At 39.4% G+C, this 61,925-nt stretch overlaps 1 protein-coding gene and 1 long non-coding RNA gene across 5 annotated transcripts in view; both read left to right on the top strand.

Annotated features, from left to right (window-relative positions):
* Positions 1–16,605: 16,605 nt before the first annotated feature.
* Positions 16,606–22,058, top strand: LOC131219268 (uncharacterized). 4 transcript variants are annotated; one of them, XM_058214325.1, is made up of 4 exons: positions 16,606–19,042; positions 19,415–19,539; positions 20,257–20,300; positions 21,837–22,058. In XM_058214325.1, exon 1 carries the CDS (start codon positions 17,246–17,248, stop codon positions 18,935–18,937), a length of 1,692 nt encoding a protein of 563 aa, XP_058070308.1. In that variant the 5' UTR covers positions 16,606–17,245; the 3' UTR covers positions 18,938–19,042; positions 19,415–19,539; positions 20,257–20,300; positions 21,837–22,058. The 4 variants fall into 4 exon arrangements, with proteins under 4 accessions (XP_058070308.1, XP_058070309.1, XP_058070307.1 ...); XM_058214326.1 differs by having other exon boundaries at positions 19,406–19,539; XM_058214324.1 differs by having other exon boundaries at positions 19,342–19,539.
* A 36,634-nt stretch (positions 22,059–58,692) lies between these two features.
* LOC131219267 (uncharacterized) overlaps positions 58,693–61,925 on the top strand; it is a 13,682-nt gene continuing 10,449 nt past the window's right edge. Inside the window, exon 1 of the long non-coding RNA XR_009158081.1 lies at positions 58,693–58,931. This is a non-coding gene — a long non-coding RNA (uncharacterized LOC131219267). The remainder of the gene's footprint in view (positions 58,932–61,925) is intronic.

The following is a 61,925-nucleotide window of genomic DNA, read 5'->3' as shown; positions in this document are numbered from 1 at the left end:
ATTATTATTATTATTATTATTTTATTTTTATCATGGGCAGTTGCCAACCTGTGAGCGGTGGTGGTGGTGCATTTCATGCATTTGGGGCCTATTGTCAGGGATCCTGACTTTTGATGTGATGGGGGACCCCTTCCCTCCCCTGGATGCGTGCATGCTCCAAAAGCCTCCCCTCGTTCTTGATTATTCTAACTATTTCCGCGCAATCTATGTTCAAACTGTTCCGCAATCTGCGTTGAAGAGAGATGGTTACCCTGATTTTTGAGGATTCCATGACCAGAAAAAAAAAAAAGAAGAAGAAAGCTTTCCTAGATTTGACGTTCTTCTGCTAATTTGATTTCCAAACAAACAAAAGTGAATTCCCATTTTTCTAAATCATTAGTTAGTTTTCAATATGGGAGATTGTTTGGGCTAACCATTGTGGGATGGGCCCATATGATGAAGAAACAGTTTGGAAACAGTGATGGGCTGTTGATGGGAGTCTCTTACAGCTCAGAAGTGTCTATTGTAAAGAGAAGTTGGGTGGGGGGGAATTGACAAAGAAAGAGTATTGGCTAGGGTGCTCTAGATGAATGATTGTTTGCCGAATGTTTGCCCATGATTTGCTCGTATTGCTTTCATGACAACCTCAACTGTCCGATCAATGACTTCCCTATGGCTAGGAGATGTGAATGGCTGGCTTTATTACCATCTGATGTGGTTTTCATGTGCCAGCATTGCACAAGTTTTGAAATGCTGGCTGGACCCACCACGAAAATGCCCTTGGTGTTTTTTTTTTTTTTTTTTTAAATTAATTAATTTATTATTATTATTTTTTAAATCTAACTGGTAGGCTATAGGCGTGGATTAGGTGAGGTAGGGGTAGCAGCTTAGTGGGCGAGGCCTTGACTGTGGGGCCCACCTCGATGTATATGTTGTATACGTTTTTCCAGATCATTCTGAGGCATTATCCAAAAAATGAGGCGGATCCAAATCTCAGGTGGACCACACCACACGAAAAGTGTTGATTGAACGCCTACCATTCACAAACATGGATGAAGTTTGATTGAACGCCCACCATAGGGAAAGGACAGAGAGCAGCTTGATCCAAAAATTTTGTAGCCCTAAGAAGTTTTTAATGGTGTGAATTCAATACTTACTGTGGTCCACCTGATATATGGATCTGACTCATTTTTTGGATAATACCCTAAAATGAGCTGAAAAAACAGATGGACGGCATGGATATACAACACATACGTCGATGTGGGACCGATGGTCAGGATCTCACCCACTAAGCTCTTACCCTTGCCTCACCTAATCGGCGCCCGCCTGGCTATTCATCCTCAAAAATACAGTTTCTCATGGACGTCCACCCGTGCGATGATTGGACCAGCCCAATTCTTGCATCAGGGTATGTTCATGGCAGGACCCACCTGGTGAATGGCCTGGTTATCTCACACGTAGCATCTCAGCGCTTGTGTCATAGATCACTTAATCAATGCACTGCACGAATTGCCATAGGTCCTTGTGGTTGAAGGCTCTAGAGAGCAAAACCATGTCCTAAAATTGGATGATCTCAAGGCCATTTAATGGAGCTTCATTGCCATTGTTTGGGCAGTTACGATCACCTGATTCCCTTCCAAGATTGCAGGCAATTAATGATCCAAAAAAGGGGGCCCATGTCATTTACTGATTTTATGCCCATCCACGTGTGGTTGTGTGTTTGTACATTCTATCATACTGTGACAATGTACTGCTTTATGCTCACCAACTTGTGGTCCACATGAGTTAATGGTTGATTAGGGCCCGCTTTCATATCAATTTGCATTTTCCTTACTTTTTCTAATTTGATATTTTTTGTTGTTTGAATCGTAAAGAAAACTATAAATTTTACATTAGTAGTCGCAGTTATTTAACATAAGATATTAAGAAACTGTTGTCTAATAAATATGAAATCTTTATTTATACATAACTTAAAACTAAAATCTAACTGTAATTCTGTAATATAAGACATAAAATACTAATAAATTTGGAATCTTTGCTTGAGAAACAAATAAAACTTAAAATTTAAATATATTTTTCAATAGTGCAAATGAAAATAATAATTATAATCATTACAATTATCCATGTCCACAACTTGAATTTCACCTATTTAAATAAGTAGCAAAAAATTATTTAAAATCTTTTCCTTCACTCGAACATAGACATCAATCTTGATTTCCCAACCAATGACTATCTTTTAAGTCACCTTTGGCCATCAAAAGAACTAGAGATGTGGTGGGCCAAGATGCGGAAGTGGTCCATCTCATATAGGATTTCGCCGAACGCAAGTCAATATATTGTTATGGCGCCCCCATGAATGGGCATTGCATATCTATGTTCATGCATGATCATACATTGAAGTAAATCCCTCACACATACCTTTTGTACATAAAAGTACTATTATACTATGATCTTGTAGTGCTTTAAGCCCACTAACTTGTGGGCCACATGGGTTAATGATTGATTAGGGCATATTGCATTCCTCCAACCACCTTTCAATTTTCCTCTTGCTTGTTTCCCACATGGGAAGATACTAAACAATGTTGGGAGATGGGAAAGTTTTATTTAATAGTTTACGAGAGCTTTTTAGAGTAAAAGAGCTTTGCTAAGCTCACATGACACACATGTACCAGCATGGCCCATGGGTACAAGATCTGATCCGTCCATCAGAGGCATGCCGCTATGTACGTGGTCCGTCCCAATGATCAGTTCTGTCTACTAGTTTGGTGGGACAGTTAACCAGAAATGCATGCTAAGAAAACGTAGCACAAGTTGCTAACCTGTCCACCAGTCACTAACAATCGGGGAGTTGACCAGCTTCATTTTCGAGGGATAAAATCTACTTGATCGGGCCCACTTGATCGAAGGGCCTGTTTGGGTGGCACTTAAAAATAAGTTATTATTATTATTTTTTAATCCTCATGAAAAAGAAACTTGATCTCTAATACATAATTCTGATGAAACTACGATGAGATGAACTCAGTTTTTTAATACATAATTTTGATTAAAATACAACACGAATTCAGTTTTAAGTGTCACCCAAAAAGTATTAGACATAATATTGTAAGACTCTTATCAGGTGGGCCATACATGATCATCGAGTTAGATCTAACAGTTGGATTATTCAGATCGAGCGATTACGTGGGGCCTACTACAGTTGTGATCATTACAAATAGGTCTAGGGTGGGACGGTTGAACCATGGTCCCTATACATGGTTATTAAGCCGAATATGAAAATGTACAATGTAGAAACCCTAGAAGAGAGAAGTGTGATGGGTAAGCTTCTTTAGCTCTGTCTTAGAAATACATGTCTTCTTCCTCTCATCAGCACAATGAGAGAAAATCCTAGTTTAATTGAAAGGTTCTCCCAAAGATGTGAGGTGCGGAAGATCAAGATTCATGTAATTGACATGGAGGCATAAAAATATCTTTTTAATCAGGTACACCGTTAAGGTTATGGTATTAAATCTTTATTATTGATGCATATATGATCTGTCAATTCCACAATATAGATTAACAAATATATCCATCAACATAACCCAGAAATAATTAGGATATTCCACACAAAAGGTGGGCCACACAAAGATGATCACCTGATATGAAAATCAAGTTGACCGTCACATCTAGTGGGACACAACATCAATGTCAAGCCAATGATATGACTAAAATGTGATGTTGTTGCTCACCCAAAGAGTGGATTGATTCGTACCAGATGATCATCATGCTGTGGTCCACCTTTCTACAGATACAGATATGCGATGTGTTGGTGGGATAAAAAAACGTCTGTATCATGACTTATGATACAGCCGCTGTATCTGATCACTTCTCGAACCATAATATAGAGGTTTGCTAATTTCACATGCGTGTGCTGATCTGTCAGATCTTTCGATGAGATGGGACAGACTATCTAAAATCCAGGCCATTCAAATACTGGGCCAAAGCGTAACAAAACAGATTAACAGTCAAGCATTTTGTTAACCATCAGTTTAATTTTGTATATTGTGGCTGATGTAGGGCGGGTCGCGGACAATTTCATGATCAAGATGGAAGGCGGAAGTGATTTGGACCGTCAGAACCTTAAAAAGGGTATATCTCGCAAACCGAAATGAGTTATTGGAAGTACTATATATGATTTTGGATAGGAGAAGCTACTTTAGCAACACCGAATTTGCGAGATTCCATCGGATCAACGGTCGAAAATTCTTTTTAATTCCGTTTTTACTATTTATAGTATGTTTTAATTCAATCATAACTTTTGATTCATTGAGTTTTTGGAGTTGTGTCCAACATAAAAAGTGCTTAGAAAAATTAGGAGAATAACATAGTTAAACCAAATATATACTTACTATTTTTGGCCAAAAACCATGAGGTCTAGTGGAAATCCTGACAGTCTATGAAGAGTAAGTTTACTATTTATAGTAAGTCACGGTTCTAGGGAGTTTGAGCTGTAGTTTGATTATGAAACTTCTTTCTAGGTTTCATATCACTATTTAAGGGATTGTAAACTCATTTATTTATCATCAATCAATTTATTTTTAATTTACATATAATTTATTTCTATTTTCTGTCTCTACTCATGGATCCGAGGAGTCTATCTGAGGACTCCAAAGAAACTCCATGGATTCAAAGTAGTTTTCATTGAGGAAGACGGTGCTCGGCCTCTTCATGTCCATCCCTATGTCAGTGGCCGACCTGAAGAGCTAAACGTCCTGATTTTTTAGGCGGCTCAAATCTTGCACACATGTTCCATATCGGGCTTACGTCGAATTAGAACGAAAAAGAAAAAAGAAAAAGAAAACCCATAATGCAAGTTTTGTTTGGGAGTGTACTGGCATCACTTTCATAGACATGTTACAAACTGGGAAATCACAGATGGTTGGCAGGTATCTATCAAGCATTTCAAAATCCTAACTTTTAAAAAGTCCATTTTGGAATGTGTGTTCAGATTCCCGCTCATCATTTTTGAACGGTGGGAGATGTGTGCCCACCAAAATTCGTTCTGCTACGTGGCACCAACTTTTCTTATTAAATGTAAGTGGTTGATATTCCATCTTTAGTAATTGTTCTACAAATGGCTTAACTCGGCCGAGTTGACTCATATTGAGAGCTCAACTCACTGAGTCAGTCCAGTGCTCGGTAGGAGTTAGCTAGCTGTAGATGCAACACAAAACTTTCCATAGGGCATGTGTGCTGATCTGGCACTTGTGGAGCATCTGATCCCTTCATAATCCGGGCCCTTCACTCTATGGTGTGTTGTAACGATCATTACAAGGCATAAAGGCTGTTACGTAAAGATAACATTGGCAACCTTTGCACATTACAGGGTCGCAACTGCCAAAAAAAAAAAAAGACCCGTGATGGCTAATGGCCCGTTACACCCCCTATAGGATTGATATATGTTTTTTAATTTTATTTTTTTTCAATGAGTGGCCTCCTAATGGGAGGACGGGCCCGATTTTTGCACCAAGTCATCTTTAAAATCAGGCTGCATTATGCAATGCCCTAATGTCCGGTACACGTGTTAGGTTGGCACGTGGGCCCATGTTCGATCAGCGATCCTTCACTTCGCTCACTACTGAACTTTTCTACCTACTCCTCAGTGTCATCGAAGGAATTTTAGTTTTTAACCCTTCCCTCTCGTATCCTACGCTTAAAATTGTGACACTATGGCTCGAAATATCGTTCGAAACTGAGTCAATGAGTCACAAAATGAATCACCAGACAATGATGGGATTGGAATGGCCTGAAAAATGATTAGTCTAGTCTTAGAAATATTGGTTTCAGTTTCTAGGCCAGTCGGGTCCTTACTCTTGCTCCGGGGGTAGACTCTGAGGAGTTTCAACACCGGGTCAAGGGTTCGAGTACCCATAGGTGGTGAAATCCCACTACGACATGAATGTGTGGGGGTGTGTGTGCGTGTGAAAAAAAAAAAAAAAAAAAAAACAATTCTAGGTGAGTCACACTTGTAATTGACTCAACCGGCAAGTTGACTCGGATGGAGGAGCCAACTCATCCTAGTCAATCAAACATTTACATACTCAGTATCAACTCACCGAGTTAGGAATTAAAATAGAGAAAAACCTCAATTAAAATATCAGGGGCTCCTCTTTTCTTCTTCTTTTTTTTTGCTTTTTTTTTTTTCTTTTCTTTCTGTTTTTTTTTTTTTAACACACCCCACACACATACTTGAACCCTTGACCCGGTGTTGAAACTCCAGAGAGTCTACCACCTGAGCAAGAATAAGGATCCAAAATATCAGGGGCTCCTAACTTCTAACCCTATAGAGGGTAATGAAAGGCTATGACATGTTGAATCACACACACCTAATCAAGACAAAGAACTAGATAAGTAGTGGGCCCCACAGCCTAAACATTTTGAGATTTATTAGGTGAGAAATGATGTGGTAGTCTCGTCTCTCCTCTTAACGAGATTTGGCAGGATGATGTACAAACTGATACTACCCATCTAGTTGTAACATCACAAGTGGGCCATATTTCATTAATCATACCCATCAATGAATCATAGCCATCCATTCCATTCATCCTGAATGTTGGCTGTCTACCATTTCTTTAAGTACACTGATTAGATGGCTAGGATCAACCAATCTATATTTTGGGTGATCCATTTACCATCCATGAGGGGATGAACTACAGGGACGGTCCAGATTAAAGATAGATGGCTGTACCATATTCCTGTCCTACATTCATTTTGAGTATTTCCCAAGCATTGCTGGTGAGGACTGGCTCACTTACAAATGCACCATTATTACTATACAAAAAGGAACACATGCCCTCTATCATTTTGTGCCCTACTGTATATAAAAGGAGTTGTGGACTTTGCAGTTGCTTCTAACTCTAACATCTTTGCAGTTTGTTTCTTTTCTATTTGTCTAGACTCTCATGCTAGTTCACCAGCATTCCTTAAGTGACAGTGAATCTTCAACCATTCACATGGTATAGTTGTACAACAATCCAGACCATCCAAATCGCCAACCAATGGTGGATAGAACGTAGCGTTAAAAAAATTACACTGATCAGATGATAGTGACCATTTTATCTTACTTTCAAGCAAAAAAAAAAAAGAAAAAAAAGGACGGTCCATGTTAATTATACACATGTGATCCTTACGATGAGCGATCAGCTTGATTTCTTTGTACAAAGACAGCTTCACGGTGGTGGGACCGTCTAATGCTGCATTGATCAGATGCTACATAAAGCCCAAGTTGGCATGTGTACCACCACATGTAAAGTTGCGTGTGGAGAGGACTACATGCACCAGTTTTTAGTTGACCTAATAAATCAGCCACTACATGATGCATTGGGCCATTTTAGTTCGAGTGACCTATGGGTAGGTGTTGTAATAGGGTGGGTCCGGTCCGATAGATGGGTACTCACACACCATGCTATACATATTCAAGTATTCATTTATAAATTTATATTTGAAAAAATATTATATATATATATACACACACACACACCCATTCATAGCGTGGGAACTTTTCGAAAACTTATCATACGTTGTGTGAGTCCAAAATATTAACAGTCCATGTGATGCAGCACCCCATAAAACCTTTGGGACCCAACTTTTACTTTGATCCATAACTTTGATGGGCCATGGAAAAAGAAAAGAGTTTCCTCCCTTGGTTTGCATTTCTCTTTTCTATGACCCACCAGAGTTTTAGATCAAGGTAAAAATTGGTCCCTTAGAGTTCATGGGATGCCACATCACATGAACCATTTAGATTAGACGCTATGACATGTGTGCAAAGGCATGCACGTGCGCAGGTGAGCATGCCTCTCTCTCTCTCTCTCTCTCTCTCTCTCTCTCTCTCTCTCTCTCTCTCTCTCTCTCTATATATATATATATATATATATATATATATATATATATATATATATATCACACCACAGTATTTATCTTTCAGTTTTCAATTCCTTTTTAAAGCACATGTGGGGCCCACCATGATGTATTTTGTCATCCGACTTTAGTCGGGTGAGCCCTATCTTGATGATGTGATGCTCAAAAATCGAGACTAGCTAATCATCCGGTGGGCTGCCACCCGAAAACCTCTTAATCCATTCGGTGGGCCACGTGATGTTTGGATCGGCATGAAATTTAGGCATTCCACTTTCGGTGGTGGGACAACCTATTGGATGGACACAACGTATCATAAAATAAGCTTAATATTGTAGAGCAACTGACTTCTTTTATATCGAGTTTTGTGAATTAAAAAAGTGCTAGTCACAATTTGGGATTAGCAATAATTAATTATAATTTAATTAGAGCATTGGGTATATAGAAAATTTATAATATAATATGTTGCCGGTTGGTTTTAAGTAGGGGAGGCTGTACACTCGTACCATATCTAATTATTAATTAGGCTCGAATTAATACCCAAACCTGCACCCACACCCATTTAGCTACACCCATGCTGGACTCCGGTTTCCTACTGATGTTGTCAATAGTGAGGGAGTTATTGGACAGTGCTCTGTGGGCCCCACTATAATATATGTGTTTTATTCATGCACTCCATTTACGGATCATTTTAGGCATGAGTTTTTTTTAAAAAAAAAGAAAGAAAAAAAAGAGGCAGATCCACATCTCAAGTGGACCACACTACAAGAAAACAATGGTGATTGCCTGCCTACCATTAAAAACTAAATGAGTCCATTGTAATGTTTATTTTTCATCCTAACTTGTTGATTATGTCACATGACCTGATTGAAGGAAAAATACAAATATCTGCTTCATTCAAAACTTTTGTGCCTCCAATCTTGTGCTATGCCTTAAAATGATCCGGAAAAAGATGGATGACGTGAATAAAACAAATATACCATGGTGGGCCCACATAGCACTGTGCATAGTGTCATGGGCAATCTGCAACCCACCCATACCCAGCCTACATCAATCCAAACTCGGTACCCATTGAGCATACTTGACCCATTGTAACTCCTACATATGGGGATTTAAGGTAAGGATTATTTTGACTAATTGACGCAAGGAAGGACATGAGGTTGAGTACCGTCTTTGTCATGGGGATGACTGTTCCATTCATAGAACTTCTCTGGACTTCTCATAGAGACTCCTCGAATCTACGAAGTAAAGAATAAGAAAATAAAAAAAAATAAATTCTATAAAATTTGAAATTGATTAATGAATTAAATAAATGATTTCACAACTCTTTAAATAGGAATACCAAGTAATGAGAGAAATTTCAGAATCATACTACAACTAAAACTCCTAGAATTAACAACTTATTGATATCTACTAGTGTGCAAGGTTTTCGGCCAAAAATAGGTTCACCAACTTGTTCTCCTAGTCATTCTAAGCACCTTTTACGTTGGGCACAACTATTAAAGCCCAACAGTTGAAGAGTTATAATTAAACTAAAATTTACAATTTATAATAAAAACGGAATTAAAATAGGAAAACGACCATCAATTTGATAGTATTTCGCAAATCTAGCTTGCGCAACTCGAATATGATGGTTGAGTTGCTAAAGTAGCTTGTCCTATCCCAAAATTATATATTTTACGTTCAATAACTCACTTCGGATTGCGAGATACGCTAGATTTAAGGTCTAATGGTCTGGATCACTTCTATTATTGACTGGTCCTTTTTTGATCCATCTTAGCTATGAAAGTGTCCGTGACACTCTACATCACTAATGTTACTTAGTAAATGGACAAACTTCAATTACAAGTAAGATTACTCAAGACCCAAATTAACCTAATTGATTGTTGATGGTCCACTTTTAATTGTGACGTGGCCACCATGCAGGTGACCCACAAAGGTTGGACTAATCGAGTCGGCTAACTGGGCCTTCGACGATCACAATCACAGTCCTCTAGGGTCAAAGATAATGACATGCTCACATCATGATTACCTGGATCATGGTCATCTGGCCGTCTAAGTGGGCAGCCTGCATCAATTTGTGACATCATGGAGCTGACCAAAAGAGTGCTAATTAATTAATTAATTAATAAGGGAGCTACTTTTAATAAGTGCACCCATGCTTACCCCACTTTTGGTTAAACAATGGTAACATTGTAATTTGTTCTGTATAGCCAAAAGGGTGACATGTATACTGTACTCTTTATATTCCAAAAGTAGAAATAATGGGTGTGTTTATCAATCGATCTGTGTAATGATGTTCATATTGACAAATCTTGTTTTTGGGAGTTGTCGGCCTAGGATTTTCTTGAGAGATTTTGAAATTTTGACATTTTTCTGGCGATATTATTGAGAAAATCTTACTAAAAATAAGAAATAAATTTTTTTTGTTATAAAAAGATTTTTACAAATAAAAAATAAAAAATCTCGAGAACTTGAATTTTACCAAGTAGTGCCTCAACAACCAATATCCAAAGGGAGTGCTTTTTAAGAAAATAAATTACATCAGTGCCTCTTTAGTTTTTTCTTTACAACAAAGTGGAAAATGAAAAGTTGTGGGGTTCATGTGGTATGTGTTTCACATCTAACCAACTCAACAAAAAAAATAGGGTGGATCCAATTGTAGGGTACACTAATCAGTAAACCAAAAAAGTACATCATTCAAATTATCTCAATTCAAGCCATATGATAATACAATTGACCTGATGTTTTACCGACAAAATTAAATGAGGGCATTTTTGTAATTTCATCCATCAAAAAGCACCTCCATGTAATTTCTAATCATAAAGGCATTATTTGGTAAAATATAGATTGTTCCAGAATTTTAGATAAACCCTCTTGTTATAAATTAATAAATAATTTAAAAATAATTTTTTTAGAAAAAAAAAAAAATCTTTGTAATTCCTAAATCATCATGCACTTTGATATTTTTAAGTGGTGTAAATTATTTCTTGTGGTGTGACTCACCTTATGTTTGGATGGACCAATTTTATTTTATTTTTAATTCTTTTCAACATCATAGCCAATTACATCTATTAGATGGGTCAAATGTCATAAAAATATCATGTGAGCCTCATGATTCTCTATTTTATCACTTTCTATTTTTTTTTTTTTTAAAGTATATAGCGAGCATTATGATAATTGCATCGCGTAAAAAACACTTCTCTTGGCATTTCGGTTGGTGGAGGCATTATTTGGTAAAAATTCTAATTTTTAAGTAATTTTATTGTATTAATCCCTCCATATATATATATATATATATATATATATATATATATATATATATATATATAATAATAATTATTACATAAAAAATTCAAAACTACCCATATTTTAAATATCCTGTGATAATATTGTTTAGTATATTTCTTGCAAAAATACCCCCCAAATGTTAAAAAATTGCGGATGAAGGTCCCTACTGATGATGATGATAATAATAATAACAAAAATGGTTATGGTGGCTCAACTAGAAACTTGACTATAGGAAACTAGCTCATGGGTGTCACTAGGTTTCAAGTTCTCTCATGATTCATTGTGTCAGATCGGTGACTTTGACTGGATGCAACTCAAGGTGACTTAAGCCGTCCATATGGTGGGCCTCGCCGTGGATGGACATTTTGCATAATAACTCTCATATAATTTGTTTTTAACCCTTTGATTATTCCAAGTTTAAGGAGACTGTCCATATTCAAAGAAGAAGAGTGAAATCATCGACTGGTTGAAACATTCCAATCTGAGAGTTCTGTTTTTGCCTTAAACCATCCAATGCGTATCCCATTATGTAAACGGTTTGGATCATAGAAATATGACTCGAAATGCAAAGGCTGATATTTTTGTGTATCCTATGGCAATAAGATAGGATGTATTGTAGCAAAACTCAGTAAATGTTTGTAATCCACAATGGCTACTGAAGTGACGTCACCACGTTCTTTGGGACCCACCATGATGTATGTGTTTCATCCTCACCATCCATCCATTTGGAGAGATCATTTTAGGGAATGAGACAAAGAATGAGGTAGATCCAAAGTTTAAGTAGTCCCCACCATAGAAAAGAGTGGGGGCAGTGGTAGCCACCGTTGAAATCTTCATAGGTCCCATCATGATGTTTATTTGAGATCCGACTTCTTTATAAGTTAATAAAGACATTTAATAAGGGAAAAAAATAAATATTATCTTGATCAAAAAATTCTATGGCCCAAGGAAGTTTTTAATGGTAGGAGTTCAATCCCCATTGTTTTCTGTGGTGGGGTCCACTTTATCTTTGGAACTAGCCCATTCTTTGGCTCGTGCCTTAAAATGATCTCTCCAAATGGATGGACAGTATAGATACAACACATACATCAGGGTGGGCCCCACGGAACGTGGTGACGTCACTTCAGCAGGGAGACTGCTACTGTCGAGTTGAGTAGCTAATCCGCGTCCCATGATATTATTCGTTTTAACTATTGTATTTGTTTTAACGTAGAATGATCCAGTGCTCTTAGTTGCATTGGTTTACTTGGACGGTTCAATCGATCGATCTGTACCGTCTATCAAGTTTAGAACACAGTTCATTGACCACCATGCAAAAATCACACTGATCGAATGATGCAATCCATCCTTGATTTGGCCTTTTTTCCTATAACCATACCCTTTCCAAGCCATGGATGGGATGGTTATGATTGCCTAACAAAAATGCGTCTTTTGAATCATAAGAATTCCATGATGGCCCTACTGTAACTATCATAATATGTTTTACTGGGAAACGGATTGGCTACTCCCCCTGCCACCAGCCAATCGCTGATGGTCGGTGCTCTGTGGGCCCCACCATGATGTATGTGTTTTATCCATGTCGTCCATCTATTTTTATAGATCATTTTATCATATGAGACCAAAAATGAGGTATATCCAAATCTCAACCGGACCACATTGCAGGAAACATTGTTGAATGAACGTGGACCATTAAAAACTTTTTGGGGGCCATTAAAGTTTTGGATCGAGCTGATATTTTTCTTTTCCTTTCATCTGGGTCTTTATGATCCAATCAACAGATTGGATGTCAAATAAACAGTACAGTGGGCCTTAGGAGAATTTTAATGGTGGATATCCAATCACTATTGTTTTCCTGTGGTGTGGTCCAACGATATTTATATCTCTCTCATTTTTGGGATCAAGCCCTAAAATGATCTTTAAAAATGGATGAAACACATACATCATGGTGGGGCCCGTAGAGCACATCTTTAGTAGAACTTTGGTGCAATCGGGATGGCCGTAGGGCGAGCTGGCTGCCCGGTCGACGATGAATGGCCTAGCCTGAATGGTTGGCCGTAATGTATTTTATGCCTATTTAGTGTTGAACATTGTAGCCGTGCGAAGTCGAGTCATAGCATAAAAATCAGATGGTACAAAAATCAAGATGGTCCAATAATTTAGCAAGCAACATCGAAATTAATGGACAACCGATGATCTCATTCAATGTACATTTTGCGACCCATATAATGAGTGGATTGGATTGATTTTTGCCCGGCCTGGGCTAGATCAGCCGACACACTTAAGGTGAGATGGAATCCAAAATCAAGATTCCATGGTTCAATTCAATGTTTTCATAGCAAACCATGGACTAACATTTCTTACATTTGAAGGGAAGAAAAGGGGAGAAAGATGCTTCACATAATCATTTGGTGAAGGATAGGTATGTTGGGGGCATCAAAAGCTTAAATAAGAAAAGAAAATTCACAGTAGATGTATGGAATTACCTATGATTTAGGTGCCTATGATGGGTGGTTAGATTTTACCCAAAAAAGGAACAAAATTCCTTCATGATCTAGTTTATAATGGGTGGTGGACCGAGAGAGAGAGAGAGAGAGAGAGAGAGAGAGAGAGAGACTAATTATAGGATCGCCGTCCTCCTAAGGAGATGCACATTATTCTCCTTTTTAAAAAATTGAGACAAGTGGGGCCAGATTCAGTGATCCAGATGAATGGTCTATTGGGCCCCACGAAGATGGGTCATGCCCAAAAAATCTCCCAGATTGAAAGATCCTAGCCACCAATCTTGGGCCTGCTTTTTTTAATTGAATGTGGACTGTTGTTGTACTTCTTAAAGGTCTATTTATATATTTATATATCACAACTTACTAATGATATGATTGTCCAATTTATAACATTCTCGAAGCATGGCCCACACATGGCGGGATGAAAGACGGATGGTCCAGATCATTGAATCATGGTCCCTATATGCAGAAAAAAAAAATGAATAAATAAAATTACAATGCTATGCATATCTTTGGCTTGAGGATCCTACAATTCCTCAAGTGAAATGAGTTGGTTTTGGCTATAAATAGAGACCCTTTTGTGGTTAAAGACCAAGCAAATAGTAAAAAGTTTTTTTTTTTTTTAGAACTCAGTTAATTAGGTGAAAGAAAGGGGATGGGAGAAAGAAAGGGAGAGCCCAACGCTTGCTTGTTAGGCATCAAGCTGTCACTTTAACCATCACTCTTGGAAGGTCTTAACTGTTAAGTGAAGTCTCTATGGAATAGAACAAAGGCCCAGTTTTAGGCTTTTAACAATCTGCAGGACTGCCAAAAATGCTGATCTGTAGGGCCTCTGGGACCACCTATCAAGTGGGCCAGAGTTTCGATTGCGCCGATCAGACGATACAGGTTGTTCGACTAATAAACATTTTCTGGCATTTTAGAGATTCAACATGTGGGGTCCACCCGATTCTCATATCGTAGCGGTTTCAGGATTATGGTCCATCCATGTGGGCGTGACAGGGTTAATAGTTACCGTCGATGAGTGCAGGCCCGTCTATCGTGATCCCATGGACCATGATTCACATGGTGCTCCGAAGAGTTATTAAATAAGAAAAAATCAAATAAAATTATTATATACCTATTTATCTAGCCAATGGAGTGTGAACATAATTTAATTGATGAACCAAAAATATTTTCATTAGTCAAATTGATGAGGATGGCTTTTCAGTGAAAAAATCACATTTTCAAAAATTCTTTTGTAATCATCATCCTCATCATACACTTATCCAAGCTATCATCATTGAAAATTATTTACTACCATATTTATTTTCAGTGAGCATTTTCACTGTGTTTCTAAATTGGCTTTGTTATTGAAGAAAATGTTAAGTAAAAAGCATTGTAATTTACTTTGTTGAAGTGAGAGAAGATATTTTGTTTGTAAATTTAAAAAAAAATGATTTCATAATTATTATTTTCTCATAAAATGGTGTTTTGGAAATTGCCCTTGTTTTAGTCACAATGGAAATCGAGTTGGTTCTCTCATCAAGTGGGCCACAATGTTAGAAATAGTAGATGGCTTTGATCCATTCCTTCATTAGTTGTGGCCCACCTAATCAGTAGACTGGCCCTATTTCTATTCTAAGGGATCCAAATGATGGGACCCACAGATGGATGGCTTAGATCTTAAGTTGGTGTGCCATATTGACGCATGCATAAATATAATGCCTTTTCACAATGGTAAATGGCAATTGTGAAATATGTTAACTTTAATTTTGTTTTTACAAAAGAAATATATTCATCCTTGGCAAACAAACTTCAACACGAAATTTCCAAATACTCTTTTTTGATACTTCAAGAATGTAGGTTTTATTTCTTTTTAGTAAAATTTAATAGAGTAAATTAAGTGAATGTTACACAAATGATTTTTATTGAAAAGATATATGTAAAGCTAGATTAGTCGGAAAAGAATATAAATAAAAGTATTAGAACAATCTTCAATAAATCTTTCTCTTTTTTTTTTGTGAAATTCTAGTAAAGAAAGGGTTGACCGACTTTGTGTAATCCACGTAGATACATATGCCCAACACAAAAAGAATCTTGAAATGACACAACTTACACCAACACACATACACTAAATGCCAACAATGAGTGGCAACAGGCAACTGATTACAACTTCAAATGGGATTAGCCCTTGCTAATAAGACACTACTAGTGTGGTCGGTGCAATGGCCGGCACCGAGCCGACAGCATGGCCGGCACCGCCATTCGGATTCGATCCATTTTGGTTAATAAGCGAATATGTTGCAATGAACATACACTAAATCCGAATTAGTTAAATTTTTTAAAATAAATGATCAATGTAAGCAATATTTTTAATAAAATAACACCGTTGTCTACTCACAAGTGAACTGGAAAAGGTGTTACATCTATGTAATGCCAAATGTAGTCTTAGAGCTTTGGAAGTAGCCCCTTCGATCGACCACATCTAGGGTTTTAGTACCCTTAGTGATTCCTTGTCTTCTAAAAAGGAGGAATTATCTAGTGTGTGTCTCATACTGTTAAGTTAATGATACATGACCATCTATCTAAACTGCCCAAATCAACAGATTCTTTTATTACAGTACAAAAATGAGTGATGGATTGGATCAATGTCATTTTTGGGTTTATGATCATCCATGAAGTTGGACATTGATTGTACGGTTCGGATCATTGTAAAACTCCACTAGTCAATGGTTAATTAGGTGGATACCATCTACAAAGCTTTAGTACTAAACCATTTATTATTAAAGACAATGAAAGACTCATAACATGGTTGTAGTGCATGTATTGAAGCTATCCAAATTGGAGTTTCTTTTAAAAAACAAATGAAGGGGTGGAGATTAGAAATCCAATATAAAATAGGATAAGATGAGAAGAGTCCAAAAGAATAACGGTAGGAGATTCCAGCTCTACCCCTTTGAGGCTTCCTAAGAGCAAGACAAAGGAAAGAATAGTTAGGGGCAGTTAGTTCAAGTGGGCCCCTCTCCACCCCATCTAACCTAGGGATGCTCAAAAAAGCCTTGTGATGAGAAGAGATCCTGACCGTTGGATGGGGTGGCGTAGGATTCTCGAGTTGAGTACACGTGCTGCCATCTTTCCTTTCCTCATTCTATCTTTGCTTCCATGCATGGATTTCTCCTCCCAATCTTAGCGAAAGGGGAGAGAGAGGAGAGAAGAGAGAGAGAGTCTCTACCTTACTTTTCTTATAACCCATCCGGTGGAATTTTTTTATTTCTTCTTTTCATTTCATCTCCACGATAGCATGATTTCAATATCTTGAGATCTACTTCTTGGACGAGAAACCCAAGAAATCCGAGATGGTTCTTCTCAGATTTGTTAGAGCTTCAAAGAAATCCAATGATCTGATTGGCTAGAGCTCTTTACTTGGATTTCTGATCTGCGTTTTGCTCTGTTTCTTTTTTAGTACTTGGATTTCTGCTGGTGGAAGAAGATCAAGAACAGATCGTTTCTTACAGGTTTCCTCATCCGATTCGAAGCTTTGTTTGGTTTTTTCATCGGATTTTGCTTTGGTTCTCCTAAGATTTTTGAATTTTTCATCAATGGAGATGGATCAAGAACAGAGGCATTGCTGCAAGTTCTGCAAGAAGAAGTTTCCATGTGGGAGGTCTTTGGGTGGTCACATGAGGTCCCACATGACCATGAATTCAGCTGAAGCAGATGAGCTGCTACAGAGGAGGAAGAAAGCTCCTGCTGATGGTGGGGCCGACAGCAGCTCTGCCGGTGTTGAAGGTGGGGCCCATGTCGGCTACGGCCTGAGAGAGAACCCCAAGAAGACATGGCGGATGTCTGACTCGATCGATGGCGGTTTCCGGCGTGGGAAGGTCTGTAAGGAATGCGGTAAAGGTTTCCAGTCCTGGAAGGCTCTCTTTGGTCACATGAGATGCCACACAGCAGAGAGGCTTCATCATCCCCGCCGGGCTGATGAAGAGGATTCTTGGAGTGGAGGTGGGACCCACAAGGCGGTCTTTGACAGCCAGTCGGATAACGATGGCGGGCCACTGCCAAGGAAGAGAAAGAGGAAGAGGAGATTGAGAAGAGCAAAGTACGGTACGGTGTCGTCTTCTGTTTCTGAGGTGGAGCAAGAACAGGAAGATGTAGCTATCTGTTTGATGATGCTCTCAAGGGATGTCTGGTCTTGGGGTGAATTGAACTCAGTTGCCGAGTCGTCCGACAACATTTCTGTGGGTTTAGAGGTCCGGTCGTCGGAGGCAGGTAAGGGAATTATCGAAAAGGATGGGGATATTGTCTGTGACGATGACAAGATGGAGAAGATGAAGAAACCAAGAGACAAGGAACAACCCAATGATGTTTCTGATACAGAGAGTGCTGAGTTTGAGAGAAAGGGATCTGAATCAATCAGCATTTTGGGATCTGGGTTTTCAAGGAATCGGGCAAAGAAGGCCGAATCGGACATCTCTGATGAACGGTCTGATGCTGAATTATCAGGCCAGAGGGCCAGATTTGAAGTCTTGGATGAGGAATTAGGGAAGGATCACTTTAAGAAAGACAGGCATGAGTATTCTGATTTTGAACTGAAGAGAGCTTCTTGCAACAGGAATCGGTTGAATGGTGCAGTAACTGAACTTGGTAAGGATCCATGTAAGGAAAATAGGTCCGGTCAATGTGATTTGGATTCTGGGAAGTGTAATCCAAGCAAGAGAGCTAGATATGATACTTATGATGCTGAAATGAGCCGGAATTCCTATAAGAAGAGCAGATTCGAGTGCACGACCTGCAACAAGATTTTCCACTCTTACCAGGCTCTTGGAGGTCACAGGGCTAGCCACAAGAGGGTCAAAGGCTGCTTTGCTTCAAAGATCGAAAGCAGCGAAAACAGTATCGAGACCAATGCCTCACCCAATCAGATGGCCGATGTCAAACTCAAGTCCTGCAGAATTGAGAACATGACTGACAGGGGTGGGGGTGGTGAGACCAGCTACAGGCCTAAGAAGATCAAGGGTCACGAGTGCCCAATCTGTCTCAAGGTTTTTGCTTCAGGCCAGGCTTTGGGTGGCCACAAGAGGTCCCACATGATGGGGAGTTCAGATGCCAGACCTGATGCTTGCCAGACCATTGTAATTCAGCAACATCTGCCTGAGATTCCTGATATGCTTGATCTCAATCTCCCTGCTCCAATCGATGAGGATAGCATTGGCCATGTTGGGTTCAACTCATGGTGGCCTGGAGGCAACCACAAGCACGAGCCAATGGTGGGCCTGATCTCCAATTGAGATGCCGACGTCAGTCATGGTCCCGACGATGGAGCAAGAGTGTACAGACAGACAGTTGATGGATATTATTCATTGATTCTTTACGGATTTGCATTTGCCTGCAAGGTAACAGATTCTCCGCTGCTTAAAGCCTTTAAGTAGCTTTTTTTTTTTTTCCTGTTCTGAGTCCTGAGTTTTTCTTTTTAATTCCAAGAATAAATCTGCATTACAATCTGCTGTTTGAAGCATTTAATGAATCTCGTGAGCAGCAGTTCAGTGCTTCGGTATTCAAGTGTTGCAAAATTCGACTTCACTGATCCGTATCTGTTCTAAATTTCAATACTACAAATGATTTCTTCTTTTTTCCTTTTGGGGGACTTTTGCGATGTATCTTTGTTTACTCAAAGTGATTTACATGAACTCAGATTACTATCTTTGGATATTTACTGCAAGAAAAAGCTAGCTAAGGTGTATGTGATATCTTACAAGGAATTATAGGGTCCTACTGCATCAGATGATGAATCAAGCAAATTAGGGGCAAGTGGAGCCATGGTTTGGTGATTGTGTTGGATCAATTGTCACAAGACCCTTTTGATCCTAGCTGTTCGTGTAGGAGATCCCAGGTAATCCCCACATTGGCTTGTAAATCAAGCTTCTTATCGGTTTGATTTCATAATATTATTATTAATGCTAATTATTTTGCCAAACAGTTTTTAAATGATTAAATCGTGATTAAGAAGAGGACTGATGTTACCCAAATGAGAGGGCACTTTCACCTTGGAAGAGTTGATGATCCAACCGTTACATCGGTGGATTCGGAATCCATGAAAGGGGATTAACAGCCCCATTGCAAGGTACAAGAGAAAACACTACAAAAATCCAGCTTTAGTTCAAGAAGAGCACTCTCCCACTGATGTAACCAGTCTCAAGGCATTCGTCTCTTCATTTGGGTAACATTCAACAGCCCAGATCTCTGATTTTTCACATTGATGGCCCACCATCAATGGAGGATCCCCAAAAATCATCACACTAGCCCTTCTTGTAGCTTCTCTTAACCATCTATTTTATAGGCCACTGATTTAAGGGATCTCTACCAATCTGGAGATTTTTGGGGTGACCCAAATCCACGAAGGGCCTCTACGATCAATGACCTGGATCATGAAACCATGCCTCCCTCCTAAATGGATTGGGTTCATCAAGACATTCTTGTTGTGATACATCAAGGCCCTATAATTCCTGTAGTTTGTCCATTTTGGATTCACCAAAGTACCCCTCGAGGTAAGGTTGATATATGACAGTTGGAGATTCCTAGACAGTGCATTGACTGAGCTTCTGACCAGGTTTTGAGGAGTCTTGGGATGTTACTACTACCTCAATTGACTCAGTAAGTACGCCAAATTCCTTGGTTATGATTTTTTATTCCATTGTTGGTTCGCTTTCATTTATTTCTCAAATACATCGAGTTCCATCGCCTTTGTGAGCTAGTGCAAGCTGTATCGGTAAGATGGAAAAGTAGCTGCATAGTTGAGATTCTCTATTATGATAAGTGAAGGTGGTGTTTGGATGCACCGTTAAATTGAAATGCAGTCTATTTTGGTGAAAAATATCATGGTATTTGGTGCACCCAAACGTACCCTTAATAAGGTGGAAATGACTAGTTTGTAATTGCCTCAGTAATCATACTATGGTAGCAAGCTAGAAATTGCAATGACATTACTTTCCAAGTCGAACCTGAAAGGAATGGAACTGCATTTGAAAGCTTGCTTCCTCACCATGAATAGTGGGAACCCTCTTTACAATTTGGTAATTTACTGGACTGTGGCTGCGTTTGGATGTGTAATTGAATTGAATTGTGAAGCATTCTGCTTAATCAAGATGAAATGACGGAAAGTCATGTTGTCTGCCAGTATTGACCATACCAAGGGAGTAGCCCTCAAATTGTAGTGACTTTTCCTTCACTTACACCAACCACATCACCTAACAAGCTTTATGCTTTCATATCGAACTTGAAAATTGTGTAATTGCAATTTTGGAGCTTAGAACTCAGTTTGACTGCTAGGGAAGGAAACTGCAATTGGGTGATTTCATCTTTATTAGCGTTTATGTGTTTGGATGTGCTATTGAATTGAATTTGCAATTATGAATACATTAATATACTAAAGTTGGGCCATCCAGGTTGTGATATCCTTCGCATTCATATGGAAGATCTACTAAAGTTGGGCAACCTGCAATCCGAGTACCCAAAAACATTCGTTTATTGCTGTCATTTGGTCTTTTGATAAAACTAAATCTTCTCAATTCAATCCGCTTGCGCATCCAAACATGACCTGAGCGTTTTAGATTCAATTCAGTTGTGCATCCAAATGCACCCTTAGGATTCATTTGGTTCCTGGTCTGTTCACCTGAATTTTTTGCTATTATGGTGCATAATCCATAGTGTTACTGTGGAAGTGTCATCCTCACTGTACACATTACAAACATGTATGGTGATTGGAACTATTTATCTGACGGCCACCAAATGGATGATCCACAGGCCAGAAATTTGCACTGATTGGATATAGCCCCCACCACCCAGTTGTGAGTTTCGTCCATTGAATGTGGATGATATTTTTTTTTTTTTCTTTTTAATTTAACTGTGCCTTCTTTCAAGAACATGGATTGGATTTCTACCAGTCCGATGAACTTGCTTTTTTGGATGTGAACCAGCCACATGAAAGCCCAACAAATTGAAGGTTCTGATCAGCTTACCCCAGTACCATGTGTATAAAAGATATGTTTTCATGTGAATCATGGAACTCCATGAAGTGTAATGATTTAATATTGTATAGTATTTGTAGCATTTTCCTTATTTCTCTGTTCTCTCTTTAGTCTTTCATAGTATTTCAAGGTATATAATGGGGATATGCACTTGGGTTTTCAGGTTTTCATTCTGTAAAAGTGGGGTCCATGGTTCAGTAATCTGGACCGTTGCATTGATACAACCTGGATGGGTCGTATCCCAAAGATCTCTCAGACTGAAAGATCCTACCCTCAAACCTTGAGTATATTTTTTTATCACCTGAATTGGATCAGCCTCTGTATTTCTTTTCTTAAACGTCAATCTGCAGGGTGGAAATTGAAAGGATATGATTGTCCTATCAAAGGGATTTTTAGGGAATGTTCCTTCCACATTAGTGTCCAACAGATGGATGGTCTGGATCACTGCTGCAGCTTGTCCAGATTGAGAACCTACTAATGGCATGTGTATGTGCATGTTTTCTCTGTGAACATTTAAAATAACTCTCTTGGGCTGATCTTACACATTATCTTGGAATTAATTAGAATTGATGAGTAGTTGGGCTGATACCAAGTATCTGCACCAACTTAGGCAACCCAAGCTCATCAGACTATAGTTATTTGATAGGCTGGCAGAGTATCCATAGCCGCATGGTGTCATTCTACTTGAATCCTAACCGCTCAAATAGAGGGACCCACTGTAGATGGGTCAGAGCCCCAAAATCAGAACACCCTTAACTTCTGATCAGTGCATATTTCTTTGTTGAATTATATTTGTTGACTATTTTCATTTTAACCCTTCATCAGAAGTCCACTGGTTGCCCAGTTAAGATCAATGGGTCAGTGTGAAGTTTGGGTTATGACCTATATAAGCTGGGGCCCACAATTTTGGACAGTTTAGATTGAAGGATGGATGTGTTGTGGACGTGTACAGTGGTTGAGTGCACACTGGAGGTTGCATATTCTGCCAGAGTACCAAAGTTTTCATCCATAAGATGGAAATGAGAGGGGTGTGAAATCATAAGAAAAGAAGGTGGATGGCCCACCAAGCGTTTTCTATAATGCAAGTTTGCATGTGATATCTCAAAGTTGTGGTGGTTCACTCACCCACCAAAAACATGACAACCCATCTCTCTCATATATGTTCATGTCTTTTTCTTCCATCTCTCTTCCTTAGTTGATGAGCACTTAAATATCTTACTTTGTCATGATCATGCTTCACACGCTATGCACCTCTCTCTCTCTCTCTCTCTCTCTCTCTCTCTCTCTCTCTCTCTCCAACAGAGTAGAATAGTGCTTATATTAAATATCCATGTGAAGAGTTCTCTCTCCTCTCACAAAATGTGGTGCATTTAGGGGTACTGATAGTGCTAAAACTTGGTGTGAAACTCGGCCTAATCGAGAATTTCAAGTTGAGTCAATTGAAAATTTGATCCCGACTTGATGAATTTGAGACCGATCCAATCAACTCACTGACTCGAGCCAAGTGACTGATGTACAGTGGGTTGCGGATAATTTCATGGCCAAGATGTACTAGAAGAGGCCTGATCGCAAGCAGAAGTGATCCGGACCGTCGGGACCTTAAATCCGATGTATCTCGCAAACCAGAATGAGTTATCGGACATACGATATATGATTTTGGGGTAGGACAAGCTACTTTAGCCACCCAACCCCGCTATGCCGGGTTGCCCATGTCAAATTTGCGAAATACAATTAGATCGATGGTTGAAATTCTGTTTTAATTTCGTTTTAATTATTTATAGTAAGTTTAAGTTTGGTTATAACTCTTCATCCGCTGGGCTTTAGGAGTTGTGTCGAACATAAAAAGTGAGTAGAATAATTAGAAGTATAGCATGGTTGAGCCAAATAGGACAGTTACTATTTTTGGCTGAAAACCATGAGGTCTAGTGGAAATCATGACTGTCCATAAATGGTAAATTTACTATTTATAGTAAGTCGTGATTTCTAAGAGTTTTAGTTGTAGTTTGATTCCGAAACTTCTCCCTAGGTAGCCTTATTTAAAGAGTTGTAATCTTGTTTTTCATCATCAATAAAATTATTTCGAATATTTTAGAATTATTTATATTTTCTTTTTCTCATGGATTCGATGTTTCTTTGTGAGGAGTCTACAAAAGTTCGGTGAATTCAGGACAATTATCCCCGGTGCTCTACCTCGTGTCCTTCCCTGCGTTAGTGACTGATGTAATCTATCATAGAAGGAAATTGGCAGTGAGAAGAATTTCCATGCTTGGTAGAGTGTGAGGGTTGATAATCATGCACTTTGAAATTATACACACGACATCCATATATCAGCTCAAACTCTTCAGGTTGTGGGAATTACATTAGATTAGTTAGTTTCCAAATTTTATTAGATTGACTTGGGCCTCTTTTTATAGATGCCTGAAAATGCATTTCCGCATGTCTCCAAAACCAATTATTCGAAAACGGCATGTTGGGTAGTGGTTTTTATGTTTACACTAATCAAATGGCTTGGAAGCTGACATATGTGACAGCATTGTAAATATGATATTTATGGCCGATATCAGCAGAAGAAACAGAGTCCAGGGAAAGCAGGAAAAGACCAAGTCAAGATAGATGTTGTGACGCATGTTACATGTAGAGCAAACAACCCGCCATTAATGCGTCTTGAAATATAGAGGTTATTATCCTTTAGTGGCGAGCGTGCACAACAATTGACTAACCGATTATAACTAACATTGACTAGTAGATTTACAAGAGTTTCAACCCAAGGTCACGGGTTCGAATACCCATTGTGGTGAAAAACTATCATGGTGGTGTGAGCGTGTGGAAAAAAAAAAAAACAAAGAAAGATAGAGAAGCCACGATCACTTAATGGCCTAATAGTTTTTAGATTTTATGACACTTCGTCCATGCCACGCTGTTGAAGCGCAAGGAAGATCACCTAAGTTTTGAACGGGGAGCTGCGACTAGCTCTCCTGCCATACGCTTAGTGATTTGTTGATTTTATCGAACATCTCACCATAAGCTTGGCTCCTGCTATGTGTCGAACAAACTGCCAATGGACCCATCTCAACCTGATCATCTCGCCGCGGACTTGTGTTGAGGGTCAAATATTGTATATTAGACCCCAGTTATTACCTAAATTACGAACATGATAATGTTTTAACGGGCTATTTTAACCGTGTTTGTGATGCAAGGAGAATTGACAAGCATGGATTGAAAAAGATGCTAAAGGCATGGATTTAACGCTCAAGCATCACCAAGGCATTGGACGGGACTCCATGGGACCAAGATAGAGGATTTACACGCCGGAGATTAGAGAAATTCCAGCCACTCACTTTAAACAGGCATGAAAGACGTCCATAATGCAAGATCACAGGGTTCTCACCATCTGATCGGCTACAAACTTTATACATGGCCTGAGGACCATAAATGAACTGTACACGTAAAATTTCAGCTCCTGGATCCTTGTGGAAATGGCCCAAAGGACAGTTCAGCCCATAAATATCTGATCTGGGGCCCACCTGATATCTGGATATGCTTCAATTTTGGTCTCAACCCCTTAAGTCAGATGAGTAAGGAGATGGACGGTGCAGATATCTCACACTATATCACTGTGGACCCCACCTCGAGTAGTGTGTACACGAACACATGTATACCGGATGTGCACCGGACCGGTCAAGCCGGTCAAACTCGGTTTGACCGAGCCTTCTTCACAAAAAAAGGAAACAACAGTTCCTTTTCCAGCGTCCGTGTAACAGACGGACTCTGTCCGTCTTGCGGAAGATAGTGGGCCCCACACATCAGTCAGTTGAAGGATCTGGACCGTCCATTGTGTCCAGAGGGGGCGTGTAACTCTCGCCTAGCTCTCCTTTTGACACCATTCAAGTGATTGAAAGATCCTAGCCGTTAAACGCAGGATGGACGGCAGAATAGAAAATCCGTGGGCCACACCAAAAACTATCCAAAACCGACCATTCCCGACCGAAATTTTTATATTAATCTGGTGGACGGCATGGATTTCTCAAAAGATATCTGCATTGGGCCCCACCGAGAGCTCAGCGCAGCCCGTGCGCAAGAAGCCTCGTCCGGGAAAACCAGAAATTGCGGGCAGTTGCGGGCCACCGTCCGTGAACGGATCATTGATCCAAACCGTCCATTTGATCAGGCAAGGGGTTCTTACACTCACCACGCTGGCAGATTTCAAAGAGGGGAAGATTCCTCCTCTCAAACTGATTCCAAACGCAATCAGTCTCTGCGTTTTCTTGCGCAGAAGCAGAGTTCCGCGAGGAGTCTGCTGCGAACGATTTTGCACTCCAGCAGGGTCGGTTCTGCTGATTCTCCACCACCCCTCCTTGCTCTATAAAAGGAGAAGAAGGAGAGAGAGAGAGAGAGAGAGAGAGAGAGAGAGAGAGAGAGAGAGGACATTCAATTCCAAGGGGAGCGAATCTTGGGCCGGTTGTGGTATGTGAACGTGAACACAAGAGGAGGCTGGACGTGGAGTGCAGTCGTGGAAGGGAATTCACAGCTGGCCATTTGTAGAGTTCTTTTCTTCCCTTTGTTTTTAATTTTAGTTTATGATTTTTAAGAGACTTTAGTTTAATCATGATTATGAGTGGCTAAACCTCTTAGCTAGGGCTAAGAGGTGAAGCTTGTAGTGAGATTGGAGACTCTATTTTATGCTTTTAATTTAATTTAAATTTATGAATTGAATTTGATTTTAGTTTGATTATCAAGGGAATGTTTTTAGTCTTAAATGGTCTGTTGTGACTGAAATTACAATGGGTCTACGATAGCTTTGAGCATGTTCCTATTCCTTTTATGTTTATGACGTTAGGAAGCCCTATTGTTCACCATCGTCTCCTAGGCATGGTTGGATGACAGTACCCTTCCTAACCTTCATAGCATGTGGATTGGTTATTAATTAGCTTAATTCTATTGTTTACTTTGTCTCCTAGGCATGGTTTGGTGATGGAATCCATTCTAATTCATATACCTTTCATCTCTTGAAAACTATATCAAAGGAAGTTCAGTCTTGATTTTCATGGTTACACCCTTCAACTGGATGAAGATGGGACTCTAAGTCCAGTTGAGTTCTTGACGCAGGCATAAGATCTTCCTGATCTCTATAAGTGGATCCTCTGAATCCCTAGTTTCCTTTCCCTGAATTCTTTATATTTTAGATAATTATTTCATCATTATTCCTCAATTTACACTCGATTTAGATTTCATCTCATTCTAGTTCTAGTTCTATTTAGTTTCAGATTACGTACAGGTTTCAGTCCCTTGGGATTCGACCTTGGTCTCACCGAGTTTATTACTACATCACAATCCTATACTTGGGGAGTGAACAACTTGGCTCTCGTCAAGTGTTGAATAGGAGGTCATCCTGCACCAAAGACCGTTGTTCCTACTAGTTAATTGTAGGTTTTTTTTTTTTTTTAACACGCACACACACCACCACACACTCACGCCATGGTGGGATTTCACCACTTATGAAATTTTAGCTTTTGTTATAGTTGTATCTTCTATCTCTTCTGTGTTATTGTTGAACTATCATTGCTAACATACATCTTGAAAGCTTTTTTGGCTGAAAGGTAAAATGAACCCATTTGAAGGACGAACCCTCCCTATTATAAATTGCCTGATTTATGATCCGCCTGATTCTCATTCTCATGGTTAATCTCAATGCATGGGGTCAAAGGAGTTTAGTTTAAATTGAGCCATATCCAAATCTGACATACTTGGTCCAATACGCACTAGCATACCTGGTCCAATACGCACGACTGATTTAGAGCCAAAGACCATTTTTTTAGTACATTTGATGGAATGCCTGTGGTTGTTAGTTCAACAATACAGCATTATGGTTAGAAGATATAACAAGATGGAGGAAAACCTAAAAGATAAAAGAGTGCAACTTATACACGAGGACATGCCTGTAAAGGCTAACCCTCCAGTGCCCGTGCTCTAAGAGACTGAATCTTCTTCAAATAATAATTCACTGGAGAGCATTATTTGCGTTTTAGATAATGTGGAGGCGACTACCACCTCTCGAGAATCGGCCAATCAATTTAGATGCCAATCCTCTAATGAACTTATGGTTCGAGCGGATTAGATCAACTTGGCCAAAATTTACCACCTCAGGTTGGCATTAGGAGAAACACCAAAATGGCTGACCTAACAACTAGTTCAACCAGGATGTCCCTCATAATAGAGCTCCCGGGGGCAATTCAATCTTGGACCTAAACAACTCAGGGGGCAAAGCTCCTATGCCTCTAGTTCCCCAAATGGTGAACCCCGTGGCTCAAAAACCACATGTAGTCGCCCAACTCCATCACATAGGTTGTGAAGACCTAATTAATTTGATTAAGTGATTGGCGATCCTCAAGGTCGTCGGGTGAACAGACCCACTTATAGCAAGCCTTATCTTAAATGGATAGATGGGGCGTGCAATTTGAATTGTTGAGGGGATTCAAGATTCCTGAATTCACTCTTTCAAGGGGAAAATGACCAATCAACGATCGAGTACATTCGTCGCTTTACCATGCAATGTGGCGAAAAAATTGGCCAATGATTTCCTAAAGTTGAGGCTCTTTGGATATTCGTTAACTAGGGCATCCTTTACATGGTATATCAATCTATCACCGAACTTTATTCATACTTGGTCAGATATGGAAGAGAGGTTCCATACCTCTCTTCCATGGCCAAGTAGAGCTACTATGTGGAGCCGCCAACACGATTTTCCCTATAAACTAATTTTCAGCATCAATTGATATCCGGCTTCGCAGCATCTATTGCATGGAATTACATATATGAATAAAAACAGTTTAATATATCCATTGAAAATTTATTGATACATCAACAAAATTTGATTCAAAATAAATCAAGACAAGGTTCTTATCCTTCTTTACAAGCAATTCCTTAAATTTTGTGCATTCATTCTTTTAATGGGCTAATTTCTTATAAAAGAAACAAACATCTTTTCTAACTTTTTTTTTTCTTAGATTGATCTTAGGACCTGTTTACCATTTACCATGGTAAATGCAGGTAAATGGGTAATAATTATTTACCATGGGAAATTCATGTAAGTTGGGATTTTGACATTGATAATTTCACTAAAATTGTGGTGGAGAATAACAAAATACATCAAAATTTATGGGGCCCACTGTGATTTATGTGTCTGATCTAGGCAAATCCAAAGCACATGTGAACCACACCACATGCTACAATGGGAATTGAACACCTACCATTTAAAACTTCTTATGTGCCAATTTTTTTTTGGATCAAGCTGATATTTGTGTTTATAGTTCATCCATGTCTTTCTGACCTTATGAACTGGTTAGATGACAGATACACATCACTCTAGGCCCTATATAAATTTTTTCTTTTAATAATAAACATCATCATTCCCCTATTTCCTGTGGTGTGGCCCACTTGAGCTACAATCTACCTCATTTTTGGGCTCATGCCCCAAAATGAACTAGTAAAATGGATAGACGTCGTGGATCAATTATATACATTACATGGGACTCACACATTTTACGTAGCCAATTGATGTGATGCAATCCCATTTCTCCAGGTATATTTACCCCATGAGTTTCATCTCTCTCCAAATAGCAATTAAAAGTAATTATTGTCCATTTACCATAATTTATTATGATAAATGGTTAAACAAACAGGCCATTAAATTGAGGTTGATCAACAATTGTAGTACCTAAAGATCGTTTCTCAATATTTTGTTTCCTTTTCTTATTTCCACTATGTTCTTGTTTCTCCTTGTCTAGAGGTTACAAGGTTACGTGCCTTTTTCAAACTACTAAGCCTCTCTTTATCTTGAATGCACTGTGAAATTTGTTTGCTCAATGTCCACTTTTCTCTTTAAGTATTATCATTGATTTGGAATGGATTAAATTGACGAGAGAGAGAGAGAGAGAGAGAGAGAGAGAGAGAGAGAGAGAGAGAGAGAGAGTGTTCAAAACCAAGAAGACCAAGAGTTCATCTTTAATCTTTAATCCCAATGTACATATTTTCAAACCATATTGGATAACTCTAAGATGTACTATCAGATATTTATTTATCTACAAATATATGAGTCAATTTGTGCAAAAAATTTCAGCTTTATCCGACTTTTGAAATCGATTTCTTATTTCGACGCAAAATTCTTTATCTTTCTTAGTGTTAGGCATGTCACATTTCATTATCAAGAAATCGAATGCTTCATGAATTTGAGACACATTTTGTTAGACTTAACCCAAGTACTGTAATAGGCAATATCTGACCTATACTGGTTTTAGATGGCTTAGGAGGTTCTTTCTTGTCCAATGCAAGCTTCAAGTCCATACAACCTTAAATAATCTCGATAGGCTTTTTCCGTTTGGGATAACTAGACTTGGTTACGGACTATATGATATTATATTGAGTTGGAACGTTATAAAGGTTTCTAATTGAATATAAAAATAGACATACTCAAATTAATAAACATTCCTATTTAAGCAATGCATGAACATAAACTAAAGGAAAAAAAAAGACTTATTGCACTTTTATTTAGTTGATTGGGGTCTTCAATCAAATTACTCAGAATGATGATAGGTTTAGTTCATCAATTCCGTCAAGAGCTTAGCATATCATTATGACTCCTTTAGGTCGAGATCACAATACACAAGTGGTTCTATTGTACATAACACCAATTAGTCTCGATTTTATAAATTTAAGACATCCAACATTTTTAGGTGAGATGTATCTCTTAAACCAATGCTACCAATACCAATTACTCTAACCACTTCTGTCACACCCCAAACTCGGAAACTGGGCTCACAAAATTTCCGATCGCCGAATCCAGTACTGACAGCCTTCGTAGTATCCCATTCTCGGCACCCAGCGTCTATTCGCCAGATTCCGATCTTGGGATCCTACAAGGAAGATTTTCCAATATACATTTAACTCGTAACAAGTATAACAACAAGTATACCCAAATCACAAAGGCAACATCATCATCATATCCACTAATATAAACATTTGAATACGATGCTGAAAGGAAAATATATATGTCAAAATCAAAGCTTTAGAAGACCGCTGCACGCTCCATGCTCAACGCTACTGCAACCTAACGCCACCTACACGCATCTATCATGCATAAGCTTATAGAAAGCTTAGTAGGTGGTGAAAGTGTGTGCACAAGGTAAGTGCTAAGTAAGCAATATCAAAGAAATCAGAGTAAGAAGAAATACTGACAAGCTCATAAATCATACAATATCAGAATAATGCGAAAACATATTGATAGGCCCATAAATACTATTAACCTTATTCAAGCTATGCGATACAGAAATATAATAAAAACAATACCATATACTGATAAAGCAATATATATCAGCTATGCAATGCGGAGATAGCAAGCCAAATATCAGATATCGATGATGCAATGTAATATGCAAATCCTGATGAGTCCACGAATACCGTTAGTCGTATCTAGGCCATATAAATGTAAAAACATAGTAAACTAAAATGTCATATACTGCGGATGTAATGCGATATGCAGTGCGAATGGAATGACCATGCTAGAGTGTGAAGTCGGGATGATAGTAAGTAATATTGCATGCTATGGGGTCCATCACAAGGGACTTCTATCCAAACGAGTCTCATACCTAAATTTGAATAGTCAGACTTAATGTGGTAAACTCCCGATCTCAGGTTAGTTGCGCAGCCCAACCGAAATCCTATCCATTGCGAAGGTGCACGTAACAAATAGTTGCGCACCACCAGCCCGAGTGGATAGTGAATGAATGAATGAATAAGTATACAACTCATGCTCAATAAGTCCATATATCAGTACGGTTCTTCTCTGAGAAATCATCGAGGTCTATTACACTCCAAACCCGATTGTCGCCCCATATCGCGCAACAAGGTGAGTGGAAGAAACCTCAATATCCACCTGCCAATATCGAATCCGGCTTGTCGATAGTGGACCCATTCCTCGAGCTGGTCAAACTCAGCCTAGCTTTGCCCCCCTCCTCTAGGACAGGTAAGGCCGCACCCCCTTTCAACCGACCACGACACAGTGGAAGACATTGCCTAACAGTATACGGCCCTCATGCGCTCATGCGACCACTCAGTCTAGACATTGGAGCAACCTCTGGAACCAAGAAGGTTTAGGGATTTTCACCTAGGGATATCTATAGCGCCCCATGTAAAACAGATTTTCGGTGTCTCATCTGGCCATCCACGATATGCCTGTGGAGGCTACGGCCTTGATGTCGCCAGAGCGTACAGTAATCATAACACATAATGCAACATGCATGAGTCACACAATCTAATCATGCATTAATCCTACGCATACTGTGCGCTCATGTGGGGCAACTCCACTATCAGGGAGTCCCATGAACAACCTGCCATATGCAATGGACAACCATATCTCATAATCAAACATGTAGATGATGCGTATGGGCATGTATCATGATGCTATGCTGTCACATACTCAGAATCGGCCTCGATACTTAGAATCGGCCTCCACAATCGGAATCGGTCTCGATAATGGGAATCGCCTCGATACTCGGAATCAGCCTCGACAATTAGCCTTGACAATCGGAATCGGCCTCAACAATCAGAATCAATATTGATAATCAGAATCAGCCTCGATACTCGAAATCGACAATCGGAATCAGCCTCGACAATCGGCCTTAACATATGGAATCGACCTCGACATATGGAATCGACCTCGACAATTGGACTCAGCCTCGACAATCGGAATCGACAATCGATGAGAATGGGCCTAAGAAGGCCTAAGGGAAGGTCACAATGTGGACATCCAACCATCATTACCGATCAATGTGGACATTCAACCAACATTACTCCCAAGGAGTGGCCCACATAGGGCCAAACTATAGTGGGCTCACGGCCTCACACAAAGGCCTTATACACAATACAATGGGCCACATACAATCCCAATGGGCCTCATATAATCATAATGGGCCACATCAAGGTGGGCCACATACATCACAATAGGCTGCATCACATGGGCTTACTACGCATCACGATGGGCCGCATTACATGGGCATCGAATACCTCACAATGGGCCTCCTCACGTGGGCCATATAGACATCACATTGGGCCTTACTCATGGGCCTCAAATACATCATATCGGGCCTCATACCTAGGTTACAATTACATCATATTGGGCCTCATCAAATGGGCCACAAATGTGTCACAATAGGCTTCACTAATGGGTCATAAATATGTCACAATGGGCCGCACAAGTGGACGGCATAGATGAAACACATACAGCATGGTGGGCCATGTCTAGCCCATCTGGACGGATGGTGCAAATATATAACACATACTACAAGGTGGGCCCCACCAATCTAGCAAATGGACTGAGTGGATAATATAGAATACATACATCGTGATGACCTAACATCAGGCCCTAGACGGATGGCTTGATTAAAACACATACATCATAAGGGTCACACCATCCATATCTGGATAGCGAAGAGCATGGATGAGCACATGCATCATAACAAGGCCCACCGTCCAGCAAGTTGGACAGTGCAGTTATAATACAAAAATCACGGTGGGTCATGCTATGGGGTCCACGTGTATGGACTATGTAGATGTAAGACACATGCATCACGTGTGGGCCCCGGCTGGACAAACAGCATGAATATACAATGCATGCATTATGATGGGGCCCACTGTCCACGTTGAACTGAACGGTGTGGATCAACACCATACATCAAGTCAGGGCCTCGTCATATGGGCCAGAAATATATCACAATGGGCCATATCCCACGGGCCTCAAATACATCACAATAGGCTGCGCCACCTAGGCATCAAATACGTCACAATGAGCCATAACCCATAGGCATCAATACATCACAATAGGCCACAACCCATGGGTCTCAAATATATTACGTCAGGCCTTACCATATGGGCTTCAAATACACAACAGGTGGGCCTACACGAGTCAAATGGACCTCACCAAATGGAAGGCGTAGATACAATACATACAATGATCACCCACAATTGGGTCTCGCTAAATGGGTCACAAATACATCATATTAAGGTGGGCCCTGCACATTCCAAATGGGCCTCAAATACATCAAGTGGGCCACATCAATGGGCCGCACCAATGGGCTCATATACAACAAGTGGGCCACATCAATGGGCTGCACAAATGGACGGTGTGGATACAAAACAAGTGGATAGCATGGAATATAATACATACATCAAAGGTGGGGTCCACGTACACATGGCCCACCAACACATACATCCAGGTGGCCCCACATTCATCATGGCCCACCGTCTCATACACATGGACGGTGAGGATATACAACACATCAAGGTGGGTTTCCACCGTCCAGATAGTGAACGATGGAGATATAAAATATATACATCACGTGGGGTCCACGAGTACAACAGATATACCAAGGTGGGACCCACACGGATGGATAGTTTGGGTACGACACATACCTTATGTGTTGGGATGTCAATACAGTAGCTATATAGCTGGTGTATTCGTACACCAGCCAATCCTCTTGCGGTGGGTCCCACGCGGGGCCCACCATAATGTTTATTTCCCATCCCATCTGTTGATAAGGTCACACAGACCTAAATAAAGAGGAAAGACAAATTTCATATTTATCCAAAACTTCTGGGACCCAAAAAGGGCTCAATGGTAGACGTTCAATCGGCCACTGCTTCCTGTCGTGTGGACCACCTGATCATCCATGTATGGCTGATCTTTGGGGTGCCCCACTAATAGAAGGGGTCCCATCAAGTGCACGGTTTTGATGTTCAACAAACATCACGGTGGGCCTACGGCTGGGACCCACGGTCCTAGCCTCTATTCAACGGTGCAGCAGGACGTTGCTGCAGAATCCTCTGGATGTCCAGTAGTAGCAGTATCTGTTGCTTGTTTATTTATTTTATTTTTTGAAAAAAATATTTTTCTGAGGTTTTTCCTAGGTGGGGCCCACATCAGGTGGATCCACTCCACCCATTGGATTTTATACATCAAGACAGTCCAAATGAGCCCAATATTCAGCATGCTTTGGCATGTAGTAAAATTAAAGTGGCCCCTAATCGATTTTAACAGTAAAAATCACTATTTTCTATGTAATGGCCCACCAAATAATCGGATTGGCTTCATTCTTCGGCTCAACGCCTAAAATGAGCTAGGGAATGGAATGAACGGCGTGGATTAGACCCATACTTCAAGGTGGGGCCTGCATGAGTGGTCCACCCAAGTTTTTGAATCAAACTGATATTTTTGTTTTGCCCACACTGTCCGTTCACACTTCTCTGTGAAGCTGTGTAACGCTGGACGGTTTGCATATAACACATATCTAAGGTGGGCCCCACCTATAGGCGTGCTGCCTAGGTGGGCCACCAAATGGTTGGATGGTGTGGATAAGACATACATCAAGGTGGGGTCCATCCGAGTGGGCCACACGGCCACATCATCACCCAAAAATGAAAAAGAGAGGGAGTAGAAGACACGTGCGATGGACGAACCCCGACACTGTGGGCCCTCCCTTCCATGCATTCAATCATACATCAAGTGGGTCCCAATACATGTGGGCCCACCAAATCAGAAATCAACAGTGGAGATTCCTTCTTCACCAAAATGGAAGGTCTAGATGACCTCTTTTAAACTTAGAAAAGTAAACATCATGATGGGGTCCATGGAGAATGACCCCATCATGGAATGATCATGGGAATCGTAGTGGGCCATCGGCCACATCTAGGGTCCAAAGTGAGATCCATACCATAAATTAGTAGGCCCCACTTGGCTCATCATCAAAATAATAAAATTTAGGCATATAGAAACACCCACCGTTAGATCTCCTCTTCCTTCTTCCACCAATGCATGTTAGAGCTCCAATGGATGAGATTCAACGGTCGAGATTAGTTTTAGATGGTGGGATTGGGTGGTAGGAAGGTGAGCTACACCTATAGCTTTCTCATGAAGCTTGGACGCTTGCTCCTCTCATGGGGTTGCTTGCTTGAAAATGGGGAAATGAGAGAGAGAGAGAGATGGTATGTAAAGAGAGAGAGAGAGAGGATGGGATGTAAAGGGAGAGAGAGAGAGAGAGAGAGAGAGAGAGAGAGAGAGAGAGAGATGTAAAGAGAGAGAGAGAGGGGGATGGGCGATGGAGTGAGTGATGTGTACTTGACATGTAAGGGTGTGTAAGAGAGAGAGAGAGTCAACTTTGGGGATGGTGTTGTACTTGACATGATGTGATGATTGATGGGATTGATTGATGAGACATGGTGTAGAGATTCTCTTGGGATTCCAAACGCGTGACATTTCCTCAAATTGAATGCGGGCCCACATCTCCTGGCCTGGGTATCGCCTCGGCACACGAGACACGGCGTTGGAACTGTGGCGATGGCGCGGTCGTAAGGGTACAAGTCTCGGGTCGAGCCGACTCTAATATACGGGACACAACTCAGGATCATGCAGAAACACTGATAACAGATCGCGGGTTGCCGTAATTCGATCGGGAGGACCGAGAAGCTTACAGAACAGTGCGGACTATGATACGAGCCTTAAAACTTGTGTCTTGCCAGATAATATTCTTTTTTTATTCGGTCACTAGTTATAATAAACCCAAACACAATCTCATACAATCATAAACATATATGAAAATTACTAAATTTTATGCACATGAGTCTAAAATTAAATTTTTTTTTACCAGTTGAGATCACTTTAGTGACTATCATAACTAGTTTCAACCTTTGACTTTCATACTCAAGGACTATTGCGTGTCTTACGTAGTAGACCACTCTAACGAAGTCTGATTTGGCCCAAAATATAATTATCGACCACTAATAAGTGAAGAGTATTTTGAGTAAAACAGATAGTTGAATTTTCCATTCCTTTTACCATAACCAATAATTCATATTAAATCATAAAGCATGAATAAGGGCACAAAAATTTTGGACCTAATCAATACTTTATATATATATATATATATATATATATATATATATATATATATATATATATATATATATATATATAAAACAATAATGTGAAGCAATTGGTAGTTTTTTTAAAAAATTTAATCGACCATTTGTTTGCATATGAGCTCATATGTACTACATGCGAGTTAAGAACCTGAACATATTATGTGCATCTCCATAATTATCAAGTTTGTTTTCATAGACTTTTGATTAGATCTTCATGATTGGGCCATCCTTTGGTCAATCTTCATGATTGGGCTATATACCCCATCACTTGGGTAAGTCATGGCAAGGTATAGGAACACTGCACACATGAGAGATATACTCATTGGGCTTTCTTGAGCTCATTCCTACCATTGTTGTATTCTTTTTCAAGCCAAGGTAAGCAGCGGGAGTATCACTAGCATGGATCATTTGTAGCCACTACTCAGGGGGGTATTTGTTTTCAAATTCACTAGGGTAAATCCTGGTAATAGAGTAATAATTTCTTAGCAAGTAATTCCCACACACTTTTTGATGTTAACGATGGCGGGATTGCTTTTTGAACACTAAAACTGAGGATGGTGCGATTTCATATGGGGCCCACTGTGATGTATATAGCTTATACATGATGTCCATCCATTTTGCAGGTTGATTTCATGGCATGAGCCCAAGTAGACCCAAAGCTCAAGTGGACCATGCCACACGAAACAATGGGTTGAAGGCCTACTGTTAAAAATCATTTATGACCATTATTTTCTATTGTGTGGGCCACTTGATCTTTGGATTTGTCTCATTTTTGGCCTAAAATGTTCTAGTAAAATGGATAGACGGCGTGGATATGTCACAGATATAATAGTGGGGGCCATGAATGGATGTCGATCCTTTTCAAATGACTTATGTAAGGAGGAAAGTAGCATGTATTTATATTCTACATCAAACAACTAACATTTGCAATAATTGCTCATTTACAGCCTATTACATGCATTTACATGTATGGCAAAACAACAACCCCCTAGATTCTTTTGTTCTTTTGAAATTTTACATTGTATTATGCAGTGGAACTTGAACGTTTGTTGTAACAATGAATGATGTTTAATAAAATGGAATTTAGAAAAAATAAAATTGTATGGAAGTCACAGTTTTACTATAAAGATATACTAGAACAAAAAAAAATAAATACAAATTCTCCCTATTTCACACTCAGATACAGGACCGGAGTACGTGACCATGGCAAGTATGTAGGGTGCCAATTTCGTGGCGTGATAGACTTAATGTTTTCAAAATATGCCAATCCATGAATAACCACGACCAATCTTGCCAGATTTGAATAGTGATTATCCAATCTAACCATATTATCTCGAAAAGTGTATCAATGATCGAACTCAAACTAAATTTCATCGCATTTCTACCAATAGATCATAAGATAAGGCCCACTCAATGAATGATCAATTGTTATTGTCTAATAATTTTATCATCTGTACTTTGATTTGGACAAATGACCACTCATTTTGAAGCTCTTGATGAGAAAAATAAAATGGGTGAATCATATCTTATAAAAACAGACTCAAATTGAGCAAAAAAAATGGCATGTAAGTTTATGACACTAAGGGTTAAGTGTGGGTGATGCGGACACAGGTGCATTCAAGGTGTACCAACGAAGAAAGCGCCAAATACAAGTGTCGTCCTTGTGGATAGGCGAATATTGAGGAGCTGTAGACCTTTCACATGTGATTGGACATATAGAAGACCCCACTTAGGGAAGACACATGTGAAGGAAGATTGGAGAAAGAAGACCGAGCGCCCAAACTTTCCCATACTTATGTTATTTGCTTATTTAAGTGGGGTAAAGCCCTAAACACGAATTTCAACTATTGATTAATGAAAAGCAAACCCTTTGGTTGCCTCCTTCCTCTCTTCTCTCTAATGGTGCTTCTTCTCTCCCCTTGATCTTCTTCTTCTAATTTCTTCTTGTGCCCCTTCAACTTCTTCAAAGTAATAATTTTCTTCCTTCTATTTTTCAATTTTGGCTAATCTTTCTTCGATCAAAATCTTGAGAACCGATCTAAACCCTAAATCCCCAAATTCTCAAATCCCTAATCCGCAAAACTTCTTGGTTCTTCGGACTAGTGATCTTCATTGATCGATTGGGTATGACCATGCAAGATCGGGAGGTCTCATCCCTCGCCGGATCCAACCCAAGTAGTAATTGAATTCTATAACTCATGGTTGTAGTGATGGCCCACTCCATTGCATGTTTCCTTTATGATTTTCTCAGTTCTGATGATTACTGTTAGAATTTTAGATAATTTATTCCTTTTATTTCCACTGTTTAATTGTGTCCATGAGCATGCATCATAACTAGGGCTGTCCTGCATCAAATTTGGTATCAAAGCCTAGGCTTGCATGGTTTTTGTCTAGATCGAGTTATCAAATTAGGGTTTTGATTTTTAGGTTTAACTTAGGAAAGTTCCAGGTTTAGAAAGTTCCTAATCTGGAAAATTTCCAGATTTGAGTTGTTTCCTGTTTCAACTTAATTGTGTCAGTTCATAGTAGTTTTGCATTCATCGCATTCATCTTGAAAGTCATAACACCTAGTAGTCTAGTTAGGTAGAGTTTGGTTCAAGTCTTCATTGTATGCCCACGAGAAGAGGTAGAGGTTTCGAACTTCAACATACCATGAATAACGAGCAGTTATCTAAACAACTTGCTCAATTGATACAAAAGATAACTGCTCTAGAAGCAGGTCAAAGGCGTGAGTTTGCCCGCCTTGAGAACCAAATTACCACTACCATGACTAAGGTGGAGCAACTAGAGGCGTCCCAAAAGGAAAACCCCGCTGTAGGGGAAGATGCGCACTCCCAAGTGGAAGGAATCATTGAAGAACGTGCTGCCACACATGGTGGTAGTGAGGATAGAGATCGTGGTAACGGTAGTGGTGTGGTGCGAGAGGCACGAGCCACATATGGTCATCAAGACCATTATGATCCAGATGAGCATGCGACGAAGAGTGTGAGAGTTGAGGCCCCGAGTTTTGATGGACGCTTGGATCCCAAGGTGTTCCTTGACTGGGTTGCTGACATGAACCACTACTTTGAGTGGTATGACATGTCAGAAAATTGTCAAATGCGGTTTGCTAAGATGAAGCTTGTGGGTGAAGCCAAGCTCTTCTGGACTAACACCGAGCGTAGGATAGAGAGAGTTGGTAGAGCCCCCATCACATATTGGTATGAGATGAAAGAGAAGTTAAAGGAGAAGTACCTTCCTCTCTCATACCGTTAGAAGCTCCTTGACCAATGGCAATCCTTACGCCAAGGGTCAATGCCTGCCGCTGACTACATCGCTAAATTTGAAGAGTATGTGATGCGATATGATATCCGAGAAAACCCTCTAATAATGCTCTCGCGTTTCAAGACGGGCCTTTGTGCGGATCTTCAGCGCGAGCTTATTACTCAGCCCTTAACGGACTTAGATGAAGCATATCAAGTCATGCATGAGTTAGAGCAATATCTGAAGGCTCCCATCGTTTGTCGTTTTGAGTCCCGAGACTCCAGTGCTAGATCTAGTTCACAAGGAAATAGACCTAATATTGGTAGTCAACCTAGGGCACAGGCGACCATTCCGCCTAGGCCTAGGGAGGACAAGGGCAAAGGGGTTCTTGGTGCCGGTCTTAGTAACATGAGCCAAGTGAGGTGCTATGAGTGTGGCAACATTGGCCACATGTCTAATCAGTGTCCTACGAAGAGCCGTGGGAGAGCCTTAGTTATAGGCGAGCCCCACGAGGGTGGAGATGACTAGGGTGATTATGAAGTTAAAGAGTATCACCCTGAATGAGGACTTGCTGATGAAGAAGTGCATGGAGAAGCAATGCTTACAGTAGTCAGGCGTTTGTTAGCTCAGTTTAGAAGTAGTGCTGATTGGCGTCGAAGCACTATCTTCTACACTATTGCCAAGTGTGGTGAAAAGAATTGTAAGGTGATAGTGGACAGTGGAAGTTGTCAGAATATGATTTCCACTAGCACCTTAGATCGCTTAAAACTGAAATCCACACCTCATCCAGACCCGTATAAAGTTTCTTGGGTTGACAAGACATCCCTACCTGTCACCCAACAATGTCTAATCCCCATTGAGTTTGGGTCATACAAAGAGTCCCTGTGGTGTGATGTTTTACCTATGGATGTGGGACATGTTATCCTAGGTAGATCATGGCTATTCGATAATGATGTCACGATCTTTGACCGTTCGAATGCGTGTACTTTTATGTATAATGGTAAAAAGATCAAACTTAATCCCATGCCACTTGAGAATACACTAGGGAAGAAGAAGGATGAGAAGGCAAGTGAGCTTAGAGAAATGGAAAAATCCAAACCTAAGTCTTTACATATAATCAGTGCAAGAGAGTTTGAAAAAGAGGCTAAGGAGGATTCTATGGTGTATGCCCTTGTGGTTAGAGAAATTACACCTGAGGTTCCATCAGAGTTGCCCTGTGAGGTGACCTCGGTCCTGAAGGAATACAGTGATGTATTTCCTGAAGACTTACCGAATGAGTTGCCACCTATGAGGGACATACAACATGCCATTGATCTTGTCCAAGGGTCTACTCTACCGAACCTTCCTCACTACAGGATGAACCCTGCAGCGCATGCAGAGTTGAAGAAGCAAGTTGATGAGCTTCTGCAAAAGGGTTTCATCCAAGAGAGTATGAGCCCGTGTGCCGTGCCTGCATTGTTGATGCCAAAGAAAGACGACACGTGGCGCATGTGTGTGGATAGCCGTCCCTTAAACAAAATTACTGTCAAGTATAGGTTCCCTATACCTAGACTTGATGATATGCTTGACATGATGGCCAGGTCCACTATATTCTCTAAGATAGACCTTAAGAGTGGATATAACCAAATTCGTATACGCTCAGGAGATGAGTGGAAGACGGCGTTTAAGACGAAAGATGAGCTGTATGAGTGGTTGGTCATGCCCTTCGGCTTGACTAACGCACCTAGTACTTTCACGCGGGTGATAACACAAACTTTGAGGCCGTTCATGGAAAAATTCCTAGTGGTGTACTTTGACGATATACTTATTTATAGTACCACTAAGGAATCACACCTTAAACATTTAAAGAAGGTCTGTAGTGCCCTTAGGAAGGAAAAGTTATACGCTAATCTTAAGAAATGTGCATTCATGTCTAACCAAGTTGTGTTCTTAGGATTTATAGTGTCATCTGAAGGGATGCGCGCAGACCCTGAAAAAGTCAGGGCCATAGTTGAGTGGCCAGAACCAAGGAACATTTATGAGGTGCGAAGTTTTCACGGCCTAGCAACTTTTTATCGTCGGTTCATTAGGGATTTTAGCACGATCATGACTCCCATTACCGAGTGCATGAAAAAGGGAGAGTTCGTGTGGTCTAAAGCCGCCGTCAAGGCTTTTAAAGAAATTAAGGGCAAGATGGTGGAAGCTCCTGTCATGCGTTTACCTGACTTTTCTACAGTCTTTGAAGTAGCGTGCGATGCGTCTGGTGTCGGTATAGGTGGAGTGTTGAGTCAAGAAGGACACCTAGTGGCCTATTTCAGTGAGAAACTGAATGAGGCAAAACAAAAATACTCGACTTACGACAAAGAATTTTATGCGGTAGTGCAATCCCTGAGACATTGGCGACACTACCTCCTACCGCAAGAATTCGTTTTGTTTTCTGACCATGAGGCTTTGAGATATTTACATTCTCAGAAGAAACTCAACCCAAGGCATGCCAAGTTGGTAGCGTTTCTTCAGGAATATTCGTTTGTTTTGAAACACAAGGCTGGGGTTGAAAACAAACCAGCGGATGCCCTTAGTAGGAGAGTGGTGTTGCTCAACTCCTTGAGTGTAGAGGTAGTCGGATTTGAGCAACTGAAAAATGAATACCCCATATGTCCTGATTTTGGGGGTACTTACGCGTCGCTCTCTAGTGACCAGCATATTATGGGTAAATATGTTCTTAAAGATGGCTTTCTTTTCAAGGGAGACAGACTTTGTATTCCCCGTATGTCCCTTCGTGAATTCCTCATCTGGGAGCTTCATTCAGGAGGGATAGCCGGCCATTTTGGTCGTGATAAGACCATTGCCCTCGTGGAAGATCGTTTCTATTGGCCAAGTCTCAAGCGAGACATAGCCAAAGTTTTAGGACAATGTTGAACATGTCAGCTGGCAAAGCAAAGAAAGCAAAATACTGGGCTGTACACGCCATTGCCAGTGCCACATGCTCCGTGGCAGGACATTAGTATAGACTTCGTGCTCGGGCTTCCCAAGACTATAAAAAAGCACGATTCCGTTTTTGTCCTTGTGGACCATTTTTCTAAAATGGCGCATTTCCTCCCATGTTCGAAGACGTCAGATGCGTCTCATGTTGCTCGTCTTTTTTTTGATGGTGTGGTGCGTCTCCATGGGTTACCTAAAACCATAGTGTCTGATCGTGATGTTCGATTTACTAGCTATTTTTGGAAGACACTATGGCACATTATGGGAACTCGTTTACAATTTTCTACTGCTTACCACCCACAAACAGATGGTCAAACTGAAGTGGTAAACCATAGCCTTGGAAATCTTCTACGTTGTCTAGTGGGTGAACATGTTAAGACTTGGGACCTAATTTTACCAACTGCTGAACTTGCTTATAATGGGTCAGTTAATAGATCTACAGGGTTGAGTCCTTTTGAAATTGTAAGTGGTTATAAACCTAGAATGCCCATAGATCTCTTACCTATGTCTGTTACCCAAAGGTCTTCTGAGTCAGCCGATACATTCGCATGCCATATTCATGATTTGCATACACATATTAGACAACGGTTAAATAAGAGCAATAATGATTATAAAGTTTCAGCTGATTCTCATCGTAAAGTGCAAGAATTTCAAGAAGGAGACTATGTAATGGTGCGAATAAGGCCAGAGCGATTCTCTCAAGGATCTGCAAAGAAATTACAAGCGCGTAGTACTGGACCATTCAAGATATTACAAAAGGTTGGGTCCAACGCGTATCGGGTTGACCTTCCACATAAAATGAGCATTAATCCAACTTTTAATGTGGAAGATCTAGTCCGTGCCCATACTCCCATTGTCGATACATCGTCCCTTTCATGGCCTTTTTCTGAGTTTGCTACCCAACCCCTTCCACCACCTCCTCCACCCATTACCCATAAAGAAGCAATTGAGGAAATCTTGAATGACGAGATAGTATCCACGAGAGATGGGGGTTTCCAAAGGTATCTTGTCAGGTGGAAAAATAAACCATCGTCTGAATCTACGTTGCTGTCGGGCGACGCATTGCAAGGTATTGATCTAGATCTACTCGAGCGCTACAAAAGTTTCAACTCGTTGGAGTCGAGTTTTTCTCACCCGAGGGGAATTGATGCGGACACAGGTGCATTCAAGGTGTACCAACGAAGAAAGCGCCAACCACAAGTGCCGTCCTTGTGGATAGGCGAATATTGAGGAGCTGAAGACCTTTCACATGTGATTAGACATATAGAAGACCCCACTTAGGGAAGACACATGTGAAGGAAGATTGGAGAAAGAAGACCGAGCACCCAAACTTTCCCATACTTATGTTATTTGCTTATTTAAGTGGGGTAAAGCCCTAAACACGAATTTCAACTATTGATTAATGAAAAGCAAACCCTTTGGTTGCCTCCTTCCTCTCTTCTCTCTAATGGTGCTTCTTCTCTCCCCTTGATCTTCTTCTTCTAATTTCTTCTTGTGCCCCTCCAACTTCTTCAAGGTAATAATTTTCTTCCTTCTATTTTTCAGTTTTGGCTAATCCTTCTTTAATCAAAATCTTGAGAACCGATCTAAACCCTAAATCCCCAAATTCTCAAATCCCTAATCCGAGAAACTTCTTGGTTCTTCGGACTAGTGATCTTCATTGATCGATTGGGTATGACCATGCAAGATCGGGAGGTCTCATCCCTCGCCGGATCCAACCCAAGTAGTAATTGAATTCTATAACCCATGGTTGTAGTGATGGCCTACTCCATTGCATGTTTCCTTTATGATTTTCTCAGTTCTGATGATTACTGTTAGAATTTTAGATCATTTATTCCTTTTATTTCTGCTGTTTAATTGTGTCCATGAGCATGCATCATAATTAGGGCTGTCCTGCGTCAGTGGGCCAAAGCAAGCATGTTTCAACAGCCCCGTGCGATCCAGCAGTCCAGAGACTATGTGGACCTCCACAGTAAGAGAGAGGTGGGCCTCACACTCTTAAGTGGTCACACTGTCAAATTTATGTACAAGTGATCAGATTTGGATAGAGACACATCATACATACATGATAATAGATGAATTGGATTGTGTAGGGACATGAGGGCTTCTAAGATTAGAAGTTTCAAATTTTTTAAAATTTCTAAAATCCTAATTTCTATATTTGTAAATATTAATTTAGTAAGGATTTTAGAAATAACTCAAAATTGGAAAATTGATGAAACTTAAGCAAGAAAAAAATGGAATAAGAGAGAAATAAGGATAGAGAGAGGGAGGTGGTGACATCACCCTCTTTCCTCCCACGTAATCGATTACATAGATGCTATAAGCGTTCGTATGGTTGGAACCTCCACGGGTTCACACGGTCCGTCTTTTGAATGATTCAATTGAAAAATTCTTTTTCTTTTTTCAAGCTCTTTCCATTAATGAATTATTTGCATGTACGATCTTAGAACATATGCTCTAAATGGGAAGTATAATAAGGCAACATGTCCTAGTAAGTTGGGACAAGATCTTGCACTGACTTTGGCATTAGGTGTTAAACAAGGTGGAGAATGATGATTTTAATGGCCAAATTCAACAAAGAGATGCTAATAATCACATATTAAGATGGCCTAATGAATTTGATTTTAGACCAAGGACCAGTATAAGGCATATTATTCAACCAGATCCCCATGATTAATACATAAGTAGGCTTTTATACCACATGTTAACCAGATTTGTGGAATAATGAATCATGATATGTATCAATCATGGTAGTTTGAGGAACTTTAGCTGATTTTTACATACCTTAACGTGAAGCATTCTTGTTGATGTTGATAATAATGTTGTACTTTAATCTTCCACACCTTTCGCACTTCCGAAAAACCTAAGATGGGACGATATGTTTTCTTATATGTATATATTAAGACTTTATTTATAAGAATTAGGGTTGAAGTAGTTCAACCCATCACAACTCCATATTGTAAGGTCAATGTCTCTTAAAATACTGTGCATGCATAGTACAGTTCAAGTGCATCACCCCTTAACATATTTAAACTAATCAAAATTAATATGGGCCCACCAGTTTACTCAATCCAAATAATCCAATAATCAAACCAAAACCATTGGTCATGTGGGGCCCACCTAATAGAGCCTTATATTCAATAATAAAAAAAAAAAGATTAAACGAATGATTTTGGCCATTGCCATTTATACAAATGAATACTGAACATTAAAAGCCTCTCAGTGATGATTTTCCATGGTCACCTCATAACTTGTATGTGAGAATTTAACAATAGAAAGATAAGCGATTACTTTGTAAAATCTACCATTTACTTTACTATTCAAACAAGCTTTTTAAATTCATTGAAAATTATCATCCGATCATTGTTACAACTTTTCTTTTCTTTTTCTACAATTCAAACTAGCCCTTACAATGGCTTGCATTCAACTCTAAAAATCAATGGTTACATTATTAGGATAATTTGGCAAAAATTTAGAACCACCGATATTTTCAACATTGAAAATGAATAATGTTGCTCTCAACATGGAAATTTTTCAAGAGACTTCATAATTTGACAGGACATTTTATATTTTGATTTTTTCTCACAATTTTTTTGGAAAGATCTTGTTGAAAATATTTATCATAAATTTAAAAAATAACTTTAAATTTTAGAATATGGGTACGAATGAATTAATCATTAAAAAAAATAAAAATTATACCTGCTGAGATCTTGAAAATCATGTCTCATGGTAAATCATTTGATGAATTATCCGTAAATATATCATGAGGTTTTAAAAATCTTGGTGATGTTTGTCATAGTGACTAGGGTTGTCAAAGGGTACTGGGACCCACAAGTACCCAATGGCCCCAACCCAATTTTAATGGGTCCAGTTATCATTTGTTGGACTTGGGTAGGGTTTAGGTCTCACCTGTCGGACTTGGTTAGAAATCAGATCTAGATTGGTTGGGGTTGGATCCATGTGATGGATTCAGTTAAGGTCAGGTCTAGTTAGCTCAACAAGTTATGGAGCTCCTAGTTGTATTTGAAACATAGACAGTACATTTCACTATTCTAGACTGCTTACTAGGTCCAACACATATTTAATGGGCTACCATGAAGACATCATGTTGATCTAACAAATTTAATCATTTGATAACAAACTCAAAAAAAATAGATAGTCCAAATCATGTAACAAAAGTACGTCCAATCAATAATTTGATTCATTACGATTTTTTTTTCTTCTTCACGGTAGCCTATGAAATGTGTTCTGAGTCCTTACTTATGCATGAGTGGTAGACCCATTGTGGTGAAATCCCACTATGGTGTGAGTGCATGGTGCCAGGGGTGTGAGTGCCTATGTTTAAAAAAAAAAAAATTGTGTTTAGAACTTAATGGGTAGTTCAAATCAATCAATTTGGACTACCCAAGTGTCCAAATGCAAATAGGAGTAACATAACTTATAGTGCTCTAGGAACACTTGCATAAGTTATTATATATTATGATTGCAAAAGAAACAAGCTTTTTTAAGCCACACATAATAAGAGCCCATGTACACATCATGAATAGAGTGTGTGGTCTAATATTTCCTTCAAGTGAACCTAACCACGTGATTGCTCTTATTTACATTGGACCCAACTTATGACCTACGTCTAAAGGCCCAATGGGTATTAGGCCGGTACCTAAAACCGAGCAAGCATATTCAGGTTTAGGTCTTCAAGAACAAGACCCGACCCAAAAGGTCCCGAAGATGCACCTGGTTAGTCTTGGTATGGGCCGTGTTTTAAGTATCGACAAAACCGACCAACACAATATATCTTGTATTCCACTTGTGTGATACGAAACACACGAGTAGTGTGAAATGTCTCATATGTTTGATTCGGTGAGCTTTGAAAAAACAAAAAACTTTTTGATCATTTTTTCTGTAAATTATGTTAAATCAGTGTCAAATTATTACAAATCCATGATTTTTCATGTTTTGGTGGGATTTCGATTTTGAGATTTGGAGGAGATGAGCTGAGTTGTGAAAAATTGAAGGAAAATAAAAAATTCAAAATTTCTAACAAATCGATTGCAATTTTTGTGTCCAAACAAAATTAAATATATACATAAATTGATCTATTGATCCTTCTTTTGCTTGTGAATGTATTGCTTGTGTCTCCACACGTCTTCTTACATTTATAAATCATATGAATACACTTTGAATGTACTTGCATTAATTTAGTTAGACAATGCGAAGATTAGGACCTCATACAAAGAAAACCTATTATGTGCACTTTTTTTTGTAATGTTTTGATTTATAAGTGTGTATTGATGTCATTTTTAATAATCACTGAAGTGTCATTAAAAAGTTTGACCAATTTTTCAATATTTTCTGACATTTCCAACAACAACGATACATTACACAATACAACCGATATATCCCATGTGATAACCGATATGTATCCATATCCTAACGTGTGATAAATAACGCGATACTGATATTTAGAACACTGGGTATGGGTACTACAAGATGCGACTTGAACTTGGTTAGGTTACCTAAATTGGAACTACACCCGAACCCAAAAAGTCCTAAACATGCACCTGGTTAGGCTTGGTATGGGTACCACTGACACAACTTGAACCAGATGCACTAACAACTCTATCAACATGAAGAAGGAAGTGTCTGGAATTAGAGATTTTGACCAAAATGACTCCGTGGTATGGCCAAGCACCCCAAAAGGAAAGCCTTTCTAAAATATTCCTTGCATAGGCCTGAATGCTTTTTTAAAATTTTAAAGGCACGAAATTGCCCCTGTGCATGGAGCGTGGCACCCGTCAAAGCATTGAAGCAGAAGGGAAGCAGATTGTGCATACTGGGTAAACTTTGTGGGGCCCACTATGGTGTTTGTGAGAAATCCACCCCATCCACATCTTTTGCTAAATCTTTTTATAGTATGAGCCTAAAAATGAGGCAGATCCAAAGCTCAAGTGGGCTATACAATAGAAAACAATGGATATTGTACACCCACGGTTGAAATAGTGGTGGGGTTGCAGAAGCTTTGGATCATGCTAATATTTTTATTCTTTTAGTTTATCCCAATGGTAATGACCTTATACACATTTGGGCTACTTTATGAATGATTTGGATTGCATATAAACATCATGGTGGACCCTAGAAAGGTTTGAATGGTACGCAACCCCTTTCCATAGTTTCCCGTCATATGGCCCGCTTGAGTTTTGGATTTGCCTGATTTTTTGTCTCATATCTTAACGTGATCTAACAAAACAAATGGATGGAGAGGATTTCTCACAAACATCACGGTAGGCCCAACATAGCTTCCCGTGTCCATTTGATGAGACATAATGCAGATTGGGTCCCACTCCAGCAGGACCTGTCAGGTGCTTGTTAAGTATCGAATATTGCATATTTTTCCCTGTTTATATTATGGTTTTATAAATATGATAATGCTTAATGGGTATATTTTATACATGTTTGCATTGCGAGGTGAATCGAAGAGCTTGGATTGAAAATAATGTCAAAAGCATGGATTTGATGCTCAAGAATCACAAAAGCAAGGAGTGGATCTTAGGAGACCAAGATTGAAGATTTCAAGACCTTAAGATCCAAGAAAAGTAAGTACAAAGGATGAAGAAAAATTGAAGAAGATTACAAAGTCCACAACAGAAAAACAAGCCAGTTTGGTCCAATCGAAACTAGGTTTGATCCGACTGAAAACACACAAAATAGTCTAACAACCAAAGATGAAATTCAGGGCTAATATGGTTTGACCGAAGGATAATTCGGTCTGACCAAAACCAAATTTTGTCCGACCGAAACCAAATTCGGTGCAACCAAAAGTGCACAAAAACTCCAGCGCTGAAAGAAGTTAATTCAGTCCGATCGAAATATAATTCTGTTTGACCGAAACGTAAGTTCGGTCCGACTGAACCAAAGTTCTGTATAACCAAAATCGAGCAACCGTTGAAGATAATTCGACCTCAATTCGAATTCAACTTTGGTCTAATCAAAGAGTAACTCTGTTACGTAAATTTAAGGCGGTTTTCAAAGTCAGCCGGACAAAAGCTATAAATATAGTTCTCTAAGGAGTTCCAAGCATGAATTATGGTTGAAAGATTGGAGTAAAGTTTTGGAGAACTTCAAGGAGTCTTTCCTTCTTCCCCAATCTTCTTCTTTTAGTTAGTTTTTATGTTTTCTTTAAGGGTTTTGGTTTTAATCATGTCTTTAGTTGGCTAAACCTCTTAGCTATATCTAAGAGGTGAATTTTGTAGTTTGTTAAATGATTATCTTACTTTGATTCACGTTTATATTAAACTTCTATTAATTTATGGTTTGAATTATGGAATATTTTCAATTTTCTATGGTTTATTGCGACTCTAACTACAGTAGATGCTATGAAAGCTTTGAATATCTTCTTTTATGTTTTGATATTGTTGAAATTGGTAAAATTCATGATTCACTGTCTCCTGGGCATGGTGGATGGTTGAATTCCCTTCTAATCATCACAATAGTGCTTCATGTGGGAACTAATTCAATTGAAAGTTCATGTTATAGATTAACTACTTTATCTTCCGACTGGAAATGATAGGACTTCGTTCCAGTTGTGTTAGTTAGATCAAGTAAGGTAGCATCTTAATAACTGCATGTGGATCTTTGGCGCTTTAGTTTCCTTTTTATATTTAATAATTATTTCACAATTATTTTTCTCTCTTATTCCAGATTCTAGTTTAGATCTTATTCTAATTCTAGTTCTAATTTATTTCAGAATACGTACAAGGTAAGTCCGTGTGGATTCGACCTCGGTCTCACCGAGTTATTAGTACATCGGGACCTTGCACTTGGGGTTGTGAACAGTGCTTTATGGGATCCATTATGATATATATATGTTATCCACACCATCCATCCATTTTGAAAGATCATTTTAGGGATTAGCCCAAAATGAGGTATATTAAAGGCTCAAGTGGACCACACCATAGAAAACAATGAGATTGAAAACCTACTATTGAAAACTTCTTGGGGGCCACCAAATTTTTAAATGTAATTCATTCTTTGACACATGTTGTTAAATAAAATTCTACATCCAATGTATGGAGTTGATTCGACGCATATCCTACGGTGGGCCGATAACCCTTAACACATGACAACCATGGACAATACCCTTAACACATGACAACTATAAACAATACCCTTAACACATTACAATCTCAGCCCGTAACACATACTCGACGATGAGCCCCTCACAGACGACATCCTTATAGTGTTAAGGGTCAGGGTTGGGGTTGTCATATGTTGAAGATCTAGGTTATCGGTCTTAAAGTTGTCATGTGTTAAGGGTCTAGGTTGGCAGGGTCATATGTTAATAGTCTAGGTTGTCAAGGTCGTGCTTGTCATGTGTTAAGGGTTGATGTTGTCAAGTGTTAAGGGTAGAGGTTTTCAGGGGCGAGGCTGTCATGTGTTAAGAGTTGTGGGGCTTTTGACACCATTTGCGGAGCCCATCACAGGGTATGTGTTGAATCCACTCCTTCCATTCTCTATGAAATTTCATAGTGAAATTGTATGGAATGGGATACCATGACTACGTGTGGAAGCTTGGTGGAGCTAATGAATGGTTGCTATGTCCTAGAAGGGAGGGGGGTTTGTTTAGGACCAATTAAAAATTATGCTTTTAAATCCAATTGCCCACTTAAACTGATATACAAATTAAACTAAGTATGGTAATTAACTCTAAGGCTTTCAAGCCAGTGGAAGATTCAATCACATTGACTACAAAATATGTGACAATTAAGCAACTAGTTTATAAACATGATAGTGAACATGTGTGTGTAGGATGCGCTTACAATCAACACCTAACATTCATCTAATCATTCATACATATAATTAAATATTCATCATATGATAATTAAACACATGCTCAAATAACAATTCTAAACATAAGCATGTATAGTGGTTCGGTTTCCCTACTCCGCTATCGGCGAACATACTTAACCCATGAGTGTACCAGATTTCACTATCGGAAGTTTTAAATCAGGTTCACCTCTAACCTTTACAACCCTACAGAAGGACCCTAGTGTATACTCCCATCGGAAGCTTCCGTAAGAGATTTTAGTTGGTTTTCTATCGGCTAACTAACAACTCCGATCCTAATCTAAAGACCTACGTTTATTTTCATCGGAGGCTCCCTCAGAGACTACCATGTATGCAACCGTGTCCGGTGGTCTATACAAAAACTTTGATTTAATTAGGCCCTACACGAGTCAATGTCTTACACAAGAATATACATTTAGGCCCTACACAAGATCCAATGTCCTACACAAGAACCTAGTTGAGTTTGACAATTCAAACTCTTACACTTAATCCTACAAAATGAGGGAATGTATACAGACTCTTGCACTTGACAACTTACTTGTTGGACTAATCTCCTTTTGTAGCGCTTTCTTGGGTTACTTGTTTGATATTCTCACATGCTTCAATCAGTTCCTTTGCTAACTCGATCATAATGCCGATGCTTTGCCAATACTTCAACTCCAAGATCAAACACCTTTCATGTGATGTTCCGATGCAATGACGAAGGTGATAGGAGATTGGGTAGAATCTCGTACAATTAATGAAAAGTTGTAAAGCCTATGGGATTTTACTTAATGGGTTTTCTATAAGATTTAGACAATGATATGCCTACAAATGTTGAGTCTAATCTCTAAAAAATTGTGGACTTTAAGCACATATTCAAGGTAGATGTTGAAATTCTCATTAGAGTGTTAATCTCAAGGATCATGACATAGAACTCATTGGATTAGAGGCTTAGGATGAAGGGTATGATTATGGAATCACCTAAGCTTCTATTGCACAAAAAATCCTTCAAATTGTCCAAAGATTGAATCTTCTTTATAAATGAATCAAGTTTCAACGGTCATAGAATGTGCAGAAATGACTGGTCATCGACTTGTCGACTTGAGGCTTCGACCGGTTAAAAGGTCATTTGACCTGTCGACCCGAGGCTTCGACCTGTCGAAATATTCAGTGGCACATGGTATTTTTCACAAGATATTTTTTTGCCACTTTCGATTTGTCAATCCTCATTTTTGACCTGTTAACCTGAGGCTTCAACATATTGAAATATTCGGTGACACATGGTATTTTTTGCTATCCAGTTTTTACCACTTTTGCTTTGTCGACTCTCATTTTTTACCAGTCGAACTTGACCTTTAACCTGTTGAAATGGTCCATCCATGACTTGAAATTTTAAGATAATTTGTTTTCTTTTTGTCCTGATTTTGGTTGTTTTGACCTCTAAAGCTAATTTTAGGATGATCATTTTAGACTCTTATGGCTAAAGGATGATCAACAGGTTTACCTATAAGGTTAAGAATCATCTAGGTTCAAAGGTTGTTGTTTTAAATCAAGGGTTAAGGTCACTAAGGAACCTCATATACTCGTTCTTTGCTCATTCATACTCATGTCCTTTTGTGTCTTTGGTCTTCAACTTCCAAGGGCTCAACCGACTACGTGACACATGCACTTACATGATTGACAAATAAGGTGCACAAATCATTGCAATAGCACATAAAAGACCATGATCCAAAGATTGAGCCACATCCACCAATCATGTGGACCACACCATAAGAAAATAGTTGACATTGAATGGTCATCATTATTGTTTATTAGGTTTTGTGAATCTTGGATCGGTCTCAATTTTTTAATCTCATTTCCTAAATTGAGGTTTCAAAATGGATGAATGAAGTGGATTTCTCACAAACATCACGGTGGGCCCCACTTAGGTTTATAGTGAAGTTCTGTGGAAGGCTTTCCCCAGCACATGCAAGATGGAAGAGGAGCAGATTAGGTGAAACCTAGCCTCACTCAAGACTGTGCAGCCATTACTGTGGGAGCCACCTTGATATATATATATATATATATATATGTGGGAAGTCATGGGAACTTCCCATGAGGTCGAGCTGTGTGGGCCCCATCGTGATGCGTGTCAAACATCAACACCGTGCATTTGATAGATCCTCTTTAAATTATGGAATATCCCAAAAATCAGCCATATACGGAAATCAGGTGGGCCATACCATCTAAAATCATGTAAAGACATGTATAAAACATATAAAAGCACTTGGTGGGGCCCACCTGAAATTTCGATGAGTTTGAAACTTTGGTTAACCCCTCATCCAAGTGGGACACACATAATGTATACGCTGGATTTGTGAAGTACATCTTGGTGGGCCCAAAAAATAATTATGAATATTTTAATGGAGGGTAACCCCTCTCAACTTTTGTATGTGGTGTGGCCCACACAAGTCACGGATTGACTTGAATTTTAAGTCCTAGGCCCACCATGGAATGGTGCATTTGACTGATGGGGTCGATGTTCGACATGTATCACCGTGGGGCCCACAAAGCTTGACCTCATGGGGAGTTCCCATGAGCTATATATATATATATATATATATATATATATTGTCCATCTACTTTTATAGATCATTTCGAGGCATTGTCCCATAAATAAAGCAGATCGAAATACAATACGAAACAATGGTGATTCATAATTAATGGGCCACAAAAGTTTTGGATTAAGCTGATGTTTATTTCTTGCTTCGTCCTGACTCACGTGACCTTGTCAATAGATTGGATGACAAATAGACACAGGAACATTAAAGTGCCCCTAAAATGTTTTTAACGGTAGGACTTTCCATAACCACTATTGCCTTACGGTAAGGTCTACCTGGTTATTGGATCTGATTCATTTTTGAAATATTTCCCTTAGAGTGATTGTAGAACGGATGGACGGTGTGGATACGGAATACATCAAGGTGGGGGGTGGGTCTCACCTCATTTGCTTAGCTGACGAAGCTAACTGCGTCCTACTACCGCTGGCAATCTAGTGGGGCACCATGATGTTGGTGAGAAATCCACTCATCCGTTTTGCAAGCTCATTTTAAGATATAAGACAAAAAAAAAAATAAGACCGATGTAAAATTCAAGTGGGACTATTTTATTTACTCATTTTCAACAGCAGGTATTTTTTCCTTAATTTTCCCTCTCTAACGGCCCACTTGAGTCTTGGATGTGGATATTTTTCGTCGCATGAATTAAAACGAGCTTAGAAAACAGATGGACAGAATGGATTTCTTACAAATATCAGGATGGCCCCGCCTAAGCTGTCCGCCCAAACGAGAAATTTAGGACTGTGGACCCCACCTTTTATCCAGCTGAATTTATGAAACAATACAAACTTTGTTTTGCAACTTAGACCTGCTCGTACGGACAGCGAATTTGAGGACGAAAATACCCCTCCTTTCACGGAAACGGATTGGGTACTCCCCTGCCACCAGCCACTGGCGGATGGTTTGGTGGTCTGTGGGCCCCACCATGATGTATGATTTTCATCCATGCCGTCCATATATTTTTCCACATCATTTTATGAAATGAGACCAAAAATGAGGTATATCCAAATCTCAACTGTACCACATTACAGGAAACAGTGTTGAATGAGCGTCAACTGTTAGAAACCTTTAGGGGGCCCACTGTGATGTTTGTGAGAAATCCTCCCGTCTAAGTTCATTCATAGGGTCACAAAGACCTGGATGAAAAGGAAAAACAAATTTCATATGATCCAAGACTTCTGAAACCCCTAAAAGGTTTCAATGGTAGATGTTCAATCCCCCATTGCCTTTTACAGTGCACTTGATAGTTAGATCTATCTTATTTTTCGTCTCAAACCTTAATATGAGCTCTCCAAATAGATGGATGGTTTGGATATAACACAGACCTCATAATGTGACCCACAAAAGCAATATAGCATTAAAAAAAAAAAAAAAACACAAAAGGCCGAGGCAGTGCCGCCCACGGAGTCTAGCTACGGCTCTGGCTACGGTTATAATCCATAGTTATAGTGTATCGAACATTGAAGGATTTTTTTGGCAAACTTGCTGGACACTTCTGGACTTTTTCGATAATATTAAAAGATTTTTGATATATCGAAGCTACGGTTATAATCCGTAGCTAAAGGGTCCCACTGACCCTAACTCACTAGCTTTTTTTTTTTTTCGTTGTAATCCTCACGGCATTCTGTGGGTCCCATTATGAAGTATGTGTTATATCCAGACCGTCCATCTATTTGACGAGCTCGTATTAAGGCTTGAGATGAAAAATAAGACAGATCTAGCTATCAAGTGAAAATTGAGTGGGACAAACTTGAAATTGAGCTGGACAAATTGAAAATTGAGCGGGCCAAATTGGACTACGTGTCAAAATTTTACGTGATAGGATGGTATTAGCTTTTCCGTTTTGGTTTACCACAGACAGTTCACATTCAACTGAAAAAAATAAAGGTCTAGATATTGGTAACTGGGATGTTCAAATGACAAGTTTTCTGGGACCTGCTCTATCCACCGTTGGACACAACAAACCAACAATCTGAATTAATGAACTATGTGCTTTATTTATTTGAGATGAAAGACGGTTTATACCATCGAAAGATGTGTGCTATAATCATCACATGATTCCTCCTCCACTGTGATGAAACACGTGGGAGATGCCAACCATTCATCAGATGGGTCTAGAACATATGCCCCACCTACCTTAGAAAGCCATCTCAATTTGGCCTGCTCAATTTCCAGTTTGGCCCACTCAATTTCATGCTTGCCCCCCTCAATTTCTACTTTCCAAAATTCCTCCATGATACAAGTTCTCCAGATGCAAATAACTGAAAAATGATAAAAACATGTTATTTAACATAAATCACTATTCATGCTTCAAAAAATCAGTACAGTACAAGGTTTCTATCTACATAATTCACTATCAAGGCCAGGTATTGTTGTTGGTTGCAGAATTTGGTTAGGTGTTGTCTTCATCTACTCTTTTGAAGATTTTCTTTTCTTTTTTCATTTCTGCTTAGGTGTTAACATGGATTTGTGGACGGTGGAAATGTGCGGTCTTGATTCAAGCCTACTGCAGATTCAATGGAGTGCCTGAGAAGCACTTCCCCTTGTAGCCAAATGGCATTTAACAAAGGCTATGTACTATCATGAAGTTGATAGCAGTAGAGGATTTCTGAAAAGGTCTTCTGTCCTGAAGTTCCAACTGAGCATACCCTAGTTGTACCATTTGGTCAACATTTGGATGGATAGGATCATCTAACCAGCATGATGTTCATACAGTGACACACAAATAGTAGACTTTACTGAATGTGCAGCCAGCACCAAGGCAGAGATGACTAGGTAACATTTAGCACAAAGGGACAACAACAACATATCGTAGAAGGAGATAACAGGTGAAGCAACGACTCACTTACAACAAGAACTAGTGCACTGCAATGAGAACTGGATCGATTTGTTTCATAACGAAACACCTGGTAGAACTAGTGTACTGCAATAAGAACCCAAAGAATACTTTTTTGGTTATTCACCAGGAACATGTGGATGATAACATATTGAAGCAATATGGAAAAACTACATCAGATTTCTATAGAAGTTTTAAAATTTTAAGAAATCTATGATGATACAAACTTATGGCAGTTGCATGTGCATTTAAACTCGCTTATATATACATATTTATATAAATATGTGTTAGAGAAAAATGTAGGTAGAATAAATTTTTCTATGTAAAAAAAAAAATTAAAAATGAATTTTTTAAAAAAAGTGCACAGGATATGGCTATAGCTACGGTTATAATCCGTAGCCATAGGCCTATCATTGGAATCGGAGACAAAAGGCATATAGCTACAGATTATAACCGTAGCTACAGCCATACCGGCCACGGCAGTCTCTTTTTTTTTTTTTTTTTCCAGCCGTGGAATTTTCATTGCTTTTGTGGGTCCCATCATGAGGTCTGTGTTATATCCAAACCGTCCATCTATTGGGTGAGCTCATATTAAGGCTTGAGACTAAAAATAAGACAAATCTAACTATCAAGTGGACCACACTTTAAAAGGCAGTGGGGAATTGTACATCTACCAGTGAAACCCTTTTAGGGGTTACAGAAGTTTTGGATCATTATAAAATTTGTTTTTCCTCTTCATCCAGGCCTCCGTGACCTTATGAAAGATTGGATGGAAAATAAATGTTATGGTGGGCCCTACAAAATATTTAACGGTGAATATCAATTTTCCCGCTGCTCTTTGTGGTGTGATCCAGTTGATCTTTGTATATGATTTTTTTTTTTTTTTGGATAATGCTCCGAAATGATCTCAAAATATGGATGAACGTTGTGGATATAATAAATACATAGCTGTGGGGCCATGTAACTTTGATATCTTTTGAGCCGTTCGTACCGTCTTCGAAAGGAAGCGAGGGGTTTTTTCGTCCTAAAAATCGCTGTCCGTACGTGCAGGTCCAAGTTCCCAATCAAAGTTTGTATTGTTTCGTAAAAACAGATGGATAAAAGTTGGGTCCACGGTCCTAAATTTCTCCCGCCAAAACCGAAGCGGATTGCGTACTGGTTAACTCAAGTACGATGAGCGTACTGAGTAAACTCTGTGGGGTCCACTGTGATTTATGTATTTTATCCACTCCATCTGTCCATTTTACGAAATAATTTTATGGCTTGAGCCTAAAAATAAAGTGCATCTAAACCTCAAGTGGACCACACCACAGGAAACTGTTTGAATTGAACATCTACCATTGAAAATTTCTTAGGGACTACATAAATTTTGGATCAAGCTTTTATTTGTGTTTTCCCTTCATCCATGTTTTCGTAATCTTACGAACAGGTTGGATGAGAAATAAACATCACTGTGGCCCTAAAAAGGTTTCAACGGTGGAAATCATTATTCCAACTGTTTCCAATGGTAGGGTCCTCTTGATCTTTGGTTGTGCTTAAATCTTGGTTTAAACCTCTAAAATAAGATGGGAAAAACGGATGGACGGCATAGATAGACCATAGACATTCACGGTGGGCCCAATAGAGTTTAACTCAGTACGCAATCCGATTTCTGCCAAAACCGCTATCTCTCCGACCCTTCTTCAATCTCTGCGGTGATCTTCGACGGCGAGTCCCAGCTCGAGTTCTCAAAGAGGCAGGCAGTTGTCTATTCTCTCTACGCTCCCAAGGCGAATAACGTCATGGAAATCACAAGCTGATGAGGTTCGGTCGCCATCTGTTATCGGTATCGACTCTCGTTTGTATGGGATTATCTTACTTGGAACCTTTTGATGGGATTTAGGTAGCCGTATTGTGGAAAAACTGAAATTCTTAGGTTTTCGATTCATGGTTTTTGTGAATTTGTAGTGTGAGATTACTTGATGTTGATTCATAGTTGTGTTGGATCCTAAACCCTATCGCACCTTGGATTGACTCAAGGGATTTCTGCTATTGATATACCCCTTGATAATGCACAAGAAATGTATTTTCTTATCTCCCAGTCCAAAATTCAACTCTCTCTGGCAGTTCTAAATCCCAGCAATATTCCTCCCATTCCTCTGCACCCCCTTTAGGGCCTGTTTGGATTGTGGGAAAAGAAAAGAGAACTCAAGAGTTTCCCATTTTTTGAACCTTTTCCATTGTTTTGATAGGGAAAAAAATTAGTAAGATTGGAAATAGCAATCAACAGCTTTTTCCATAGTCAAATTCTCATGCACAAGAAATGATGTGAAACTCGTTAGAGGAATATGAGAATTGCACTTGTTATCCAAACAACATCCCCTAAAAAGGGAATCCATGATAAATCCATTTTTGGTAGGGCTTATTGAATCCATGGGACTCCATCTTTTGATCATCATTGTAATTTTCATGTCATCTCCTTCTATTGCTCAGCCTCTCCTTTACTCCTTTCCTAGCCTTCGCTGCTCCAAAAAAAAAAGAATTCCATCCTCCCTAGTCCCTAGTCATCACTTTTATGCTGTTTCCTCCTCGTGTGCTTGTCCTTACCATGTCTCGTCCTTATCCAAACTCTCTCCCTGGGCACCCTTGGGCCCTATCTCATACCCTAACCTACAATGTAGTTGGAAGTATTGTCAACTGGTAATTTTTTAACAATAGACTGAGGATGAGTGTAGTTTCTGCCTAGCTTATTTTGGCATCACAGTAGTTCAGGGCTTCCCTGTGGAAAAGCTCCTTAGCTTGTTTGGCATTCTTATTAGGCAGGATGCCATAGGTTGAAGAATGTTATGATATTCTAGAGGAAAGGTGGAGTCTGGATTCTGATATACTTTTGCAGTATCTGAGATGAAGAAACTGATCTCTTTGAGTACCTTACAAGGGTCATCGAGGATGTTTGCATTGATATAGGCACGCTGGATTCTAGAAATTGGAAATGGACTTCTGACGTAACTTTCTCGTCTTAACCCTTTTTGCCTCGGTGTTTCTTCAGATAATTTTCTTATCCAATGGTATTCTCATGCTTGAGGACCTTCAGCGGTGAAATCAATCCTTCCCAAGTATTTTCTTTATGTATTGGGATGCGGATAAGTTGTTTGATGAGGACATATTTCTTGATTACGAAGACTTTATGGAGTCAATTTTTTGTCCCTTATTCTTTGGGTGTTAATGGAAACGACTAGGACCTTGCTTAGGATGGAAGGTAGGACAGTTTTGGTGGGAGGATGTAATTTACAATTATTTTGGGTATTTGGAAGCAAATGAATTGTAGGATCTTCAACGATAAGGTAGGATCTTCAACAATAAGGAGAAACGTTCTGTAAGCTGGGAGAACTTTGCTTTGGTAAAAAGAGGAATTTGGGGCACCAAGAATTAAGCTTCCATTCAAGAAGGAGTTTGTGTCATACATCAAATGTTCTTGTCGTTTATTTTATTTTATTTTATTTTTGAGAAGGGGATACTTTAATGACATCAGGTAGAACTTGATAACTGATTTTGGACAATGGAGGCTCTCTTTCATTATTAGGCCATCATGAACATTTTCCCTTCTTTGCATACATCTTTCTTTCATGTTTGGAGAGAGGTAAATGAAGATGCTGATCTAATCAATGAAGAGAGCGCCACTTGCCACTCTGTTTGACCCACCTTTAGCTTTTGCAATCTTCTTCTTTCTAATCAATGAAGTTTCCTCATTCACAAAATGAAGTGGTTTTATGCCTAGACTGCATCCAATTTGGAACAGATTTCCTGTTTTCAGAATGTTTTGGTGGACCTGGCGATGCGATGTTTAGGTTTCAAACTCAAGGGGACTTGATCTTTGATATAAGGCCATCCGATAATCAAAGGTTTCAAGATTGCCCCGGTGTAGCCTGGTTGAGGAGGGTTTCTAAGTGAAGATCAAACCAATTATGGCTTCTGCTTGAAGATTAGACTCTTCCCAGTGTTATTGATCTGGACAAAATCAAGGGTCTAACTGGATTGTGGGGCCCACAAATTCAATTGGGTGGCCTAGATTATCAAGTGGTTGGACCGTGAGGCCCGCAAGTTACAGTGCTTTTCCAAGCAAACCATATGCCATAAAAGGGTCTTGGACAACCTTACAGCCCTAACAGGCCATACGGTTGTACACACTAGGGTCCTTAGCGAGCTCTTTTACTTTGGTTTGTTTGTTTAGTCTTTCTTTTTCTCCTTTTCTGTACAACTCAACTGGCTAGCTTAGATTACATTATCATGATTATCACCACCATCATCATCAAAGCCTTGTCTCAACTATTTGGGGGTTAGCTTTACAACTCTTGTTTCACCAATTAATCCTAAGGCCCTAACCTTGGTAAGTGAACAAACCTTCATTCCTCTCCTCTTCCCACCGCCTCAATCAAAGACCTTTTAGGTTTCCTGTTCAGCCTTATCATCAGGCCCATCAATCCTTATCAACCTAATCAGTGTTCCCCTTGTAGGAGGAACTGTCTTTGGTCTTGGTTGCACATGACTGAACCTTCTCACTCTGCTTCCATATCTCCTGTTGGGACTACTCTCTATGAAGCAAATTCCCAGCTCATGTTGTTTTCTAACTACTCAACACTTTGCCCTATCTAGCATAGCTAGTTGAGTAGCTGTCTTTGTAACCCTTTTCCTTTAAAATTTATAAGTATGTAATGATTGCAACTTTCGAAAAACAAAAGCATGTAATGATCGCATAACACTCCATTGGCATGCTAACCTGAATTAAGTATGGAAACATATATTTGGGCTAATAGGAATTGACCCTTTGCTTTTTTACATC

Source organism: Magnolia sinica, chromosome 11, assembly GCF_029962835.1.
Source record: "Magnolia sinica isolate HGM2019 chromosome 11, MsV1, whole genome shotgun sequence".
NCBI classification, from domain to species: domain Eukaryota; kingdom Viridiplantae; phylum Streptophyta; class Magnoliopsida; order Magnoliales; family Magnoliaceae; genus Magnolia; species Magnolia sinica.
This window is presented reverse-complemented; position numbering and strand designations above follow the sequence as displayed.

Bases quoted from the DNA above. Each gene is read 5' to 3' on its own strand.
- LOC131219268 (XM_058214327.1), top strand. From the start codon at position 17,246: ATGGAGATGGATCAAGAACAGAGGCATTGCTGCAAGTTCTGCAAGAAG.